This window comes from Lithobates pipiens, unplaced genomic scaffold (genome assembly GCF_037356315.1).
Source record: "Lithobates pipiens isolate NorthernLeopardFrog02 unplaced genomic scaffold, aLitPip1_a1.2 Scaffold_8, whole genome shotgun sequence".
In the NCBI taxonomy this organism is placed as follows: domain Eukaryota; kingdom Metazoa; phylum Chordata; class Amphibia; order Anura; family Ranidae; genus Lithobates; species Lithobates pipiens.
The window spans coordinates 1,774,035-1,846,123 of record NW_027507903.1 but is presented as its reverse complement, the minus strand read 5'-3'; the positions used below and the strand labels follow the sequence as shown (position 1 = coordinate 1,846,123).

The 72,089-nt window shown below is 47.1% G+C and overlaps 1 protein-coding gene across 1 annotated transcript; it reads right to left on the bottom strand.

The window, feature by feature from the left end:
- Positions 1-13,062: 13,062 nt before the first annotated feature.
- MTHFS (methenyltetrahydrofolate synthetase) lies at positions 13,063-56,144 on the bottom strand. Its single transcript, XM_077473003.1, has 3 exons — positions 55,992-56,144; positions 27,077-27,338; positions 13,063-13,713 (listed from the first exon to the last, which is right to left on the bottom strand). Exons 1-3 carry the CDS (start codon positions 56,103-56,105, stop codon positions 13,472-13,474), a joined length of 618 nt encoding a protein of 205 aa, XP_077329129.1. The 5' UTR covers positions 56,106-56,144; the 3' UTR covers positions 13,063-13,471.
- Between the last annotated feature and the right edge of the window lie 15,945 nt (positions 56,145-72,089).

Below are 72,089 nucleotides of genomic sequence, written 5' to 3'. Positions count from 1 at the left end.
ATGTAAATCCTTTATCCCAAAAGGAACAGAACTGTTAATGTAACCGATTATAAAGTGTTAAAGCGGGAGTCCGCCGGGACTCCGCGTTTTTTTGTTTTTTTTTAAAGCCAGCAGCTACAAATACTGCAGCTGCTGACTTTTAAAATAGTGACACTTACCTGTCCAGCGCGCCCGCGATGTCGGCACCCGAAGCCGATCTCTCGATCGTCTCTTGGGTGCTGCCGCCGCCATCTTGGGTATGGGAATCAGGAAGTGGAGCCTTTCGGCTTAATTTCCCGGTTCCCTACTGCGCATGCGCGAGTCTCGCTGCGCAATGAGGACGGTCCCCGCTGCCTCTGGGATCTGTGTGTTTCCCAGCAGGCAGCGGGGGACTTTCGGAAAGGGGCGTAATCTACGCCCCTTTCCGCATTGAGCTATCCAGGAAGTGAGTGCAGATACCTGTACTGTACAGGTACCTGCACCCCCCTCCCCCCTGAAAGGTGCCAATTGTGGCGCCGGAAGGGGGGAGGATTCCAATGAGCGGAAGGATCACTTTAGGGTGGACCTCCGCTTTAACTGGAGTTTGGCTTTAATTTGTTAGTTTGTGTAGTAAATCTACTAGTCCACCTTACACTCCGCCTCCACCCCCCGGCCCAGACTGTTCAAAGGTCCCCCCTTGTGCTCCTTCATCCAGAGTAGGGGGGCGCTCTAATAAAGGAGATGTGTTACTAGCCAGATCACCAGGTAAAAACAGATCGCAAAAAAGACTAAAAAAGAAAACGAATGCAGCCACCACCAGGGCCGTCTTTAATATCAATTGGACCCTGGGCAAACATTTTCTTGGGCCCCTCCTGAATCCACTTATCAACTATTTGTGGGCTTAAGGGGCAGCTGCTTTGGGCCCCCCCCCCCACAGCAATGGCTGGACCCAGTGCAGCTACCCCTTTTGCCCCGCGTTAAAGCCGGCCCTGGGCCCACCGCATCTAATGATTGGCAAGCTGCAATGTATAAAATGTTTCGTTCTGGGTTTAATACGCAGTAACTTATAATAACCAAAGTGGAAAAAAAAACTGCTTTCAGCAGGCTTAAAAAATCTCATTGCTGATCCTTAGCGATGGGTGGCTGCGAACCGCCATTGATCGCCCCCCTTAATCCCCTTTTCATTCGTTGGACAGTGTGACTTGGAATACAGCATAGCGATGAATATACTAATAAACAGGATTTATGTTATCCGCGCACCAAGCTGTTCACAGCGGGACCTCCGGGGAATTACTGAACATAAAATAATAAAGACATAAACAAAACTTCAAAAGAAAAATAGAAGCGTGGATGTCCCAGATGCATAAATCACAGATCCCCCCCCCCCCCTACCCGAACACGAGGAAGAGACGAGTTCTCTTATACCCCATACACACGGTCGGACATTCCGACCACAAAATCCGTCGGAATTTTTCAGACGGATTTTGGCCGAAACTTGTCTTGCATACACACGGTCGCGCAAAGTTATCGGAAAATCCGATCGCTCGGAACGAAGGGGACGTTCGTAAGGTATGACTGGACTACGTAGAGGCCAGTAGCCAATAGCTTTCATCTCCAATTTTTTTTTTTTCTGAGCACGATTGGCACTTTGTGCGTTCCGAATACTCTACACGCGATCGGAAAAAAAAAGTCAGATCGGATTTTGTTATCGGACGATTTTAGATCCAGCGCTCAAACTTTTTTCCCGTCTGACATTCCCACCACAAAATCCGTCTGAATTTTTCCGACGGATTTTGGCCGAAGCTTGTCTTGCGTACACACTCGGTCGCGCAAAGTTATCGGAAAATCCGATCGCTCGGAACGAGGTGACGTTCGCAACGTACGACGGGACTATGTAGAGGCCAGTAGCCAATAGCTTTCATCTCCAAATTTTTTCTTTTCTGAACACACGTGGCACTTTGTGCGTTCGATTTCTCTACACGCGACTGGAAAAAAAGTCCGATCGGATTTTGTTGTCGGAAAACTTTAGATCCAGCGCTCAAACTTTTTTCCCGTCGGAAATTCCAACGGAAAAAGTCCGATAGATCCCGCACGCGATCAGATTCTCCGACAACATAATCCGATCTGACTTTTTCCGTCTGAGTTTCCGACCGCGTGTATGGGGCATTATACAATCTATAATTGAGCTCCAGGAAAGGTGCAAATGGTGCGTGACCGCCGCCCCCCCATCCCGGCAAATCACCGGAGAACAACAATAACACTTGCTGCACATTGCACAGCGATTTCCAATTGTAATGGAATCGCCATAGCTTCCAACTGTCCCTGATTTCGAGGGAATGTCCCTGATTTGGAGCAGTGTCCCTCTTTCCTCCTCATTTGTCCCTCATTTTGGTCTGATCTATAAAATGCACTTTTTATCTTTCAGAAAGTGTTTCCCATCGCTAAACCTTTCATCCAATTTCTAAATTGCTACATTTGTCAATTTTAACCACTTGAGGACTGAGCCTCTTTTTGAGATTTGTTGTTTACAAATTAAAATCATTTATTTTTTTTGCTAGAAATTAACTTAGAACCCCCAAAACGTACACATTTTTTTTTTCTAATGCCGCGTACACACGATCGGACATTGATCGGACATTCCAACAACAAAATCCATGGGATTTTTTCCCGACGGATGTCGGCTCAAACTTGTTTTGCATACACACGGCCACACAAAGTTGGTCGGAAATTGCGAACGCCAACAACGCGGGTGACGTACAACACGTGCGACGAGCCGAGGAAAATTAAGTTCAGTAGCCAGTGCGGCCCTTCCGCTTGATTCCGAGCATGCGTGGAACTTTGTGCGTCGGAATTGTGTACACACGCGATGGGAAATTTCCGACGACGGATTTTGTTGTCGGAAAATTTGAGAACCGGATCTCAAATGGTGTGCGATGGAAATTCCGTTGGAAAATGTCCGATGGAGCCCACACGCGGTCGGAATTTCTGACAAAAAAGCTCCCGTCGCATATTTTCCATCGGAAAATATCTGACCGCGTGTAGGGGGCACCACAACCTAGAGAATAAAAATGGCGGTTGTCGCAACACTTTCTGTCACACCGTATTGGCGCAGCGGTCTTACAAGTGAACTTTTTTGGGGGAAAAAATAAGACAACAGTAAAGTTAACCCAATTTTTTAAAATATTGTTAACCACTTCCCACCCGGCCAATGCATATATACGGCCAGGTGGGAGCCGTCTACTCCTGATAGGACGTTCAGGAACGTCCTTCAGAAGTAGCGGGATCGCGAGCGCGCGTGCCCGCGCAGCGGCGCGATCCCGATGTGCTCGTGTCACCCGGACACGGCGCATCTCAGATCGGCAGGAGGGCTCTGTGATTGGCCCTCCTGATCACATGACGGCCGTGTCCAATCACGGCTGTCATGTGATGTAAACAAACAGCCAGTTGCTAGGCAATTGGCTCTCCTCTACTCACACGGAAGTCATCGCTGAGGAGAGGAGAGCAGATCGCTGCAGCCGGCTGATGATCAGTGAGTATGAGCTGTTTTTTACAGCTTTTTACTCACTGATCATCAGTCTAGTGTAAACACACAACACACCACACAGTGTAAACACAGTCCCCACATATGTCCCCAAAACACACATGTCCCCAAATAATAAAAAAATGTCCCCCACATATGTCCCACTAAAATCACATGTCCCAATGATTATCTGCACACATATGTACATGATCATTTGCGTACATATGTCCGTGATCACACAAACCAATTATTATACACTTAACGGAATTTTTTTTACCAAAAACATGTAGCAGAATACATTTTGGCTTAAATTTATGACAAAATTTGATTTTATTGGATTTCTTTTCAAATAGAAAAAAGAAAATATTGTTTTTTTTCCAAATTTCCGCTTTTTTTGCGCTTATATCGCAAAAAATAAAAAACGGAGTCGTGAATAAATAACACCAAAATAAAGCTCTATTTGTGCGAACAAAATGATAACAATTTCATTTGGGTACAGTGTAGCATGACCGCGCAAATGTCACTGAAAGCGCTAGAGCGATGAAAGCTGAAAATTGGGCTGGGAAAGAAGGGGGTGAAAGTGCCCGGTATTGTAGTGGTTAATGATAATGTCACGCAGAGTAAATTGATACCCAACATGCCCCACTCGTGGAATGGCGACAAACTTTTACCCTTAAAAATCTCCATAGGCGACTTTTAAAAAATTCTACAGGTTGCATGTTTTGAGTTACAGGGGAGGTCTAGGGCTAGAATTATCGCTCTCGTTCTATCAATCGCAGCGACACCTCACATGTGTGCTTTGAACAGCGTTTTCATGAGCGGACGCTGCTCACGTGTGCCTTCGCTTCTGCATGCAAACTGGACGGCTTCTGCTGTGACTAATCACCCCCTACCCAGGAGAGCAGAATCACATACAGTGGTGTGAAAAAGTGTTTGCCCCCTTCCTCATTTCCTGTTCCTTTGCATGTTTGTCACACTTAAGTGTTTCGGAACATCAAACCAATTTAAACAATAGTCAAGGACAACACAAGTAAACACAAAATGCAATTTGTAAATGAAGGTGTTTATTATTAAAGGTGAAAAAAATCCAAACCATCATGGCCCTGTGTGAAAAAGTGATTGCCCCCCTTGTTAAAACATACTATAACTGTGGTTGTCCACACCTGAGTTCAATTTCTCTAGCCACACCCAGGCCTGATTATTGCCACACCTGTTCACAATCAAGGCATCACTTAAATAGGAGCTGCTTGACACAGTAAGGTCCACCAGAAGATCCTTAAAAGCTACACATCATGCCGAGACCCAAAGAAATTCAGGAACAATTGAGAAAGAAAGTAATCGAGATCTATCAGTCTGGAAAGGGTTATAAAGCCATTTCCAAAGCTTTGGGAATCCAGCGAACCACAGTGAGAGCCATTATCCACAAATGGCGAAGACATGGAACAGTGGTGAACCTTCCCAGGAGTGGCCGGCCGCCCAAAATTACCCCAAGAGCGCAGCGACGACTCATCCAAGAGGTCATAAAAGACCCCACAACAACGTCCAAGGAACTGCAGGCCTCACTTGCCTCAGTTAAGGTCAGCGTTCATGCCTCCACCATCAGGAAAAGACTGGGCAAAAATGGCCTGCATGGCAGAGTTCCAAGGAGAAAACCACTGCTGAGCAAAAAGAACATCAAAGCTCCTCTCAATTTCTCCACAACACATCTTGATGATCCCCAAGACTTTTGGGACAACATTCTGTGGACCGATGAGACAAAAGTGGAACTCTTTGGAAGGTGTGTGTCCAAGTATATCTGGCGTAGAAGGAACACTGCATTTCATAAAAAGAACATTATACCAACAGTAAAATATGGTGGTGGTAGTGTGATGGTCTGGGGCTGTTTTGCTGCTTCAGGACCTGGAAGACTTGCCGTGATAAAAGGAACTATGAATTCTGCTGTCTACCAAGAGATCCTGAAGGAGAATGTCCGACCATCTGTTCGTGTACTCAAGCTGAAACCAACTTGGGTTCTGCAGCAGGACAATGATCCTAAACACACCAGCAAGTCCACCACCGAATGGCTGAAGAAAAACAAAATGAAGACTTTGGAGTGGCCTAGCCAAAGTCCTGACCTGAATCCTATTGAGATGTTGTGGTATGACCTTAAAAAGGCCGTTCATGCTCGAAAACCCTCTAATGTAACTGAATTAGGACAATTCTGCAAAGATGAGTGGGCCAAAATTCCTCCAGGACGCTGTAAAAGCCTCATTGCACGTTATCGCAAACGCTTGGTTGCAGTTGTTGCTGCTAAGGGTGGCCCAACCAGTTATTAGGTTTAGGGGGCAATCACTTTTTCACACAGGGCCATGATGGTTTGGATTTTTTTTCACCTTTAATAATAAACACCTTCATTTACAAATTGCATTTTGTGTTTACTTGTGTTGTCCTTGACTATTGTTTAAATTGGTTTGATGTTCCGAAACACTTAAGTGTGACAAACATGCAAAGGAACAGGAAATGAGGAAGGGGGCAAACACTTTTTCACACCACTGTATATATATATATATATATATATATATATATATATATATATATATATATATACTGTATGTGATTCTGCACAGAGCAGTCTCCCTGTAGCAGTAAAGCTACAATAGGGCGGTCATTAACGAGTTTGTCCGCAGGCTGCGATTTTAACCACTTCCCTACCAGACATAGGCAAATGACGTCCTTGACTTTGTGTGGTGATATCTGAATGATGCCTGCAGCTAGAGGTATCATTCTTTCCAGCCGCTGATTCTGTGCACCATAAGCTTGATCGTTCTTATAGGCGACGGGAGGGGACTCATCCCCGCCGCCCCCTATCGCCATCCGGTGCTTCTCCTGGCTCTCCCGTGCCATCGGGGGCCCAGAGAAAGAAGCGCCCGGCGCCGGATGACTACGATAGAGATTTCCGGTGACTTCGGAGGCCTGGACGCGACGTTATGACGTCACGCCTGGTTTCCTGCATGTAAACAAAGCCGCGATCAGCGTGAGATCTGTGAATTTTTTTTTCTCGATCTGATGCTTTCCAGCCCGGAGGAGAGATGTGGAGGTCTTATTGAGCCCGCATCTCTCCATAAAGAGGACCTGTCACAATATATTCCTATTACAAGGGATGTTTTCTTGTAATAGGAATAAAAGTGATCAAAAAAAAGTGTAAAAAAAAAAAAAATTTAAGTAAAATAATAATAATCAAAATGTTAAAAAACACCCCTGTCCCCATGTGCTCGCGCTCAGAAACGAACGCACATGCAAGTCCCGCCCACATATGTAAACGCCATTCACACCACACATGTGAGGTACCGCAGCGTGCGTTAGAGCGTGTGCAACAATTCTAGCCCTACGCCTCCTCTGCAGCTCTAAACTGGTAACCTTTAACATTTTTCAAAGCGTCACCTATGGAGATTTTTTACGTACCGAAGTTTGGCGCCATTCCACGAGAGGGCGCAATTTTAAAGCATGACATGTTAGGTATCTATTTACTCGGCGTAACATCATCTTTCACATTATACAAAACAGTTGGGCTAACTTTACTGTTTTGTTATTTTTTTTTAATTCATGAAACCGTTTAAAAAAAAAAAAAAAAAGGCGTTTGAAAAATTATTGCTCAAATACCGTGCGAGATAAAAAGTTGCAATGACTGCCATTTTATTCCCTAGGGTGTCTGCTAAAAAAAAAAAACATATATAATGTTTGGAGGTTCTGAGTAATTTTCTAGATTTTTCTGATTTTTACATGTTGGAGAGAAGTGCCAGAAGGAACACTCTAGTGAGGAAGAGAGATATTATTAATATATACAAAAAAAAGTGCAGTGCTAATAAAATAACAGCATAACAATATTTTCAAATTTTTAAGTGAAAAAAAAATGTAAAAAAGGAAAACTAAAGCAGAGTCCCAGTGGACAATTTCAGTCCATGAATAAAGTGTAAAGCAAACATCCATCCATTGTGAGATATCGGTGGAAAATTGCAAAGACTGAAATTGTGAAAGATCCTTTAAAGAATGTGCATCCAACTCCACACCCAAGTGAGTGAGTAGCCTGCTTACCAGATATCCGTGACTACTAAAACAGTAGTCTCACCCAGCACAGGGAAACCGGCCTCTCCAAGACCCTTAAAGATGTCTGGAACCACAGCTAGGATGATGCCACTCAAAAAATATTAAAGAAAATGCTTCCATAGTGCGGTACTTTATAAAATTAAATGTTATATAATCAGTGGGTTGCACTTACAGGATATAAAACGTTCAAAGGCGATACAGCAATGTGTCTCGTAATAGAGGCCGCGGCGTCTCCTCAGGCTTACCTTCACTTCCTATTCCGTTTGCCCATCAACCCCCTGAGAGGGAAAAACGCAATGACTTCACCAGTTCCTGGCAAATCCCCAGGCGACGTCCGATGGTGACGAAACGCTCTAGGGTGGAGCCTACAAAGGTGATGTCATCACGTTTTTTCCTCTCCAGAGGTTGATGGGCCTATCAGGAAGCTCTAAAATGGCAGGACATTACAATGACATCTGACACCTGGGCCAATCACAGCAGCCCTGATACTGACAACTGTGATATGCTGTATCTGGTGGGCACAGCGGTCACAGATCGCGCCGATGCGTGCCCAATGAGGGTGCACGGGTAGGTTCTCCTGGAACTAGAGAGCACCCACCTGGCCATCTATATCCACTGGCAGTTAATAAAAGTTGGCCCAACAAGCCCTAAAACAAAGTCTGGCCTGGCAGGATCTCAATAAAATTGCTAATTCCACTGAGCTAATAATCCCCCCCAAAGATGTCAGCTGTAAGACTGGCTCAGCAGCCTCCTGGGATGTGTGACATGTCCCAGGAGGCTGTGGGCAGGGGCAGGGAGGGCCGAACTGATGTCATCTTTGTTTCGGCAAGCACTGAGGAAGTGGGGGATGGGTGTGGGATCCTGTCAAAATTAGGTACTCAGTGTGTTAGGGGCTGGGTGAGGAAGAGGATAAGCGGACCTTTGGGTGAAGCAAACAAAATAATACCTACTAATGATTGAACATCAGCAGAACACTCCCACCTCTATAAATAAGCCCTGTAGGAAGTACCGATCCTGATCTCCCTGGGGCCCTAAGCAAAATTCTGCTAAGGGGCCCTCTACCTGACCCGTGATGCCGTGAGCTGTAAATCATTGCCACACAGTCACGCCTGACACTTCAGTGCTCCCAATACAATCCTCCCTCCTTTAAACAAAACAGAGCCTCCCCTTACATCAGGATCCCCAGAGAGCCTCCCCTTACACCAGGATCCCCAGACAGCCTCCTCTTACACCAGGTTCCCCAGAGAGCCTCCCCTTACATCAGGATCCCCAGAGAGCCTCCCCTTACATCAGGATCCCCAGAGAGCCTCCACTTACACAAGGATCACCAGAGAGCCTCCCCTTACACCAGGGTCCCCAGAGAGCCTCCCCTTACGCTAGGGTCCCCAGAGAGCCTCCCCTTACATCAGGATCCCCAGAGAGCTTCCCCTTACACCAGGGTCCCCAGAGAGCCTCCCCTTACACCAGGGTCCCCAGAGAGCCTCCCCTTACGCTAGGGTCCCCAGAGAGCCTCCCCTTACATCAGGATCCCCAGAGAGCTTCCCCTTACACCAGGATCCCCAGAGAGCCTCCCCTTACACCAGGGTCCCCAGAGAGCCTCCCCTTACACCAGGGTCCCCAGAGAGCCTCCCCTTACACCAGGTTCCCCAGAGAGCCTCCCCTTACACCAGGGTCCCCAGAGAGCCCCTCTATACATCAGAGTCCTCAGAGAGCCCCTCCTTACCCCAGGATCCCCAGAGAGCCCCCCCTTACACCAGGATCCCCAGAGAGCCTCCCCTTACACCAGGATCCCCAGAGAGCCTCCCCTTACACCAGGGTCCCCAGAGAGCCCCTCCTTACACCAGGATCCCCAGAGAGCCTCCCCTTACACCAGGGTCCCCAGAGAGCCTCCCCTTACACCAGGTTCCCCAGAGAGCCTCCCCTTACACCAGGGTCCCCAGAGAGCCCCTTCTTACATCAGGGTCCTCAGAGAGCCCCTCCTTACACCAGGATCCCCAGAGAGCCCCCCCTTACACCAGGATCCCCAGAGAGCCCCCTCCCTTACACCAGGATCCCCAGAGAGCCTCTACTTACACAAGGATCACCAGAGAGCCTCCCCTTACACCAGGGTCCCCAGACAGCCTCCCCTTACACCAGGATCCCCAGAGAGCCTCCCCTTACACCAGGGTCCCCAGAGAGCCTCCACTTACACCAGGGTCCCCAGAGAGCCTCCCCTTACATCAGGATCCCCAGAGAGCCTCCCCTTACATCAGGATCCCCAGAGAGCCTCCACTTACACAAGGATCACCAGAGAGCCTCCCCTTACACCAGGGTCCCCAGACAGCCTCCCCTTACACCAGGATCCCCAGAGAGCCTCCCCTTACACCAGGGTCCCCAGAGAGCCTCCACTTACACCAGGGTCCCCAGAGAGCCTCCCCTTACATCAGGATCCCCAGAGAGCTCCCCTTACACCAGGATCCCCAGAGAGCCTCCACTTACACCAGGATCCCCAGACAGCCTCCCCTTACACCAGGGTCCCCAGAGAGCCTCCCCTTACACCAGGGTCCCCAGAGAGCCTCCACTTACACCAGGGTCCCCAGAGAGCCTCCCCTTACATCAGGATCCCCAGAGAGCATCCCCTTACACCAGGATCCCCAGAGAGCCTTCCCTTACACCAGGTTCCCCAGAGAGCCTCCCCTTACACCAGGATCCCCAGAGAGCCTCCCCTTACACCAGGGTCCCCAGAGAGCCTCCCCTTACATCAGGATCCCTAGAGAGCATCCCCTTACACCAGGTTCCCCAGAGAGCCTCCCCTTACACCAGGGTCCCCAGAGAGCCTCCCCTTACATCAGGATCCCTAGAGAGCATCCCCTTACACCAGGATCCCCAGAGAGCCTCCCCTTACACCAGGTTCCCCAGAGAGCCTCCCCTTACACCAGGGTCCCCAGAGAGCCTCCCCTTATGCCAGGGTCTCCAGAGAGCCTCCACTTACACCAGGGTCCCCAGAAAGCCCCCCTTACATTAGTGTCCCCAGAAAGCCCCCCCTCTTACATTAGTGTCCCCAGAGGGCCCCGTCCTTACATTAGTGTCCCCAGAAAGCCCCCCTCTTACATCAGAGTCCCCAAACAGCTGACTCCCCCCCCCTTGCAGAGGTTCCCCTGTACCTGGCTGGTGGAGGTGGGAGGCGGCGATTGGCAGCTCTATGGTGTCCACAGGCAGTGGGATCTCCCTGGGGCTAGTAGTTCTATCTCCAAATGTATACAGCGGAGAGGGGAGGGGCCTCTGACCCGAGCATCAGCAACAGTGTTCAAGCAGAGTGAAAGTGAAACTGATACCTGCCCAGGTCAGAGGCCCCTCCCTTCTCCTCTCCACTGTATACACTGAGAGTACAAGTCCCAGGGAGATCTCGTCACCCACACAGGCACCATAGAGCTGCCGATCGCCGCCTTTCACTTCTCCCCACTGCACTCTAAACGGCCAGCCAGAGGAGTGGGGGGGATGCTGGGTCTTGGGGTCCCCCCGCAACAGTATAACGGAAGGGCCCATTCGCAAATGCGACTGCAGCGACCCCTAAAGTTCCACCACTGGAAGTTGTAAACATTAATTGACGCTCTATGACACGAGGGGGAGGCGGGGCCTTGAGTAATTTGCGGGGGGGGCCAACGCAGCTTACGTAGTGAGCGTATAGGGCGGTTCGGCTCTGCCTGTAGGGTGGAGTGAACTTGCGTACAGTGCCTTGCGAAAGTATTCGGCCCCCTTGAACTTTTCAACCTTAACTTTTCAGTCTTCAAACATAAAGATATAAAATTTAAATTTTTTGTGAAGAATCACCAACAAGTGGGACACAATTGTGAAGTGGAACGAAATCTATTGGATATTTTAAACTTTTTTAGCAAATAAAAAACTGAAAAGTGGTGCGTGCAAAATTATTCGGCCCCTTTACTTTCAGTGCAGCAAACTCACTCCAGAAGTTCAGCGAGGATCTCTGAATGATCCAATGTTGTCCTAAATGACTGATGGTGATAAATAGAATCCACCTGTGTGTAATCAAGTCTCTGTATAAATGCACCTGCTCTGTGATAGTCTCAGGGTTCTGTTGAAAGCGCAGAGAGCATCATGAAGACCAAGGAACACACCAGGCAGGTCCGTAATACTGTTGTGGAGAAGTTTAAAGCCGGATTTGGATACAAAAAGATCTCCCAAGCTTTAAACATCCCAAGGAGCACTGTGCAAGCGATCATTTTGAAATGGAAGGAGTATCAGACCACTGCAAATCTACCAAGACCTGGCCGTCCCTCTAAACTTTCAGCTCAGACAAGGAGAAGACTGATCAGAGATGCAGCCAAGAGGCCCATGATCACTCTGGATGAACTGCAGAGAACTACAGCTGAGGAGGGAGAGTCTGTCCATAGGACAACAATCAGTCGTACACTGCACAAATCTGCCCTTTATGGAAGAGTGGCAAGAAGAAAGCCATTTCCCAAAGCTATCCATAAAAAGTCTTGTCTAAAGTTTGCCACAAGCCACCTGGGAGACACACCAAACATGTGGAAGAAGGTGCTCTGGTCAGATGAAACCAAAATCCAACTTTTTGCCCACAATGCAAAACGATATGTTTGGCGTAAAAGCAACACAGCTCATCACCCTCAACACACCATCCCCACTGTCACACATGGTGGTGGCAGCATCATGGTTTGGGCCTGCTTTTCTTCAGCAGGGACAGGGAAGATGGTTAAAATTGAGGGGAAGATGGATGCAGCTAAATACAGGACCATTCTGGATGAAAACCTGTTGGAGTCTGCAAAAGACCTGAAACTGGGACGGAGATTTATCTTCCAACAAGACAATGATCCCAAACATACAGCAAAATCTACAAAGGAATGGTTCACAAATAAACGTATCCAGGTGTTAGAATGGCCAAGTCAAAGTCCAGACCTGAATCCAATCGAGAATCTGTGGAAAGAGCTGAAAACTGCTGTTCACAAACGCTCTCCATCCAACCTCACTGAGCTCCAGCTGTTTTGCAAGGAAGAATGGGCAAGAATTTCAGTCTCTCGATGTGCAAAACTGATAGAGACACACCCCAAGCGACTTGCAGCTGTAATCGCAGCAAAAGGTGGCTCTACAAAGTATTAACGCAAGGGGGCCGAATCATTTTGCACGCCCCACTTTTCATTTTTTTATTAGTTAAAAAAGTTTCAAAAATCCAATAGATTTCGTTCCACTTCACAATTGTGTCCCACTTGTTGGTGATTCTTCACAAAAAATAAACATTTTATATCTTTATGTTTGAAGCCTGAAATGTGGCAAAAGGTTGAAAAGTTCAAGGGGGCCGAATACTTTCGCAAGGCACTGTAACTGGGGGGGGGGGGGGCCCGGCCAGGGTGAAGCCAGACTTGAAGACACGTTTCATCTCTCTGCACTTCAGCTGGACCTCTGGGTGGGAGGCATCTCGTTAGTTGTTTCAATGAATGAAGATGAGATGGAGAACAAGCAATAAATATATAACAGAAACACAACAATTAAAGAACTCACCATTTTTATTATTGAGCATTAAAACATGCAAAATTACAACGTGACGCAGCGGCTGCACCTGGTAGGTAATGGCACCCTGGTATGAAAAACAGAAATGGGAGATGATGAAGGTCTTTAGGCCATGGATTTAAGAAAAGTAGATTACGTGTTTGACTGAAGAACATATCGGAACCTTTCTTGAGACTGGAGGTGACGATTTTAATTTTCTCGGTAGACGAGATTGGATCCGGAGCAGAGCAAAATAAAGAGGACCCGGAAGACCTCAGACAAGAAATATTACAAAAGAAATGATAACCCTGAGGTAGCCAACCTTATTGGATTCATAAATTACCTGGAATTTCACGGTATTGCTTGCAACCTAGAATGACCTAGAATGACCTCTGTCCATAGCATTGCTTAATTTTTAACCATTTCCAGATCTCCGGCACATAGGACCTCATCGATGACAAAGTCGCTGTTGGTGACGGGGATGGAGGGACAGATCTGCTCCTGGAAAGCCAACGCGATGGTGTGCGGCCTGGAAGAAAGTTGTTGGTTGTAGCGTTCCAAGAATGTGTCGTAATATCCTTTACCCCGTCCCAAGCGATGGCCGTCCTTATCAAACCCGAGTCCTGGCACAAGAACCAGATCTAGTCCTCCTGTAATAAACGGGTGGCATAAGATAAGTCAGGCTTCAGATCAAGTCACACGTTCTATGGTTAGGACCTGTTTTTTTTTTTTTTTTTACTTAGTTTCATAGTTAGTAAGGTTGAATAAAGACACCAGTCCATCCAGTTCAACCTGAGTGAGTGTCTACAATTGTCCCTATCCCTGTACATTGCACACTCACATCAGTCCCTACCCTCAAGGAGCCCACAATCCAAGGTCACCATTCATATACTAGGGGCTAATTTGGGACAGAAGCCAATTAACCTACCTGCTTGTCTTTGGAGTGTGGGAGGAAACCGGAGTACCCGGGGGAAACCCACGCAGGCACAGGGAGAACATGCAAACTCCAGGCAGGTAGTGTCATGGTTGGGATTCAAACCAGTGACCCTTTTTACTGCTAGGTGAGAGTGCTCACCACTACACCACTGTGCTGCCCCTGAGGGTAGCTCAATGGCCTTCAAAATCCTGGCCATGAAGAGAAGGAGTCCACCCCCGTTGAGGTCTTTTAAGACTTCACACACCTTCATTATCCATGTGCTGACCCCGCCTTTTCTGGCACTCTTTGTTTACAAGTAAAAATCTGTATTTTATTGCTAGAAAATTACTTATAACCCCTAAACATTATACTGTATATATAGATATTTATTGGGGGCTATTGGCGCTACCTTCAAGTGGTGGTTATACTATTAGACCTCCGGTAAGTGACCAGTATCAATATGCCAAACTAATATAATAGTACAGATCTTTCCCTATTTTTTATCTGTATATATCTATATATATAATTATACTGATTTTATATATCCATATATGCATACACTAGTGGCACCAGTAGTGTGCGTCCACCATACACATATAATAGCTTCCACAGATGGGTACAGAGCTGTGCATAAGAAAACTTCAGTTGAGAGCCTTATCCAAGTTCAAAAAGGTGTGCAGATAACCCAATAGGGGAATGAAAAGTATAAAAGTGAGTATATATAAAAATAAATAAATAAAGATAGAACACACGAAGCTGCAAGAACTTTTAGAGTGCTATGTGAGTAATTGTAGTTAATTCCTCTACATGTATGAATAAAAAATCCTTATGTGTAATATTTATACTAGCTCCCCCTATAGATAATATACTCAATCGATAGTAGTGCAATGTGGGCCCTATGTGAACTTATTACTATGAGTACCGGCTTGTGTGAGTTAAACCAAGGAATAAATCAACAACCCCTACATAGGTGATACCTGTAAAGGCAGGCAGTACATATATATGTCTAACAACCAAAATAATGTGTCAAAAAGAAAAAGTTATATACCACAAGGGATATACCACAAAAAATATATATATATATACGTGCCCTAATAAGTGAAACCTTGTATCAATAGTGAAAGCTATACTTAGGTTTACAGTGACCTTCCCATCCACATATAGCAAATAAATCAGATAGTAAATAGAAAATACAAAAAATATATATAAATAAAAAATAGAAAAAGATAATAAACATAAAAATAAAAATAAAAATTACAAATTTTTTCAGTGGAAAAAAGATATATAGGTTAAAGTGAAGAAAGTCCACAAAAGTTCTTCTGATAAACGTCCAACAGTGTGTAAAAATCCCAGCTCAGAAAAAACAAGAAAGGTGACTTTCGTGATCATATAATTTTCTTTAGTGACTTCCGTGCTTGTTTCCCCTTTTGGGTCCCCACTCACCAGATCCACGTACCCCCTAGGGGGTTGCAAGCGTATAGGTTCTACTCCGCTGTATGCTGTTGAGGGTTCCACCTGCCGGCTATGGCCTCCACACTCTGCTCCAAAGTTTGCGCAAGGTCTCCAACATCCACCAGCTCCGTGATGTCATCATGGAGGAGGGGAAGAGGACTCCAGTGGTGACCTGTGAAGCTCTGGTGACCTCCATGCCCAAGAGGGTTAAGGCAGTGCTGGAAAATAATGGTGGCCACACAAAATATTGACACTTTGGGCCCAGTTTGGACATTTTCACTTAGGGGTGTACTGACTTTTGTTGCCAGCGGTTTAGACATTAATGGCTGTGTGTTGTTATTTTGAGGGGACGGCAAATTTACACTGTTATACAAGCTGTACACTCACTACTTTACATTGTAGACAAGTGTCATTTCTTCAGTGTTGTCACATGAAAAGATAGAAAAAAAGATTTGCAAAAATGTGAGGGGTCTACTCACTTTTGTGAGATACTGTGTATGTATATATATATATATATATATATATATATATATATAAACAAAAAATTTAAATAAGGAACGTTGAAGAAAAATAAGGGTCAGTGGCCATCTACAGCCTCACCATTGCCATCAATGCAGCCTGATTGATGCCCATCTGCAGCCTAGAGGTGACAGGGAGGGGGGCGGGATGAGCACCGACAGATTACATACAGTGAGAATCTCCTATGATAAACAGAACACTGGTCCAATGGCGGCCCAGGAGACGGGACTTCCTATTACAGGGGCCACCAAGTAAACAGGAGATACTTATTACAATTTTTTTTCTTTTTTTTATATATTCAACCCTGTCGGGGGGGGGGGGGGGGTGGGTGGTGGTAAGGGGGCTTTGGTGAGATGTCGGGGTCTAAACAGACCCCTGATATCTTCCCTTTGAGACATGGAAATTGACAGAGGACACAGATTCCCCAGTCCCTTTCTCTGCAGCCTCAGCTGCACTAAACATGAATGGACAGGAGACGGAGGCTCCTCTCCATTCATAAACTGAAGCATCGTAAACACAGTTTACGTAAACACATCAGTTATCACTTATGTAGTCCATTCAGAAAAGGAAGGAGCCGGTAAATTACAGATTTACCGGCTCCTTCCACCGCTCTCCATCCTAAAAGATCTGGGACAGTGGGAGTGGAGGAGGACAGGGAGGGGGACTGACGACCGATCGGGAATGGGGGGGGAGAAGGACGAGGGGGGGAGTGAAGGAGCACACGGAGGGGGGGACCCAAGGATCACACGGAGGAGCACACAGAGGAGGGGGGAACCCGAGGAGCACACGGAGGAGGAGGGGGGAACCGGAGGACCACACGGAGGGGGAATGGAGGAGGGGGGGAATGGAGGAGCACACGGAGGGGGAACGGAGGAGGAGGGGGGGAACCGGAGGAGCACATGGAGGGGGAACGGAGGAGGAGGGGTAACAGGAGGAGCACACGGAGGGGGAATGGAGGAGGAGGGGGGAACCGGGGGAGGACATGGAGGGGGGGCAGAGGAGGAGGGGGGAACCGGAGGAGCACACGGAGAGGGAACTGAGGAGGGGGGGAACAGGAGGAGCACACAGAGGGGGAAAGGAGGAGGGGGGAACCGGAGGAGCACATGGAGGGGGAACTGAGGAGGGGGGGAACCGGAGGAGCACACAGAGGGGGAAAGGAGGAGGGGGGAACTGGAGGAGCACACAGAGGGGAACGGAGGAGGGGGTGGGGAACTGGAGGAGCACACAGAGGGGGAAAGGAGGAGGGGGGAACTGGAGGAGCACACAGAGGGGAACGGAGGAGGGGGGGGGGAACTGGAGGAGCACACAGAGGGGAACGGAGGAGGGGGGAACTGGAGGAGCACACAGAGGGGAACGGAGGAGGGGGGGGGAACTGGAGGAGCACACAGAGGGGAACGGAGGAGGGGGGGGGAACTGGAGTAGCACACGAAGGGGGAACGGAGGACAGGGGAGGACTGGAGGCCAACACAGAGGGGGAATGGAGGATGTGTGGGGGGGGGGGGGGGGGGCGGAGAAGCACATTGTGGGGAACGGAGGAGGACATGGGAGGGATTGGAGAAGCATAGAGGAGGACACAGAGGGGAGCCGGAGGAGGATACAGGGGTCACTCAGGGATGATTGGGGGAAGTTATAATCACCGATCTCCTTGTGTGGGATTCATTAAAGCAGCTAAAAGCCGCAGAGGGGAGAGGAGGAGAATCGGCTGTCAGCTGCTTTAAAGTGGTGGGCCAGCGAAAAAAAAAATTTTTTAAATTAAAAGTCAGCAGCTACAAACACTGTAGCTGCTGACTTTTAATAAGAACACTTACCTTACTAGGGTGCCTGTGATGTCGGACGCCTGAGGCCGACCCGTCCCTCAACTCTCGAAGTAAGGGAAACAGACAGTGGAGCCTTGCGGCTTCATTGCCCATTTCCCACTGCGCATGCGCGAGGCGCTTTGTGAATGGGGCGCGCTGTGTTGTGGGACACACACAGTTCCCACAACACACCGCGCCCCATTCACCAGAAGACAACGCGAGGAGGAGAAGACCAAAGATCACTGTGGAATAGGAAGAGGCAGATTAGGACGATCTGCCTAGCAACAGCCATTTCTGGTAAGTGAAAAAATAATTTTTGTTTTTTTTAGGGGCCTTTTTATGCTTTTTATTAGGGTGGACCTCCTCTTTAATGAAAGCCACACAGGGAGAACAGTGATTATAACTTCCCCCGCCACTGCACCCATAATCACTGAGTGTCCAGGTATCGGCATCGGGAGCATTTGCACGAGTACAAGTGCTCCTGCAAATACTCGGTATGGGGACAACCCTAATTATAAGGTATTGTCACGATTAGGGATGAGCCGAACACCCCCCGGTTCGGTTTGCACCAGAACTTTCAAGCGGACGGAAAATTTGTGCGAACTTTAGAACCCCATTGAAGTCTATGGGACTCGAATGTTTGAAATAAAAAGTGCTAATTTTAATGGCTAATATGCAAGATACTGTCCTAAAAAGGGTTTGGGGACCTGGCTCCTGCCCCAGGGGACATGGGTCAATGCCTAAAATGTTTTTAAAAACGGCCGTTTTGGCGGGAGCACTGATTTTAATGACGATTAAAGTGAAAAAAAAAGTGATATATTCCTTTAAATATCGTGCCTGGGGGGTGTCTATAGTATGCCTGTGAAGTGCCATGGGCACTGATAAGGTTGTACTCATGGGCACTAATAAGGCCACACTGATGGGCACTGATAAGATTGTACTCATGGGCACTAATAATGCCACACTGATGGGCACTGATAAGGTTGTACTCGTGGGCACTAATAAGGCCACACCGAAGGGGACTGATAAGATTGTACTCATGGGCACTAATAAGGCCACACTGATGGGCACTGATAAGGTTGTACTCATGGGCACTAATAAGGCCACACTGATGGGCACTGATAAGGTTGTACTCGTGGGCACTAATAAGGCCACACTGATGGGCACTGATAAGGTTGCACTGATGGGCACTGAGGAGGTTGGACTGATGGGCACTTTCCTCTGAGAGACATGGAGTCGAGTGAGGGAAAGATGGCCCCCCACTCGGCTCTATACCATTGGATGATGGAAACTTCCGCCCAATGGTCTTAAAGGGGACATTTTTTATTTTTATTTTTTTTGCAAAAAAATAAATGTATTTTTTTTTTTTTGCAAAAAAAAAAAAAAAAAAAGGACATTTCATTTTTTTTTTTTTTTTTTTATTGCATTTTAGTGTAAATGTGAGATCTTTTTGACCCCCCAGATCATTTGAGAGGTCCTGCCATACTTTTTTTTCTATTACAAGGGATGTTTACATTCCTTGTATTAGCAATGAAAGTGACCCAATATATATATTTTTTAAAACAGTGTAAAAATAAAAAAAGTAAAATAAATAAGAAAAAAAGTTTTTTTCCCCCCTTGTAATAGGAATAAAAGTGACCCAATTTCTTTTTTTTATTAAAGACAGTGTAAAAAAAAAACAAAAAAAAAAAAAAGTGAAATAAGTAAGAAAACAAAACCCCCAAGAAATTTTAAGCGCTCCGTCCCACTGAGCTCGCGCGCAGAAGCGAAAGCATAAGTCACACCCGCATATGAAAACGGTGTTCAAACCACACGCGTGACGTATCGCCGCGATCGTTAGAGCGAGAGCAATAATTCTAGCTCTTGACCCTCCTCTGTAACTTAAAACTGGAACCTGTATCAAAACTTTAAATTGTCACCCATGGAAATTTTTTAAGGGTCAAAGTTTGTCGCCTTTCCATGAGCGGGCGCAATTTTGAAGCGTGACATGTTGGGTATCAATTTATTCGGCGTAAAATGATCTTTCACAATATAGAAAAAAAAAAAAATTGGGTTACCTTTACTGTTATCTTGTTTTTAAATAAAAAAAAAGAGCTCTCAATTTGGAAGCAATTGGTAAATAATAATCTTCCACTGTATGGTGATAACTTGTATGAATTAGGGGCTGCCCTAGTAAATACGATAAAGTGCAGGCAAAGAGGCTGGACAAACCGCGCACAGCATCGAACGCCCAAGGGGGCTATTGTCTATAATAAGTGCATTCTCATATGAGAAATGTTCGGGGTCATTGGCGATAGAAGGAATCGAGGTTTACTTTCTGTATTAATTCATTTTTTATTTATTTTTTATTTTTCTTCTTCCCTTTTTTCATTCCTTGTTGGATCAATAATTCTTATTTTAGATTTTGTAAATCGTACTATTATACCTTTGGTTTAATGTGTATGATGTTGCGTTGTGTTTTTTTGTGTTTTGTTTGCAATTAAAGCGGAGGTCCACCCTAAAGTGGACCTTTCGTTCATTGGAACCCTCCCCCCCTCCGGCGCCACAATTGGCACCTTTCAGGGGGGAAAGGGGGGGGGGTGCAGGTACCTGTACAGTACAGGTATCTGCACCCACTTCCGGCGTAGATTCTGCAGAAGGTACGCCCCTTTCCGCAGAATCTACGCCCCTTTCCGAAAGTCCCCCGCTGCCTGCTGGGAAACACGCGGATCCCAGAGACAGCGGGGACCATCCTTATTGCGCATGCGCAGTAGGGAACCGGGAAATGAAGCCGAAAGGCTCCACTTCCTGATTCCCATACCCAAGATGGCGGCGGCAGCACCCGAGAGACGATCAAGAGATCGGCTTCGGGTGCCGTCATCGCGGGGGCGCGCTGGGCGGGTAAGTGTCATTATTTTAAAAGTCAGCAGCTGCAGTATTTGTAGCTGCTGACTTTAAAAAAAAAAAAAAAAAACGGTGGACTCCCGCTTTAAGGCTGCTTTCACACTGGGGCGGTATTCAGGCGTTACAGTGCTAAAAATAGCGCCTGTGTAGCGCCTGAAAAAGACCGGCCCCTTTCACTCGTTTGAAAGCCGGAGGGCTTTCACACTGGAGCGATGCGCTGGCAGGACAGTGAAAAAAGTCCTGCTAGCCGCATCTTTGGAGCGGTGAAGGAGCGGTGTATTCACCGCTCCTAAACCGCTCCTACCCATTGAAATCAATGGGACAGCGCGCTTTGCGGGCGGTTTTAACCCTTTTTCAGCCACTAGCGGGGGTTAAAACCACCCCGCTAGCGCCCGCAGACCGCCGCTAAAACGACGGTAAATTGACGCTAAAAATAGCGGCGCTTTACCGCCGACGCCCGCACCGTCCCAGTGTGAAAGCAGCCTAAGAAATGTAATAAAAAAAGATTTGTGGAAAAAAAAGAGTGTATTTTTTTTCCCCCCAAAAAAACTGCGCTTGTAAGACGGCTGCACGAATACGGTGTGACGTAAAAGTATTGCAACGACTGCCATTTTATTCTCTAGGGCAGGGGAAAGGCAACCTCACCCCTCCAGCTGCGGTGAGACTACAAGTCCCAGGAGACATTTCAAGGCCCTGACAATCACAGGCGTGGCTCCCAGAGGCAGAGGCATGATGGGATTTGTAGGCGTGGCTCCCAGAGGCAGAGGCATGATGGGATTTGTAGGCGTGGCTCCCAGAGGCATGATGGGATTTGTAGGCGTGGCTCCCAGAGGCAGAGGCATGATGAGATTTGTAGGTGTGGCTCTCAGAGGCATGATGGGATTTGTAGGCGTGGCTCCCAGAGGCATGATGGGATTTGTAGGTGTGGCTCCCAGAGGCATGATGGGATTTGTAGGCGTGGCTCCCAGAGGCAGAGGCATGATGGGATTTGTAGGCGTGGCTCCCAGAGGCAGAGGCATGATGGAATTTGTAGGCGTGGCTGCCAGAGGCAGAGGCATGATGGGATTTGTAGGCGTGGCTGCCAGAGGCAGAGGCATGATGGGATTTGTAGGCGTGGCTGCCAGAGGCAGAGGCATTATGGGATTTGTAGTTTTCAAAACAGGTGGAGTGCCGAGGTTGCCTACCCCCTGCTCTATTTACCTAGAAAAAAAATGGTGACGTGTTCAATACTTATTTTACCCGCTGGCCATGCTTGGTCTCAAGACGTTCAGAGGTGAGCGCCCCCCTCCCCCCCAGTTTAGTTAATTACAAAAAGATCTGATATTTAGCAATGACAGAAGACAATGGAGGGACGGAGGGTGGAATGTGAAGACGGTATTGTTGGTGATGATCGGATCCACTCTGTACACTAAAACATTTTGTTACGTAAAAAGACTTTGCCGGCAACTTTGGCTGATTTCCATTCGCAGACGATAGATCCGGTTTCATTGGTTGATTGAAGATTTTTTGTTAGCACACATTCATTCATTGCTTGGGAAGCGCTCGATAACATTTACAACAGAGTATCGAGTTCTGTGGCTCTGTGACAAAATCTTCTCCTCCTTTTTGCGACATTTGTGAACCTACAAACCCCCCCCCCCCCCCCCGCATTCCAAAGGAACACAAACCCCCCCGCACTGTGACCGGTACTGATCTATTCCTGGATAAAGAGCGGAACTCAACTCTCTCAATCTACATGTATTCACTTCCTTTATGCTGCTAGCATTAGTGATTAGATAGGTGTATTATAATTACTTGTCTTAACCACTTACCTACCGGGCACTTTTAAACCCCCTTCCCGCCCAGGCCAAATTTTCAGCTTTCAGCACTGTCGCACTTTGAATGACAATTGCGCGGTCATGTAACACGGTACACAGATGACATGAGTACAATTTTTTTTTCACACTAGAGCTTTCTTTTGGTGGTATTTAATTGCCACGGGGGGGGGGGGGGGGGGGGTATTTTTTGCTAAACAAACAAAAGAAGACCAAACATTTTGAAAAAAAAGAAAAACAAACAGTTTTTCTAAGTTTTGGTTATAAGCTTTTGCAAATAATAATTTTTCTTCTTCACTAATGGGCACTGATAAGGTTGCACTGATGGGCACTGATGACGCTACACTGATGGGCACTGATGAGGTTGTGCTGACAACGCTGCATTGATGGGCACTGTTAAGGCCACACTGATGGGCACAGATAAAGTTGCACTGATGAGGTTGCAATGACACTGAACTGATGGGCACAGCTGAGGCTGCACTGATGGGCACTGTTGAGGTTGCGCTGATGAGGTAGCACTGATGGGCACTAATAATGCCACACTGATGGGCACTGATAAGGTGGCACTGATGAGCACAGATAAGGCCACACTGATGGGCACAGATAAAGTTGCACTGATGGGCACTGATGAGGTTGCACTGACACTGAACTGATGGGCACAGCTGAGGTTGCACTGATGAGGTTGCACTGATGGGCACTGTTGAGGTTGCACTGATGAAGTAGCACTGATGTTCACTAATAATGCCACACTGATGGGCACTGATAAGGTGGCACTGATGAGGTAGCACTGATGGGCACTAATAAGGCCACACTGATGGGCACTGATAAGGTTGTACTGATGGGCACTAACGAGGCTGCACCGATAAGGCTGCACTGATGGGCACTGATGAGGCAGCACTGATGGGCACTAATAAGTCCACACTGATGGGCACTGATAAGGTTGAACTCATGGGCACTAATGAGGCTGCACTGATGGGCACTGATGAGGTTGCACTGATGGGTACTGATGAGGTTGCACTGATAAGGTTGCACTGATGGGCACTGAGGAGGTTGCACTGATAAGGCTACACTGATGGACACTGATGAGGTTGCACTGATAGGCACTGAATAGACTGCACTGATGGGCACTGATAAGGCTACACTGATGGGCACTGATAAGGCTACACTGATGAGGAGGCACCGACGAGGCTGCACTGATGAGGCGGCACTGATGGGCAGCACCAGGGCCACCGCTAAGGCAGCGCAGCCAGCCTTCCTGTACCAGGCATGGGCCCCATGACTTCAAAAGGGGGACTTATTGCTGACTCTTGTGGATCCCCCTGCAGCGCTGCCAGCTTCTACTCTTCTTTTTCCCTCCGGCTGCACTGCAGGGGGATCAGTTCTTGAATCTGCACCCCGTTCCACTTGCTCCCAGTCCCCACGTGTCCCTCTGCCCTGCAGTGCTGCTGGCCCACCCCACCAGTGGGCGCTGTGGGCACACAGGGGGATTGATTTTAGGATGTAGAGCGGGAAGGATGGAGGAGCACAATATGCCGAAACTTGAACAAAAATGATCTGCATGGTCCAGTTGCCAGAAAGAAGCCTTTACTGTGCCAATGCCACAAAAAAGCCCAGTGAGGCGTGTCAAAGTGTCGTTGGGCATATTGTAACTGGCCTTTTTTTTTGTGGCATTGGCACAGTATAGGCGTCTTTCTGGCAACTCAACCATGCAGCTCATTTTTGTTCGAGTACCTTCGTGTTGTGCTCCTTAAAACAACCACACCATCTTTTTTTAACATCAGCCTGGTTACCTGTGGGGGGGGGGGGGTTTCTTTGTATCCCGAAAAATTCTTCTGGCAGTTGTGGCTGCAATCTTTCTTGCTCTACCTGACCTTGGCTTGGTATCAAGAAACCCCCCGAATTTTCCACTTCCTAATAAGTGATTGAACAGTACTGACTGGCAAATTTAAGGCTTTGGTTATCTTTACATGTCTTTTTCCATCTTTCTAAAGTTTCGGTTACCTTGTTACGCAGGTTTTTTGACAGTTCTTTTTCTGCACCTCATGGCTCAGTATCTAGTCTGCTCAGTGCATCCAGGTGAGAGCTAACAAACCCATTGACTATTTACACACAGACACTAAATGCAATTTAAAATGCCACAGATGTGGGAAATGAACCTTTAATTGGCATTGTAACCTGTGTGTGTGCCACCTTCTGTGTCTGTACCAAGGCCAAACATTCCGGGGGAGGGGCGGACTTTTCATCAGAGACATTTGGGTGATTTTTGTTATCATTGAAATTTAAAAAGGAGCCAAACAACTATGTGATAATAAATTACTTCATATTATCTCTATTCTTAAATAAAAGGCAGTTGTTGTTTTTTTTGTTTTTTTTTTTTTGGCACGATCAGTCATATTTGCAACAAAAGAGATATAAAGATGAAGTGATCAGGATAGAATTCTTACTATAAAGGGGTACCACATCCCAAAAATTTGAATACTAAGAAGGAAACAGGGAAGATTGAGAGGGTTGGAGGGTAACCAACCCCCGGGACTTTTATACAGTACCCTAATCGAGGCAGATCAATGACATGCCCATATTAAAATAAATAATTTTATTTAAAGGACAAACAAATATAAAAACAACAGTATGAACACGGTAGATACAAATATCGATTAGTTGTGTACAGAGCAGGTACAAGATCACAGATGACAAATCTATACACATAAAGATGCTACAACTTTCAACATGTTTCGCTCGCTTGAGCTTCATCAGGACAATGCAGCTAGCGTTGTAAAAACATATAGGTCATAGCTCATGAAATAAATATGGTCAATATCCCAAAGTTAGTCACCCCCACACCAAAGAGAGGGAAGGGGGTGTTGTTTTTGAGAAAACCGCAGAGAAAGATCAAAGGTCCCGACAGCGATCTGAAAGTGGTGATAGTGGGATTTAGTAGAATCAATAGGGATTAATTAGGACGATATGCCTTTAATTAACAGGATAATGTCAGACTGCCTAAGACGGAATCCTTTTTGACCGTCTTCCTTTCAAGCGCTATCATAGCCTATAAGGCTAAGCCGCTAGAAACCCCAGGTCCACCTGCAGCAGGTCCTTCAATGTCAATTGTCAACGGTTTTCTCAAAAACAACAACACCCCCTTCCCTTTCTTTGGTGTGGGGGTGACTAACTTTGGATATTGACCATATTTATTTCATGAGCTATGACCTATATGTTTTTAAACGCTAGCTGCATTGTCCTGATGAAGCTCAAGCGAGCGAAACATGTTGAAGGTTGCAGCATCTTTATGTGTATAGATTGGTAATGTGTGGTCATCTGTGATCTTGTACCTGCTCTGTACACAACTAATCGATATTTGTATCTACCGTGTTCATACTGTTGTTTTTATATTTGTTTGTCCTTTAAATAAAATTATTTATTTTAATATGGGCATGTCATTGATCTGCTTCGATTAGGGTACCGTATAAAAGTCCCGGGGGTTGGTTACCCTCCAGCCCTCTCAATCTTCCCTGTTTCCTTCTTAGCAGTCATATTTGCACTATCAATGCCAAAATGTCACCATATCTGCCAGGGTATGCAAACTTTTTCAGCACCACTGTATCCACACCTGGAATTCTTCTTTAACTGCTTGCCGACCAGCCGCTGTCATTTTACTGTGCCAGGTCAGCACACTCCCGCGAGCCGTCGTAGCTCATGGTATCAGGATAGCTGGCGAGCGCCCACTGCGGGGGTGCCAATGCTTGTGGCCGACGGTCGCGATGACCGCCGGCCACAAGCAAACGCGGGCAGAGGCAGAAAACAGACGCGTGTGTGTGTGTAAACACACAAATCCCTGTTCTGCTCTGTGAGGAATGACAGATCGTGACTTCCTAATAGATAGGAACCACAATCCGTCATTTCCTCTAGGTCAGTCCCCTCCCCCCACAGTTAGAACACACACAGGGAACACACTTAACCCCTTGATCACCTCCCCCTAGTGTTAACCTCCTTCCCTGCATGTGACATTTTTACAGTACTCAGTGCAATTTTATAGCTCTGATCTCTGTATAAATGACAACGGCCCCAAAAATGTGTCAAAAGTGTCCGATGTGTCCGCCGTAATGTTGCAGTCCCCATAAAAATCGCATTACTAGTAAAAAAGAAAAATAATAATAAAAATGCTATAAATTTAGCCCCTATATTATAGATGCTATAACTTTTGCGCTTATTGTGATTTTGTTCTTAACCAAAATGATGTAGAAGAATACGTATCGGCCTAAACTGAGAAAAAATTTGCTTTTTTTAAAAAAAATTGGGGCTATTTATAATAGCAAAAAGTACAAAATATAGTTTTTGTTTTTTTCAAAATTGTTGCTCTTTTTTTGTTTATAGCGCAAAAAATAAAAACCGCAGAGGTGATCAAATACCACCAAAAGAGAGCTCTATTTGTGGGGAAAAAAAGGACGTTTGTTTGGGTGCCACGTCGCATGACCGCGCAATTGCAACGCAGTGCCGAATCTGCAAAAAGTGGCCTGGTCATTCAGCAGCCAAATCTTCCGGGGGGCTGAAGTGGTTAAACGGACATATTACTGCACATTACTGGAAGATGAAAGCTCCATTTAGACTTAGATGTTCACAGAAACATCTCGCTCACCCGTGGACAAAGCTTCCTCCCGGCACTCTCCCTCCCCGGGCTGACGGATGTTCCAGGTCGTTACTGGCAAGTTCTGAATCTCCTCCACCGAGCTCAGCCTCACCATGTCCATGTGATTGCTGCCACGCTGGTACCGCGGAATGAAGCAGGCTTTACCTTGCCTGAAGAGGTCGCGTAGGATGTCCCCGGTCTGGATCTCATCCGGCATGTTCAGGAACACAGCGATGCGCTGAGCGGCCCGGTAACGGTCGTGAGACAGCAACTGCAAAGGACATTTCATCGTCAGAATAGGCGGACACCGACACCGGTGCAGAAATAAATACAAAAGAATCAAAATTTTCTATAGCCGGGATCTTGTGGTGACCGGCGACTTGCTCCTTACTTTGCTCTTTGTAAGCAGTTCGGCTTGGCTGCTCCAGTAATAGATTTTTTTAAGATGAAACTAAAGGACTATATACAAGATTTTAGTAATGAGAACGGTATCATCAGCAGTAATCGGCATGGATTCATGAAGAGTCGTTCTTGCCAAACCACCATCTACAAACCTTCTACGAGGAGGCGAGTTGCCATCTAAATCGGGTGTCTCCAAACTTTTCAAACAATGGGCCAGTCTACTGTCTTTCAGATTTTAGCAGGGCTGGATTGTGGCCAGCGGGGGGGTGGATAAAAATTGCCCCAAGCCCAACATCGGTGAGAATAAATATGGCCTCAGGGTTGGTGGTCAGTAGGAGGAGTAGTGCCCCATTATTGGTATTAGTAGGAGGAATTGTATTGTATTGTATTGTAATTGTATGATACATCATTGGTATCAGTGGAAGACATAGTGCCCCATTGCTGGTGTCAGTGGGAGGAATAGTGTCCCAAGGGCCGGATAAAGGCTAGCAAAGGGCCACATCTGGCCCTTGGGCTGCAGTTTGGAGACCCCTGATCTAGATAAAGGAGGCCCGCAGACGTGGTGTATCTAGATAAAGGAAGGCCCGCAGACGTGGTGTATCTGGATAAAGGAAGGCCCGTAGATGTGGTGTATCTGGATAAAGGAAGGCCCGTAGATGTGGTGTATCTAGATAAAGGAAGGCCTGTAGACGTGGTGTATCTGGATAAAGGAAGGCCCGTAGATGAGGTGTATCTAGATAAAGGAAGGCCCCTAGACGTGGTGTATCTAGATAAAGGAAGGCCCGTAGACGTGGTGTATCTAGATAAAGGAAGGCCCGTAGATGTGGTGTATCTAGATAAAGGAAGGCCCGTAGACGTGGTGTATCTAGATAAAGGAAGGCCCATAGATGTGGTGTATCTAGATAAAGGAAGGCCCGTAGACGTGGTGTATCTAGATAAAGGAAGGCCCGTAGACATGGTGTATATAGATAAAGGAAGGCCAGTAGATGTGGGGTATCTAGATAAAGGAATGCCAGTAGACGTGGTGTATCTAGATAAAGGAAGGCCCGTAGATGTGGTGTATCTGGATAAAGGAAGGCCCGTAGACGTGGTGTATCTAGATAAAGGAAGGTCTGTAGACGTGGTGTATCTGGATAAAGGAAGGTCTGTAGACGTGGTATATCTAGATAAAGGAAGGTCTGTAGACGTGGTGTATCTGGATAAAGGAAGGCCCATAGACGTGGTGTATCTGGATAAAGGAAGGCCCGTAGACGTGGTGTATCTAGATAAAGGAAGGTCTGTAGACGTAGTGTATCTGGATAAAGGAAGGCCCGTAGACGTGGTGTATATGGATAAAGGAAGGCCCGTAGACGTGGTGTATATAGATAAAGGAAGGCCCATAGACGTGGTGTATCTAGATAAAGGAAGGCCCATAGACGTGGTGTATCTAGATAAAGGAAGGCCCGTAGACGTGGTGTATCTGGATAAAGGAAGGCCCGTAGACGTGGTGTATATAGATAAAGGAAGGCCCATAGACGTGGTGTATCTGGATAAAGGAAGGCCCGAAGACGTGGTGTATCTAGATAAAGGAAGGTCTGTAGACGTGGTGTATCTGGATAAAGGTAGGCCCGTAGACGTGGTGTATCTGGATAAAGGAAGGCCCGTAGACGTGGTGTATATAGATAAAGGAAGGCCCATAGACGTGGTGTATCTAGATAAAGGAAGGCCCATAGACGTGGTGTATCTAGATAAAGGAAGGCCCGTAGACGTGGTGTATCTAGATAAAGGAAGGCCCGTAGACGTGGTGTATCTAGATAAAGGAAGGGCCGTAGACGTGGTGTATCTAGATAAAGAAAGGCCCGTAGACGTGGTGTATCTAGATAAAGGAAGGCCCGTAGACGTGGTGTATCTGGATAAAGGAAGGCCCGTAGACGTGGTGTATCTAGATAAAGGAAGGCCTGTAGACGTGGTGTATCTGGATAAAGGAAGGCCCGTAGACGTGGTGTATCTAGATAAAGGAAGGCCCGTAGATGTGGTGTATCTAGATAAAGGAAGGCCTGTAGACGTGGTGTATCTGGATAAAGGAAGGCCCGTAGACGCGGTGTATCTAGATATAGGAAGGCCCGTAGACGTGGTGTATCTAGATAAAGGAAGGCCCGTAGACGTGGTGTATCTAGATAAAGGAAGGCCCGTAGATGTGGTGTATCTAGATAAAGGAAGGCCCGTAGACGTGGTGTATCTAGATAAAGGAAGGCCCGTAGATGTGGTGTATCTAGATAAAGGAAGGCCCGTAGACGTGGTGTATCTAGATAAAGGAAGGCCCGTAGACATGGTGTATATAGATAAAGGAAGGCCAGTAGATGTGGGGTATCTAGATAAAGGAATGCCAGTAGACGTGGTGTATCTAGATAAAGGAAGGCCAGTAGATGTGGGGTATCTAGATAAAGGAATGCCAGTAGACGTGGTGTATCTAGATAAAGGAAGGCCCGTAGATGTGGTGTATCTGGATAAAGGAAGGCCCGTAGACGTGGTGTATCTAGATAAAGGAAGGTCTGTAGACGTGGTGTATCTGGATAAAGGAAGGTCTGTAGACGTGGTATATCTAGATAAAGGAAGGTCTGTAGACGTGGTGTATCTGGATAAAGGAAGGCCCGTAGACGTGGTGTATCTGGATAAAGGAAGGCCCGTAGACGTGGTGTATCTAGATAAAGGAAGGTCTGTAGACGTGGTGTATCTGGATAAAGGAAGGCCCGTAGACGTGGTGTATCTGGATAAAGGAAGGCCCGTAGACGTGGTGTATATAGATAAAGGAAGGCCCATAGACGTGGTGTATCTAGATAAAGGAAGGCCCATAGACGTGGTGTATCTAGATAAAGGAAGGTCCGTAGACGTGGTGTATCTGGATAAAGGAAGGCCCGTAGACGTGGTGTATATAGATAAAGGAAGGCCCATAGACATGGTGTATCTGGATAAAGGAAGGCCCGTAGACGTGGTGTATCTAGATAAAGGAAGGTCTGTAGACGTGGTGTATCTGGATAAAGGAAGGCCCGTAGACGTGGTGTATCTGGATAAAGGAAGGCCCGTAGACGTGGTGTATATAGATAAAGGAAGGCCCATAGACGTGGTGTATCTAGATTAAGGAAGGCCCATAGACGTGGTGTATCTAGATAAAGGAAGGCCCGTAGACGTGGTGTATCTAGATAAAGGAAGGCCCGTAGACGTGGTGTATCTAGATAAAGGAAGGGCCGTAGACGTGGTGTATCTAGATAAAGGAAGGCCCGTAGACGTGGTGTATCTAGATAAAGGAAGGCCCGTAGACGTGGTGTATCTGGATAAAGGAAGGCCCGTAGACGTGGTGTATCTAGATAAAGGAAGGCCCGTAGACGTGGTGTATCTGGATAAAGGAAGGCCCGTAGACGTGGTGTATCTAGATAAAGGAAGGCCCGTAGACGTGGTGTATCTAGATAAAGGAAGGCCCGTAGACATGGTGTATATAGATAAAGGAAGGCCAGTAGATGTGGGGTATCTAGATAAAGGAATGCCAGTAGACGTGGTGTATCTAGATAAAGGAAGGCCCGTAGATGTGGTGTATCTGGATAAAGGAAGGCCCGTAGACGTGGTGTATCTAGATAAAGGAAGGTCTGTAGACGTGGTGTATCTGGATAAAGGAAGGTCTGTAGACGTGGTATATCTAGATAAAGGAAGGTCTGTAGACGTGGTGTATCTGGATAAAGGAAGGCCCGTAGACGTGGTGTATCTGGATAAAGGAAGGCCCGTAGACGTGGTGTATCTAGATAAAGGAAGGTCTGTAGACGTGGTGTATCTGGATAAAGGAAGGCCCGTAGACGTGGTGTATCTGGATAAAGGAAGGCCCGTAGACGTGGTGTATATAGATAAAGGAAGGCCCATAGACGTGGTGTATCTAGATAAAGGAAGGCCCATAGACGTGGTGTATCTAGATAAAGGAAGGCCCGTAGACGTGGTGTATCTGGATAAAGGAAGGCCCGTAGACGTGGTGTATATAGATAAAGGAAGGCCCATAGACGTGGTGTATCTGGATAAAGGAAGGCCCGTAGACGTGGTGTATCTAGATAAAGGAAGGTCTGTAGACGTGGTGTATCTGGATAAAGGAAGGCCCGTAGACGTGGTGTATCTGGATAAAGGAAGGCCCGTAGACGTGGTGTATATAGATAAAGGAAGGCCCATAGACGTGGTGTATCTAGATAAAGGAAGGCCCATAGACGTGGTGTATCTAGATAAAGGAAGGCCCGTAGACGTGGTGTATCTAGACAAAGGAAGGGCCGTAGACGTGGTGTATCTAGATAAAGGAAGGCCCGTAGACGTGGTGTATCTAGATAAAGGAAGGCCCGTAGATGTGGTGTATCTAGATAAAGGAAGGCCCGTAGACGTGGTGTATCTAGATAAAGGAAGGCCCGTAGATGTGGTGTATCTAGATAAAGGAAGGCCCGTAGACGTGGTGTATCTAGATAAAGGAAGGCCCGTAGACATGGTGTATATAGATAAAGGAAGGCCAGTAGATGTGGGGTATCTAGATAAAGGAATGCCAGTAGGCGTGGTGTATCTAGATAAAGGAAGGCCAGTAGATGTGGGGTATCTAGATAAAGGAATGCCAGTAGACGTGGTGTATCTAGATAAAGGAAGGCCCGTAGATGTGGTGTATCTGGATAAAGGAAGGCCCGTAGACGTGGTGTATCTAGATAAAGGAAGGTCTGTAGACGTGGTGTATCTGGATAAAGGAAGGTCTGTAGACGTGGTATATCTAGATAAAGGAAGGTCTGTAGACGTGGTGTATCTGGATAAAGGAAGGCCCGTAGACGTGGTGTATCTGGATAAAGGAAGGCCCGTAGACGTGGTGTATCTAGATAAAGGAAGGTCTGTAGACGTGGTGTATCTGGATAAAGGAAGGCCCGTAGACGTGGTGTATCTGGATAAAGGAAGGCCCGTAGACGTGGTGTATATAGATAAAGGATGGCCCATAGACGTGGTGTATCTAGATAAAGGAAGGCCCATAGACGTGGTGTATCTAGATAAAGGAAGGCCCGTAGACGTGGTGTATCTGGATAAAGGAAGGCCCGTAGACGTGGTGTATATAGATAAAGGAAGGCCCATAGACATGGTGTATCTGGATAAAGGAAGGCCCGTAGACGTGGTGTATCTAGATAAAGGAAGGTCTGTAGACGTGGTGTATCTGGATAAAGGAAGGCCCGTAGACGTGGTGTATCTGGATAAAGGAAGGCCCGTAGACGTGGTGTATATAGATAAAGGAAGGCCCATAGACGTGGTGTATCTAGATAAAGGAAGGCCCATAGACGTGGTGTATCTAGATAAAGGAAGGCCCGTAGACGTGGTGTATCTAGATAAAGGAAGGCCCGTAGACGTGGTGTATCTAGATAAAGGAAGGGCCGTAGACGTGGTGTATCTAGATAAAGGAAGGCCCGTAGACGTGGTGTATCTAGATAAAGGAAGGCCCGTAGACGTGGTGTATCTGGATAAAGGAAGGCCCGTAGACGTGGTGTATCTAGATAAAGGAAGGCCCGTAGACGTGGTGTATCTGGATAAAGGAAGGCCCGTAGACGTGGTGTATCTAGATAAAGGAAGGCCCGTAGACGTGGTGTATCTAGATAAAGGAAGGCCCGTAGACATGGTGTATATAGATAAAGGAAGGCCAGTAGATGTGGGGTATCTAGATAAAGGAATGCCAGTAGACGTGGTGTATCTAGATAAAGGAAGGCCCGTAGATGTGGTGTATCTGGATAAAGGAAGGCCCGTAGACGTGGTGTATCTAGATAAAGGAAGGTCTGTAGACGTGGTGTATCTGGATAAAGGAAGGTCTGTAGACGTGGTATATCTAGATAAAGGAAGGTCTGTAGACGTGGTGTATCTGGATAAAGGAAGGCCCGTAGACGTGGTGTATCTGGATAAAGGAAGGCCCGTAGACGTGGTGTATCTAGATAAAGGAAGGTCTGTAGACGTGGTGTATCTGGATAAAGGAAGGCCCGTAGACGTGGTGTATCTGGATAAAGGAAGGCCCGTAGACGTGGTGTATATAGATAAAGGAAGGCCCATAGACGTGGTGTATCTAGATAAAGGAAGGCCCATAGACGTGGTGTATCTAGATAAAGGAAGGCCCGTAGACGTGGTGTATCTGGATAAAGGAAGGCCCGTAGACGTGGTGTATATAGATAAAGGAAGGCCCATAGACGTGGTGTATCTGGATAAAGGAAGGCCCGTAGACGTGGTGTATCTAGATAAAGGAAGGTCTGTAGACGTGGTGTATCTGGATAAAGGAAGGCCCGTAGACGTGGTGTATCTGGATAAAGGAAGGCCCGTAGACGTGGTGTATATAGATAAAGGAAGGCCCATAGACGTGGTGTATCTAGATAAAGGAAGGCCCATAGACGTGGTGTATCTAGATAAAGGAAGGCCCGTAGACGTGGTGTATCTAGACAAAGGAAGGGCCGTAGACGTGGTGTATCTAGATAAAGGAAGGCCCGTAGACGTGGTGTATCTAGATAAAGGAAGGCCCGTAGATGTGGTGTATCTAGATAAAGGAAGGCCCGTAGACGTGGTGTATCTAGATAAAGGAAGGCCCGTAGATGTGGTGTATCTAGATAAAGGAAGGCCCGTAGACGTGGTGTATCTAGATAAAGGAAGGCCCGTAGACATGGTGTATATAGATAAAGGAAGGCCAGTAGATGTGGGGTATCTAGATAAAGGAATGCCAGTAGGCGTGGTGTATCTAGATAAAGGAAGGCCAGTAGATGTGGGGTATCTAGATAAAGGAATGCCAGTAGACGTGGTGTATCTAGATAAAGGAAGGCCCGTAGATGTGGTGTATCTGGATAAAGGAAGGCCCGTAGACGTGGTGTATCTAGATAAAGGAAGGTCTGTAGACGTGGTGTATCTGGATAAAGGAAGGTCTGTAGACGTGGTATATCTAGATAAAGGAAGGTCTGTAGACGTGGTGTATCTGGATAAAGGAAGGCCCGTAGACGTGGTGTATCTGGATAAAGGAAGGCCCGTAGACGTGGTGTATCTAGATAAAGGAAGGTCTGTAGACGTGGTGTATCTGGATAAAGGAAGGCCCGTAGACGTGGTGTATCTGGATAAAGGAAGGCCCGTAGACGTGGTGTATATAGATAAAGGATGGCCCATAGACGTGGTGTATCTAGATAAAGGAAGGCCCATAGACGTGGTGTATCTAGATAAAGGAAGGCCCGTAGACGTGGTGTATCTGGATAAAGGAAGGCCCGTAGACGTGGTGTATATAGATAAAGGAAGGCCCATAGACATGGTGTATCTGGATAAAGGAAGGCCCGTAGACGTGGTGTATCTAGATAAAGGAAGGTCTGTAGACGTGGTGTATCTGGATAAAGGAAGGCCCGTAGACGTGGTGTATCTGGATAAAGGAAGGCCCGTAGACGTGGTGTATATAGATAAAGGAAGGCCCATAGACGTGGTGTATCTAGATAAAGGAAGGCCCATAGACGTGGTGTATCTAGATAAAGGAAGGCCCGTAGACGTGGTGTATCTAGATAAAGGAAGGCCCGTAGACGTGGTGTATCTAGATAAAGGAAGGGCCGTAGACGTGGTGTATCTAGATAAAGGAAGGCCCGTAGACGTGGTGTATCTAGATAAAGGAAGGCCCGTAGACGTGGTGTATCTGGATAAAGGAAGGCCCGTAGACGTGGTGTATCTAGATAAAGGAAGGCCCGTAGACGCGGTGTATCTCGATTTTGCAAAAGCATTTTGACCCCGTTCTCCATAAACCTTTACTGTACAAAATAAGGTGCGTTGGCATGGACCATAGGGTGAGTACATGGATTGGAAACTGGCTACAAGGGCGAGTTCAGAGGGTGGTGATAAATGGTGAGTGCTCGGAATGGTCGGGGTGGGTAGTGGGGTCCCCCAGGGTTCTGTGCTGGGACCAATCCTATTTAATTTGTTCATAAATGACCTGGAGGATGGGGATGGGGGAAACAGCTCAATCTCTGTATTTGCGGACGATACTAAGCCAAGCAGGGCAATAACTTCTCCACAGGATGTGGAAACCTTGCAAGAAGATCTGAACAGATTAATGGGGGGAGGGGCAAATACATGGCAAATGACGTTCAGTGTAGAAAAATGTAAAATAATGCATTTGGGTGGCAAAAATCTGAATGCAATCTATAGACTGGGGGGAGGGGAACCTCTGGGGGGATCTAGGATGGAGAAGGACCTGGGGGTCCTAGTAGATGATGGGCTCAGCAATGCCAAGCTGCTGCTAGCAAAGCAAACAGAATATTGGCATTAAAAAGGGGATCAACTCCAGAGATAAAACGATAATTCTCCCGCTCTACAAGACTCTGGTCCGGCCGCACCTGGAGTATACTGTCCAGTTCTGGGCACCAGTCCTCAGGAAGGATGTACTGGAAATGGAGCGACTACAAAGAAGGGCAACAAAGCTAATAAAGGGTCTGGAGGATATTAGTTATGAGGAAAGGTTGTGAGCTCTGAACTTATTCTCTCTGGAGAAGAGACGCCTGAGAGGGGATATGATTTCATTATATAAATACCGGACTGGTGACCCCACAATATATAAATACCGGACTGGTGACCCCACAATATATAAATACCGGACTGGTGACCCCATAATATATAAATACTGGACTGGTGATCCCACAATATATAAATACCGGACTGGTGACCCCACAATATATAAATACAGGACTGGTGACCCCACAATATATAAATACAGGACTGGTGACCCCACAATATATAAATACCGGACTGGTGACCCCACAATATATAAATACCGGACTGGTGACCCCACAATATATAAATACCGGACTGGTGACCCCATAATATATAAATACCGGACTGGTGACCCCACAATATATAAATACCGGACTGGTGACCCCACAATATATAAATACAGGACTGGTGACCCCACAATATATAAATACCGGACTGGTGACCCCCCAATATACAAATACCGGACTGGTGACCCCACAATATATAAATACCGGACTGGTGACCCCACAATATATAAATACCGGACTGGTGACCCCACAATATATAAATACCGGACTGGTGACCCCATAATATATAAATACTGGACTGGTGATCCCACAATATATAAATACCGGACTGGTGACCCCACAATATATAAATACAGGACTGGTGACCCCACAATATATAAATACCGGACTGGTGACCCCACAATATATAAATACCGGACTGGTGACCCCACAATATATAAATACCGGACTGGTGACCCCACAATAGGGAGAAAACTTTTTTGCAGAAGGGAGTTTAACAAGACTCGTGGCCACTCATTAAAATTAGAAGAAAAGAGGTTTAACCTTAAACTACGTAGAGGGTTCTTTACTGTAAGAGCGGCAAGGATGTGGAATTCCCTTCCACAGGCGGTGGTCTCAGCGGGGGGCATCGATAGTTTCAAGAAACTATTAGATAAGCACCTGAACGACCGCAACATACAGGGATATACAATGTAATACTGACATATAATCACACACAGAGGTTGGACTTGATGGACTTGTGTCTTTTTTCAGCCTCACCTACTATGTAACTAAACTCTCTCAATCAACATGAACTATTTTTAATCCTTATGCTGCCAGTATTAGGAAATAGATAGAAAGGGAGATTATATTTACTCTTTTTATATATATATATATTTTTTTACATTTCTTCAGTGTCTTCCTAATTTTTAGACATGTGCACTGACAAAAATAAAATCGTTCATTTTCGTTTCATTTGTTTTTCTGTTTTTTTCAGAATTCGGAAATGTGAAAATCCAAAAATTCTACAAATCTTAAAAAAAGAAAAAAAATCCGTAAAAATTAGAAATAATAACTAATTAATAATAACTAACTCTTAAATGATAGGTATTGGAATTTCCTTTCAAATGCAGCTTTTAGTGAATGTAATGAATACAAATTTATCTGAAGTTACGAATTATCCGAAATAACGAATGCCGCATCTAAACAAATGAAAATTTTTGAATTTCCGAAAATTTGAAAAATTGGAATTTCTGAAATTGAAAAATTCGGAAATTCAGAAATTAACGAATTTGTCAACATTTGTTAAAAAACAAACTCAGTACTAAACGAATTGCACATGTCTACTGACATCTCTCTTCTGGCCTAGGCCAAAATGATGTCGTACATCCCGGGAGTCTTCATGAGAGGAGGGGCTTTCTCAGCTAAGCACGCAACCTCCTGCCAGAGTTCCGTCAGATTAGGTGACCCGTCAGATTTCGTAACGGAAGTGACGTGCCGCCACGGCCATCTTGGTACACCCCGCACTCAGCCACACTAAGCCTACAGTCTGAGGCCACCAAGCGGACATCTTTTTACACCCACTGGAGTCTTGCCTTTCACACTTACTTTTACCAGTAAACAGAGCTTATATATATCGTGAAATGCAGGATTTAGAACTCCATCTGACTGTTTTAATGTTGAATCTTAAAAGCAGCGGCAAGCCTGCTGATCTCACAGGTTTGCTGATCTGACAGAAGACCGCTGCTTTTAAAATTCAACATCAAAACAGTCACTAAAAAAACGATAAAAAAATAAAAAAATAAACATTACTGAGCTTTTGTTTACACACGTGATCAGCTGTCATTGGCCGACAGCTGATCACGTGGTAAGGGGCCCGGAATCGGCCCCTTACTCGGATCTGTGATCACCCAAGTCTTGGTGACTCAGTGATCACAGCGCGTGCCGCACGCTCCCTGCAGGGGGCGCGCAAAAAATTCAGGTCCGCGCCGTGGCCGTCGTTCGGCCATAGCGTGGACGCCGAGTTTTTTAAATCAAGCTTTTGCTTTGCGCTGCTCAGATGCAATGTACTTCCGCTTTACGCCTCTATTCACACAAGTGCGTTTTTTGATGCATTCTGCAGAAATGCAGGGAAGAGAAGACAGGATCAAACAGCCTTTTTACACAATGCGGAGGATTAACCCCTTAGGTTCCACAGTGAGTATAACGAGCATGCTTTACTGCACATACACACTGATTTTTTTCTGTTGTGGGTTTAGTAACACTTTAACTTTTTTTCAATGTGCTCCAGTCCAGAGACGTCATCCTGCAGCTCCGCCGGTGAGCAGCAGCTGCAGGGGAGAGGATGGAGTGCCTACAACAGCCGGGCCATGGGAGCTCTATGGGTGGCGTCACACAGAAGCCAGGGCTGCCAGCTGTTGTTGAGTGCTCCCTGAAGACTGAGCTGCAGGATCACGTGACCAGACTGTGTGACGGGGGAGCGGGGCTGAACCGCACTGCCTGTGCCTATAGACACAGGCAACGCAGCTCAGGAACAAACATGTGCCACCAAAGAAAGTGTCTTTCTATGGAGATGCTCACCAAAAGGAATCAGGAGCGCCATTGGAGGGACCCGGGAAGAGGAGAATCTGGGCTGCTCTGTGCAAAACCATTACACAGAGCAGGCAAGTATAAAAAAATTTAATAAAGCTCTACAATCACTTTAAATACAGGTGTAGGCTGCGTGTCGTTCTGGATATTGTTGGTTCAGGCCACAGACTGTTAGGATAATAACGTTGCCTATAGAACTGAGTTAATAGTCACCCAATCCAGTCATGACCTTTCCTGCCTCGGCTTGAATAAACACTCCAGTTTACGTCAATGATGGTCGGGAGGTGGGAGCGGCAGACAATAATGACGTTTTTCAGTTTTTTTAACCTGTCGGGCTTAAGAAGAAGTATCACTTATTTTACAGTATTCAGTTCCTGATAGGACAAAATACTGTCTACAATGTAATACTTTGCCCCCTCTTCCTAAGTGCATTGTAGCCCTAGGGGCAATGTGGGACAGGTCGCCCACCCCTTGGTGCATGGCTGCCCCGAAAAACAACAGCTAGCGAGGTGACGGCCGTTACGCTAGCGAGCGGCTACCTCCAGCTCCATGCACTCGTCCAATGGATGACATGTCCCCTCCCTGTCTCAGTATTCCTCGTGAAGGTACTTACCTCGGGCAAGTGCTGAGAGCCAGAGACAGGTACTCTCTAGCAAAGCAGCCATCTCTTTGACATGCCCCCTCCCTGTTTTGGCACTCCTCATGTAGGTACTTTCCTCGAACAAGTGCTGGGAGACAGGCGCTCGCTAGCAAAGCAGCCATCTCCTTGACATGCACCCTCTGTCTTGGCGTTCCTTGTGAAGGTACTTGCCTTTGGTTCTGGGAGCTAGAGACAAGCAGCCATCTCCTTGACATGCCCTCTCCCTGTCTTGGCGCTCCATATGTAAGTATTTGCCTGGGGCAACTGCTGGGAGTCAGATAGCCACTCGCTAGCAAAGCAGCCATCTCCTTGACATGCCCCCCCCCCCCCCGTCTTGGCATTCCTCATGTAGGTTCTTGCCTCTGGCAAATGTTGGGAGCCAGAGACGGCTACTCATTAGCAAAGCAGCCATCTCCTTGACATGCCCTCTCCCTTTCTTGGCATTCACCATGTAGGTACTTGCCTGGGGCAAGTGCTGGGAGCCAGAGACAGCTACTCGCTAGCAAAGCTGCCATCTCCTTGACATGCCCTCTCCATGTCTTGGCGTTCACCATGTAGGTACTTGCCTGGGGCAAGTGCTGGGAGCCAGAGACAGCTACTCACTAGCAAAGCAGCCATCTCCTTGACATGCCCCCCCCCCCTGTCTTGGCCTTTCTCATGTAGGTACTTGCCTTGGGCAAGTGCTGGGAGCCAGAGACAGCCAGTCGCTAGCAAAGCAGCCATCTCCTTGACATGCCCTCTCCCTGTCTTGGCATTCCCCATGTAGGTACTTGCCTCGAGCAAATGTTGGGAGCCAGAGACAGCCACTCGCTAGCAAAGCAGCTATCTCCTTGACATGCCCCCTCCCTGTCTTGGCGTTCACCATGTAGGTACTTGCCTTGGGCAAGTGCTGGGAGCCAGAGACAGCTACTCGCTAGCAAAGCAGCCATCTCCTTGACATGCCCTCTCCCTGTCTTGGCGTTCACCATGTAGGTACTTGCCTTGGGCAAGTGCTGGGAGCCAGAGACAGCCAGTCGCTAGCAAAGCAGCCATCTCATTGACATGCCCTCTCCCTTTCTTGGCATTCACCATGTAGGTACTTGCCTGGGGCAAGTGCTGGGAGCCAGAGACAGCTACTCGCTAGCAAAGCTGCCATCTCCTTGACATGCCCTCTCCATGTCTTGGCGTTCACCATGTAGGTACTTGCCTGGGGCAAGTGCTGGGAGCCAGAGACAGCTACTCACTAGCAAAGCAGCCATCTCCTTGACATGCCCCCCCCCCGTCTTGGCCTTTCTCATGTAGGTACTTGCCTTGGGCAAGTGCTGGGAGCCAGAGACAGCCAGTCGCTAGCAAAGCAGCCATCTCCTTGACATGCCCTCTCCCTGTCTTGGCATTCCCCATGTAGGTACTTGCCTCGAGCAAATGTTGGGAGCCAGAGACAGCCACTCGCTAGCAAAGCAGCCATCTCCTTGACATGCCCCCTCCCTGTCTTGGCGTTCACCATGTAGGTACTTGCCTTGGGCAAGTGCTGGGAGCCAGAGACAGCTACTCGCTAGCAAAGCAGCCATCTCCTTGACATGCCCTCTCCCTGTCTTGGCATTCACCATGTAGGTACTTGCCTTGGGCAAGTGCTGGGAGCCAGAGACAGCCAGTCGCTAGCAAAGCAGCCATCTCATTGACATGCCCTCTCCCTGTCTTGGCATTCACCATGTAGGTACTTGCCTTGGGCAAGTGCTGGGAGCCAGAGACAGCTACTGGCTAGCAAAGCAGCCATCTCCTTGACATGCCCCCTCCCTGTCTTGGCGTTCACCATGTAGGTACTTGCCTTGGGCAAGTGCTGGGAGCCAGAGACAGCTACTCGCTAGCAAAGCAGCCATCTCCTTGACATGCCCTCTCCCTGTCTTGGCGTTCACCATGTAGGTACTTGCCTTGGGCAAGTGCTGGGAGCCAGAGACAGCCAGTCGCTAGCAAAGCAGCTATCTCATTGACATGCCCTCTCCCTGTCTTGGCATTCACCATGTAGGTACTTGCCTTGGGCAAGTGCTGGGAGCCAGAGACAGCTACTGGCTAGCAAAGCAGCCATCTCCTTGACATGCCCTCTCCCTGTCTTGGCGTTCACCATGTAGGTACTTTCCTCGAGCAAGTGTTGGGAGCCAGAGACAGCCACTCGCTAGCAAAGCAGCCATCTCCTTGACATGCCCTCTCCCTGTCTTGGCATTCCTTGTGTAAGTGTCGGGAGCCAAAGCCAGCCACTCACTCGTAAAGCAGCCATCTCCTTGCTAAGCCGTAGTGTTTGGTGCCAGTATGGAGAGCGGGGGTAAGGGGGTAAGTACCCCGTCCAACTTCCCAGCTACCATTACAGAGCACCTAGGAAGAGCTAACAAAGTACTACATGCACTTTTTTTCACCGGGAACTGAATACTGCCAGAAAAATAAAAAGTGAGGTGCCCTCCTGAAGTCCTCCCTGAAGAGTGGTCAGACAGCGGGCATATACCTCTTCCTATAGATATGAGGCCTCTGTCCGATCCAGCCCATAAAAAATAAAAATAACCGGATTGGGTGACTATTATCTCGGTGCTATAGGCAACTTTGATCTCCTTGCATTCGATGACCTCAATCAATAATATTTAGAACGGCATGCAGCCCATACTTAATTGCTAAACGGTACTTAAACTTATAACACCAGCCAATTACATTATACGGACCCATCAATATCCATTAATCCGTAGCGGGCACAGAGAGAAGAGGATCAATAAACAAAGACAATTACTGCGAGCAAAACCAATTACCTCTCTAAGGAAATCGACATAATCTGAAGAAAGTCGGAGGAGACAGGTAGGTATATTAGCTTAACCACTTTCAGCCCCCCGGACCATTTTGCTGGCTTAAGACCAGACCACTTTCTGCTATTCGGCACAGCGTCGCTTTAACTGACAATTGCGCGACGTGGCTTCCAAACAAATAATTTACGTTATTTTTTTTCCCCACAAATAGAGCTTTCTTTTGGTGGTATTTGATCACCTCTGCGGTTTTTATTTTTTGCGCTATAAACAAAAATAGAGCGACAATTTTGAAAAAAAAAAACGCATAATTTTTTACTTTTTGTTATAATAAATATCCCCCAAAAATATATAAAAAAACATTTTATTCCCTCAGTTTAGGCCGAGACGTATTCTTCTACATATTAAAAAAAAAATCACAAAAAGCGATTATTCATTGGTTTGTGCAAAAGTTATAGCGTTTACAAAATAGGGGATAGTTTTATGTCATTTTTATTAATAATTTATTTTTACTAGTAATGGCAGCGATCAGCGATTTTTATTGTGACTGCGACATTGTGGCGGACAACATCGGACATTTTTAACAAATTTTTGGGACCATTGTCATTTATACAGCAATCAGTGCTATATAAATGCAGTGATTCCTGTGTAAATGACACTGGCAGTGAAGGGGTTAACCAGTGGGTGGCAGTGTAGGGGTTAAGTGTTCCTAGGGGTGTGTTACTAACTGTTAGGGGGGCTGGGCTTTCATTTAGTGAACACTGATCTCTGCTCCAATCACATGGAGCAGAGATCAGCATCACTAGTTGCTAGGCAGAATGGGGAGACGATGTTTACAACGGCATCTCCCCGTTCAGCCGCCCCGCCAGATGATCGCGGGTATGCCCGCAAGCGATCGAGTCCGCGGGACCCGCGACCGGACTCACAGGGGTCCCGACCGGCACGCGAGTGTGCTTCACCGGTGGCGCGCATGCGATGGCAGGGCGGCATTTAAAAATGGACGTACCTGTACGCTAATATGCCTGCCCGTGCCATTCTGTCAATGTACATCGGCGTGCGCCGGTCGGGAAGTGGTACAATAACCCAACAAGTCGTATTTACAGGTCTGCACCATATATACTATATTATTAAAACTCGGGGGAGGGGTAGAGCTGCACGATTCTGGGAAAAATGAGAATCATGATTTATAATAAAGATTCCGATTCTCTCACGACATCTTTCGCATTATACCAAAAAAATTGGGCTAAACTTTACTGTTTATTTTTATTTTTAATTCATTAACCACTTGATGACCGAGCCTCTTTCTGCTGAGATTTGTTGTTTACAAGTTAAAAAACTTTTTTTTTTTGTTTAAAAATTACTTAGAACCCCCAAACATTATACATTATTTTTTCTAACACCCTAGAGAATAAAATGGCGGTCGTTGCAATACTTTCTGTCACACCGTATTTGCCCAGCGGTCTTACAAGCGCACTTTTTTTGGAAAAAAAATAAATAAATTTAAATTAAAAAATAAGACATCAGTAAAGTTAGCCCAATTTTTTTTTTATATTGTGAAAGACGATGTCACGCCCAGTAAATTGATGCTTCAAAATTGTGCCCGCTTGTTGAGTGGTGACAAACTTTTACCCTTAAAAATCTCCCTAAGCAACGTTTAATTTTATTTATTTTTTTTACAGGTTGCATGTTTTGAGTTACAGAGGAGGTCTAGGGCTAGAATTATTGCTCTCGCTCTACCGATCGCGGTGATACCTCACAGGTGTGGTTTGAATACCGTTTTCATATGCGGGCGCTGCTCACGTATGCGTTCGCTTCTGCCTGCGATCTCGGCGGGACGGGGCGTGTTTAAATAAAGAAATAAAAAATGTTCTTATTTTTTATTTTATTTTATTTTTTACATTTTTACACTGTTTAAAAAAAAAAAAAAAAAAGTGTCACTTTTATTCCTATTGCAAGGAATGTAAACATCCCTTGTAATAGAAAAAAGCATGACAGGTCCTCTTAAATATGAGATCTGGGAGGGGGGGGGGGGGTCAAAAAGACCTCACATCTCATATTTACACTAACATGCAATAAAAAAAAAAAAAAAAATTGTCATTTAAAAAAAAAAAAAAAAATGGCCCGTTTTGATGTCGCTTCCACCCCGCAATGGTATGGGGATGGGTGAGGGGCCATCTTCCCCTCATTCGTCTCCATACCCAGGCAGGGGACAGACACGATCGCCTCCAGTAAGCGCCAGAGGGCACCGGATTGTGGCTGGAGGGGGGGTGCCCCCTCGCGCGGTGAATCCGCCGCAGAGACCACTTTTATCTTGAAGCGGACCGCCTGCTGAAGACGAGAATACCGGGGTTATGGTAGCTAGCTGCTGCCATAACAACGATATCCTCCTTCAAAGCACCGATGTATAACGACGGTGGGCGGTCCGGAAGTGGTTAAAGTGTATTTTTTTCCAAAAAAATTGCACTTGGAAGACCGCTGCACAAATACCGCGTGACATAAAATATTGCAACAAACGCCATTTTATTCTCAAGGGTCTCTACTAAAAATATATATATATATATATATATATATATATATATATATATATAAATATACATACATATATATATATATATATATATATATACACATACATTTATATATATATATATATATATATATGTATATATGTGTGTTCAAAGGAAATCCCAATCCCTATAATTTAATAGTTAGTTATTATTAGTTATTTAGAAAATCCAAAAATTCAAAAAGAATAACTAATAATAACTAGCTTAAATTATAGGGATTGGAATCTCCTTTGAAATTTGGCTGTTAGTGAACGTAACGAATACAAATTGATCCAAAGTTACAAATTATCCGAAATAACGAATTCTGCATCTAAACAAACGCCGTTGCCATAGTTATGTAGTGGCATCAGCCAGCATCCTCTACCCCTTTGTTTACATTCAACGGTCACCTGGGAAATCTCACGGTCAGCAGCTCCATGTGACGAGCCATTGGTTACTATGACACTGACAGTCATGGCCAAACTTTGGTAATGGCATCAGACAGCATCCGAGCTCCTTCGTTTACATTCAGCTGTCGTCCCGGGGGGGAAGCAGGCTGGAAGCAGAACTGGGGCTGGGGGGCGAGTCATTGCTTGCTACTATGCTAACGGTCATTGCAATATTTAGGTAGCGGCCACAGTCCCGGGGCATGCTGGGACTGTGACGTCATAAGGGGCGGGGTCACTGGGTGACATCACTCGGCGACCACGCCCCATGCCTATATAAGTCGTTGCGCACCTCGCACGCGGCATTACAGCGGGAGAGAGCGTTGTGTCAACATCAGAAGAAGAGAACAGGGAAGAAGACGACGGAGAAGACCGGGCCACCGCTAGCAAAAGAGGGGCAAAAGAGCAGAAGATAGTGGAGGAGCCGGGAGAAGAACCGGAGACCGGGAGAAGAGGCCGGAGAGCAAGAGAAGAACTGGAGACGGGGAGAAGAGGCCGGAGAGCAAGAGAAGAACCGGAGACCAGGAGAAGAGGCCGGAGAGCAGGAGAAGAACCCGGAGACCGGGAGAAGAGGCCGGAGAGCAGGAGATGAACCGGAGATCGGGAGAAGAGGCCGGAGAAGAACCGGAGACCGGGAGAAGAGGCCAGAGAGCAGGAGAAGAACCGGAGACCGAGAAAAGAACCGGAGACCGGGAGAAGAGGCCGGAGAGCAGAAGACGAACCGGAGACCGGGAGAAGAGGCCAGAGAGCAGGAGATGAACCGGAGACCGGGAGAAGAGGCCGGAGAGTGAGAGAAGAACCGGAGACCGGGAGAGGAGGCCAGAGAGCAGGAGACGAACCGGAGACCGGGAGAAGAGGCCGGAGAGCAGGAGAAGAACCGGAGACCAGGAGAAGAGGCCGGAGAGCAGGAGACGAACCGGAGACCGGGAGAAGAGGCCGGAGAGCAGTAGACGAACCGGAGACTGGGAGAAGAGGCCAGAGAGCAGGAGACGAACCGGAGACCGGGAGAAGAGGCCAGAGAGCAGGAGACGAACCGGAGACCGGGAGAAGAGGGCGGAGAGCAGGAGAAGAACCGGAGACCAGGAGAAGAGGCCGGAGAGCAGGAGACGAACCGGAGACCGGGAGAAGAGGCCGGAGAGCAGTAGACGAACCGGAGACCGGGAGAAGAGGCCGGAGAGCAGGAGAAGAACCGGAGACCAGGAGAAGAGGCCGGAGAGCAGGAGACGAACCGGAGACCGGGAGAAGAGGCCGGAGAGCAGTAGACGAACCGGAGACTGGGAGAAGAGGCCAGAGAGCAGGAGACGAACCGGAGACCGGGAGAAGAGGCCGGAGAGTAAGAGAAGAACCGGAGACCGGGAGAAGAGGCCGGAGAGCAGGAGAAGAACCGGAGACCAGGAGAAGAGGCCGGAGAGCAGGAGACGAACCGGAGACTGGGAGAAGAGGCCGAAGAGCAGGAGAAGAAACGGAGACTGGGAGTAGAGGCCGGATAGCAGGAGAAAAAACGTAGACCGGGAGAAGAGAAGAACCGGGGACCGGGAGACGAACCGGGGAGCAGGAGAAGAACCGGAGAGCAGGAGAAGAGGCCGGAGAGCAGGAGACGAACCGGGGAGCAGGAGAAGAGGCCGGAGAGAGCGGAGAAGTCAGAAGAGACCCCCAAAGTTGGAAGAAGACCCCCGGAGCTGCCTAATAAATTACTTTAAAAACCTGTCTAGTGTGTTTTTTTATTGACATTTTTTTCCCCTCAGGTGAATGGGTAGGCGTACGATGTACCCCATACTCATTCACATAGGGTGGGGGCTGGGATCTGAGGGCCCCCTTATTAAAGGAGGCTCCCGGATTCCGATAAGCACCCCCCCGCCCGCAGACCCCGACAACCAATGGGCCAGGGTTGTCGGGAAGAGGCCCTTGTCCTCATCAACATGGGGACAAGGTGCTTTGGGGTGGGGCCCACTTTCCTGACCGGCCAGGCTGCGTGTTCGGATAGGGGTCTGTTATGGAGAGACCACACCATTTATTCAGCGTAGGGGTTCCCCTTAAAGTCCATACCAGACTTAAGGGCCTGGTTTGCCCCTGGAGGGGAACCAATGCCGGTTTGTATTATTAGAGAGGTGACTTTTCCTGTAAAGTCGCTTGAATATAGATGGAGATCCGACTTGGAGGCGACTTCCATTGAATTCTATTAGTACAAATCGCCTAGAAGAAGTCGGATTGAAGTAGTACAGGAACCTTTTCTGAAGTCGGAGCGGCTGCTGTAGCGTGCATTAAGACGGATCCATTCACTTACATTGATTTCTTCATGTAGCGCGACTTAGGGGGCGACCTTGAAGTTGGATCCACAGTTGCTCCTGTGTGAATGGACTCTTAGATCAAAGGAATAGACTTCGGTGTGTAAATGAGGGAAGTTTAACCACTTAAACCTTTTTCTGACATTTGTTGGTTTCAAGTTTAAATTACTTTTCTTTTCTTTTTTTTGCTAGAAAATTACTTAGAACCCCCCAAACATTTATATATATTTTGTTAGTAGAGACCCTAGAGAATAAAATGGTGGTTGTTGCAATATTTTATGTCACACTGTATTTGCGCAGCGGTCGTTCAAATGCAGTTTTTCGGGGAAAAATTGCACTTTGACCACTTCCCGACCAGCGCACGACGATGTACGTCGACAGAATGGCACGGGCAGGCATATTGGCGTACAGGTACGTCCAATATTCAATGCCGCCCTGCCATCGGGAGCGCGCCACCGGTGGCGCGCTCCCACGCTGGTCGGGACCCCCGTGAGTCCGGTCGCGGGACCCGCGGACTCGATCGCTGCGGGCATCCCCGCGATCGTCTCACGGAGCGGCCGAATGGAGGAAATGCCATGTAAACAGCATTTCTCCATTCTGCCTAGCAACTAGTGATGCTGATCTCTGCTCCATGTGATTGGAGCAGAGATCAGTGTTCACTAAATGAAAGCCCAACCCCCCCCACAGTTAGTAACACACCCCTAGGAACACTTAACCCCTACACTGCCACCCACTGGTTAAAGCGGGAGTCCACTGGGACTCCGCGTTTTTTTTTTTAAAAGCCAGCAGCTACAAATACTGCAGCTGCTGACTTTTAAATAGTGACACTTACCTGTCCAGCGCGCCCGCGATGTCGGCACCCGAAGCCGATCGCTCGCTCGTCTGGCGGGTGCTGCCGCCGCCATCTTGGGTATGGGAATCAGGAAATGGAGCCTTTCGGCTTCATTTCCCGGTTCCCTACTGCGCATGCGCGAGCCGCGCGGCGCAATCCGGACGGTCCCCGCTGCCTCTGGGAGCTGTGTGTTTCCCAGCAGGCAGCGGGGCACTTGCTGAAGGGGGCGGGCGCTTGCGGAAAGGGGCGTAACGTACGCCCCTTTCCGCAGAGAGCTAGCCCGGAAGTGGGTGCAGTTACCTGGATTATCCAGGTAACTGCACCCCCCTCCCCCCTAAAAGGTGCCGATTGTGGCGCCGGAGGGGGGGGGGGGATTCCGATGAGCGGAGGTCCATTTTAGGGTGGACCTCCGCTTTAACCCCTTCACTGCCAGTGTCATTTACACAGGAATCACTGCATTTATATAGCAGTGATTACTGTATAAATGACAATGGTCCCAAAAATGTGTCAAAAATGTCCGATGGGTCCCCCACAATGTCGCAGTCACAATAAAAATCGCTGATCGCCGCCATTACTAGTAAAAAAAAATATAATAAAAAATTATTAATAAAAATGCTATAAAACTATCCACTATTTTGTAAACGCTATAACTTTTGCGCAAACCAATCAGTAATCGCTTATTGCGATTTTTTTTACCAAAAATATGTAGAAGAATACGTATCGGCCTAAACTGAGGGAAAAAAATTTTTTTTATATATTTTTGGGGGATATTTATTATAACAAAAAGTAAAAAATAATGCGTTTTTTTCAAAATTGTCGCTCTATTTTTGTTTATAGCGCAAAAAACAAAAACCGCAGAGGTGATCAAATACCACCAAAAGAAAGCTCTATTTGTGGGAAAAAAAGGACATCAATTTTGTTTGGGAGCCACGTCGCACGACGGCGCAATTGTCGGTTAAAGCGACGCAGCGCCGAATCGCAAAAAGTGGTCTGGTCTTTGACCAGCAAAATGGTCCGGTCTGCAAGTGGTTAAAGAATTAAAAAAAAAAAACAAAAAAAAAAACGAACCAGTAAAGTTAGCCCGATTTTTTTTTTTTTTGTATAATGTGAAAGATTTTACGCCGTGAGAATCGTGATCTTTTTATTCTAAGCAAAAAAAAAACATTTTTTTTTTTGGCCAGAATCGTTCAGCTCTACAATACAGATTTTGTCACTTCCCGTCTCAGAGCTGTAACAGGCGGGGAAGCAGCTAATCAAGCACAATCTGTGTTTGATCAGCTGCCTTGGAGGGCAGATAGACATGGGGGGGGGAGTCTTTAAGACCCCTGATGTCTTCAGGAAGAGGACCTGTCACGGCCCCAAAGCTATCACAAAGGGACAGGTTTACCCCACCTTGTTATAGCAATAAAGTTATATGAAAAAAAAAAAAGAGTAAAAAAAAAATTGAAGTGGGACTGTACTGGGGAAAAAAATATTAAAAGCCAGCAGCTATAAATACTACAGCTACTGACTTTTAATAAATGGACACTCATCTGTCCCGGGTTCCAGCGATGCCGGCAGCCGAGGCCGATCGATCGCTCGGCTCTCGGCTGCTGCCGCCTCCATTCTAGGTGAGGGAATCAGGAAGTGAAGCGAATTGGCTTCACTTCCCGGTTCCCTACTGCGCATGCGCGAGTCGCGCAGCGCAATAGAAATTGTCCGCGCTGTCTCTGGGACCCGTGTGTGTCCCAGCAGACAGCGCGGCAGGACAGGAAGAGGCATTGACTCCCACGGGAGTCAATGCCCGGAAGTGGGTGTAAATACCTGTCTTTGACAGGTATCTCCACCCCCCTCCCCCCTGAAAGGTGCCAATTGTGACACCGGAGGGGGGGGGGGGAGGGTTCCGATCAGCGGAAGTTCCACTTTAGGGTGGAACCCGCTTTAAAATCACCTCTGTCTCCACACAGGTATGTAAACAATAACCACACATGTGAGGGATCGCTGCGAACGTCTGAGTGAGAGCGATAATTCTAGCACCGGACCTCCTGTGTAACGCTAAACTGGTAAATTGTAAACGCTTTAAAAGCGTCGCCTATGGGGATTTTTTAGGTCACTCTTTCAGAGGAGTGCAGAATTTTAACTCCCCACATGTTTGGTATCTACTTACTCGATACAACTTAACTGTTTATACCTTACAAAAAAAAAAAATGTAAAAATTAGATATCATGTTGCGTTTGCTTTCATTAAAAATAATTTTGGTGCACATTTTCTTGAAAATTTGTGTTTGATAAACGTCTGCGCATATATGGCGCAACATAATAAAATAAAAAAATAGCCACTGGCACCATTTTATTCTCCATGGCCTCTGCTTTCAGAAAAGAAATAATGTTTGAGGAGTTCTAAGTCATTTTCTGTTGTCTCATTGTTAACTATGTAGCGGGATTGATGATATGCAGCTGCAGGCTTTTATAGAGCCCGAAGGTCGGCTCTCTTTCGTAAAAAAAAAAAAAAAGCAATCCTAGCAGCTAACTAGCTGCTGGGTTGCTTTTACAAGCAGCAGGGGGAAGGGGACACGCCCCCCCCCCTTCTCCCGCAGCTTTCTTGGGCTCTCCCGTTCCACCGAGGAGAGACCCGATCGACCAGCCGGTACTTCCTGCTGCTGATCATAGAGGCAATCGGAGACCGGGAGCGGCTTTGATCACCTCTATGGTACAGTAACCCGGAAGCGATAAGCATCCATCGCTTCCAGTTTCCTCCCGAAGTCCAACGGAGCCATTTTTAACCACTTGCTTACCGGGCACTTTTATCCCCGTCTTCCTGCCCAGGCCATTTTTCAGCTTTCAGCGCTGTCACACTTTGAATGACAATAGCGCGGTCATGCTACATTGTACTCATATAAAATTTTTACCATTTTTTTTTCACACAAATAGAGCTTTCTTTTGGTGGTATTTAATCACCACTGGGGGGGGGGGGGGTAATTTTTTTGCTAAACAAACAAAAAAAACATTTTTGAAAAAAAAAAAGATATATTTCATATTTTGTTATAAAATTTTGGAAACAGGTAATTTTTCTCCTTCACTGATGGGCACTGATGAGGCTTCACTGATGGATACTGATAGGTGGCACTGATGAGGCTGCACTGATGGGCACTGATAGTCGGCATGGAGAGTTGGTACGGATATGTTGCACTGATGGATACTGATAGGCGGCACTGATCAGGAGGCACTGATGAGGCTGCACTGATAGGTACAGATAGTCGGCATGGAGAGGTGGTACTGATATGTGGCACTGATGAGCACTGATCAAGCTGCACTGATAGGTACAGATAGTCGGCATGGAAAGGTGGTACTGATATGTGGCACTGATGGTCACTGATCAGGAGGCACTGATGAGGCTGCACTGATAGGTACTGATAGTCGGCACGGAGAGGTGGTACTGATATGTGGCACTGATGGATACTGATAGGCGGCACTAATGGGCACTGATCAGGAGGCACTGATGAGGCTGCACTGATAGGTACAGATAGTCGGCATGGAGAGGTGGTACTGATATGTGGCACTGATGGTCACTGATCAGGAGGCACTGATAAGGCTGCACTGATAGGTACTGAGAGTCGGCACGGAGAGGTGGTACTGATAGGCGGCACTGATGGGCACTTATCAGGAGGCACTGATGCGGCTGCACTGATAGGTACAGATAGTCGGCATGGAGAGGTGGTACTGATATGTGGCACTGATGGGTACTGATCAGGAGGCACTGATGAGGCTGCACTGATAGGTACAGATAGTCAGCGTGGAGAGGTGGTACTGATATGTGGCACTGATGGGCACTGATCAGGAGGCACTGATGAGGCTGCACTGATAGGTACCGATAGTCGGCACGGAGAGGTGGTACTGATATGTGGCACTGATGGTCAGCACTGATAAGTGACACTGATCGGGAGGCACTGATGGGCACTGCTAGATGGCATTGGTGGGCACTGATTAACAGCACTGGTGGGCACCAAGGGGACAGATGTCCCTCTAACAGAAGCTGGTTACTTCTTTTCTTCATGCTGTCAGCGCGAGGGGAAAAAAAAAGCGCAGATAACCGGCTTCTGTTTACTTCTGTGATCAGCTGCCATTGGCTAACAGCTGATCACATTGTAAAGGTGCCCGCTGTGATTGGCTCCCACCCGATCTGTGCTCAGCCAGGTCCCAAGGACTATGTGATCACAGAGCGCACCACCCGCAGCGGGAAAACAGGGGGACGTCCATGAACGCCATTTTAACCCCGCGCTGTAACCGTCTTTCGCTAAAGCGCACTCGCCCAGTGGTGAAAAATGAAAAGCATTCCATTACACATAGCAAAAAGAATATTTGAAGTTGGACAGTTCACAATATACACCACACACTCCACATCCTTCAAATACATTCCAGAATTATCAAAACACAACTGGAGTTTAAAAGGTGCAAACAAGCAATAAAAATCGATATTACAAAAATAGATACATTTTATTAAGCAAATATATTTAAGAGAAATAATTTTATATATATAAAAAAAAGAGCATAAAACAGCTCAGTGGTCACAATACAAAGGAATGGTTCCCTCGAGGGAACTGTGACCACTGAGCTGTTTTATGCTCTTTTTTTTATATATACAGTATCTCACAAAAGTAAGTACACCCCTCACATTTCTGTAAATCTTTTCTTCTCTCTTTTCATGTGACAACACTGAAGAAATGACACTTGTCTACAATGTAAAGTAGTGAGTGTACAGCTTGTATAACAGTGTAAATTTCCTGTCCCCTCCAAATAAACTCAACACACAGCCATTAATGTCTAAACCGCTGGCAACAAAAGTCAGTACACCCCTAAGTGAAAATCTCCAAATTGGGCCCAATTAGCCATTTTCCCTCCCCCGGTGTCATGTGACTCGTTAGTGTTACAAGGTCTCAGGTGTTAATGGGGAGCAGGTGTGTTAAATTTGGTGTTATCGCTCTCACTCTCTCATACTGGTCACTGGAAGTTCATCATGGCATCTCATGGTAAAGAACTCTCTGAGGATCTGAAAAAAAAAAGAGTTGTTGCTCTACATAAAGATGGCCTAGGCTATAAGAAGATTACCAAGACCCTGAAACTGAGCTGCAGCACGGTGGCCAACACCATACAGCGGTATAACAGGACGGGTTCCACTCAGAACAAGCCTCACCATGGTCCACCAAAGAAGTTGAGGTCACGTGCTCAGCGTCATATCCAGAGGTTGTCTTTGGGAAATAGACCTATGAGTGCTGCCAGCATTGCTGCAGAGGTTGTAGGGGTGGGGGGGGTCAGCCTGTCAGTGCTCAGACCATACGCCGCACACTGCATCAAATTGGTCTGCATGGCTGTCGTCCCAGAAGGAAGCCTCTTCTAAAGATGATGGACAAGAAAGACCACAAACAGTTTGCTGATGACAAGCAGACTAAGGACATGGGTTACTGGAACCATGTCCTGTGGTCTGATGAGACCAAGATAAACGTATTTGGTGTCAGATGGTGACAAGCGTGTGTGGGGGCAACCAGGTGAGGAGGACAAAGACAAGTGTGTCTTGTCTACAGTCAGGCATGGTGGTGGGGGTGTGATGGTCGGGGGCTGCATGAGTGCTGCCGGCACTGGGGGGCTACAGATCATTGAGGGGACCATGAATGCCAACATGTACTGTGACATACTGAAGCAGAGCATGATCCCCTCCCTTCAGAGACTGGGCCGCAGGGCAGTATTCCAACATGATAACCACCCCAAACACACCTCCAAGATGTCCACTGCCCTGCTAATGAAGCTGAGGGTAAAGGTGATGGACTGGCCAAGCATGTCTCCAGACCTAAACCCTATTGATCATCTGTGGGACATCCTCAAACAGGAGGTGGAGGAGCACAAGGTCTCCAACATCCACCAGCTCTGTGATGTCATCATGGAGGAGGGGAAGAGGACTCCAGTGGTGACCTGTGAAGCTCTGGTGACCTCCATGCCCAAGAGGGTTAAAGCAGTGCTGGAAAAAAATGGCGGCCACACAAAATATTGACACTTTGGGCCCAATTTGGACATTTTCACTTAGGGGTGTACTGACTTTTGTTGCCAGCGGTTTAGACATGAATGGCTGTGTGTTGAGTTATTTTGAGGGGACAGGAAATTTACACTGTTATACAAGCTGTACACTCACTACTTTACATTGTAGACAAGTGTCATTTCTTCAGTGTTGTCACATGAAAAGAGAGAAGAAAAGATTTACAGAAATATGAGGGGTGTACTTACTTTTGTGAGATGCTGTGTGTAAAATTGTTTCTCTGAAATATGTATGCTTAATAAAATGAAACTCCAATTTTGTGTTTTGGTAATTTTTTGAATTCCATCACAATAGTCTTGGTGGTGATCAAATGCTTTGAAGGGCAGGAGGAGGGATCTGGGGCTTCCATAAAAAAGGACCCGTCACTGCCTATAAAAAAAACAACAATAATAATAAAAAAGCAACAGTGTAAAAAATAAAATAAATTATTACATTTTTTTTTTTTTTTAAAGCTCCCCCCCCCCTCCCCCCCGTGCTCCTGTGCATAGTTCTAGGTGGACGTCATATGACGGCTTCCCAGGACGCCCAATCTTGCGTCCCCCGTGCAGGGCGGCGGCGACTGCGGCTGCGCCGTGTTGCTAGGACATGTGGTTAAAGCGTGACATGTTTGGTATCTATTTACTCGGCCTAACATCATCTTTTATATTTTACTAAAACAATTGAGTATTATATTGGGGTTTATGTTCATTATTTTTTTTTTATTTTTTTTTTGTGTGTATTTTTTCACAAAAAAAAAGTGCATTTGAAAAAAATGGCTGAGCAAATGCCGTGTGACATAAAACAATAGCAACACCCACCATTTTATTCTTCAGGGTCTCTGCTTTTTTTTTTTATTATTTAAAATATATAAATAAATATATATATATATATATATATATATATATATATATATATATATATATATATATATTTTTTTTTTTTTTTTTTTTTTTAAAGCAGAGACCCTGAAGAATAAAATGGTTTCTGGCACTTTTTGTTCACTTGTAAAAATCTGTATTTTTTTTTTTTTAATGAAATTACTCAGAACCCCTCCCCCCCAAAAAATGTATGTATATATATAAAATATTTTTATTTGGGGGGGGGGGGGGGGGTTCTGAGTAATTTCATTGCAAAAAAACAAATACTGATTTTTACAAGTGAACAAAAAGTGCCAGAAACCATTTTATTCTTCAGGGTCTCTGCTTTAAAAAAAAAAAAATATATATATATATATTTATTTACAAATACTGATTGTTACAAGTGAACAAAAAGTGCCAGAAAAGTTTTGTTCGCCAAGCGGCTAAATAATTAAAATAGGAAATGTATGAAGACGAAGGTATTCTGTGGCCCTAAATCTCCTCAAAACTGAAGCCAGCTCCTGGTATCGGTAGGTGGCCGTCTCTAGGACCCCCCTCCCCCTCATAGTGACCCCCTAACTGTAATCTGAATAGTTGGGGATAAACCTTCCTTTGCCCACACTTAATATGGACGCTCGGGGACCTCTTCCCTCACCGCGCATGCGCGCTTCCTACTTAAAAACAACAAACCTCCCCGACTTTGTCATTTTATTGAATACGGAGACACTATACCGAGCGGGACACACCTTCCGGGTCACGGCCTGTGATTGGCGAAGCTTTTCTGGGTCGCTCAGGGCTGAAATTCTTTGTTTGAGTTGAGCCCTCAGCGCCCGCTTAGCTGCGTGTACCGACGCCATCATTATCACGGCTCCGCTAGGAGGGGGGAGGGGCCTGATGGGGTCACGTGGTGAGTGACCTCCTGAGGAGTGAAGGATGATTGGACAATATTTTAACCACTTGTCATGTTTATTTTTAACGAATCAGCATTTTAGAGACGGAAAGTGTCTTTTGACCCCTTCAGTGCCGGGCTCTCCCCTCCCCCTTGCTGCCGCACTACACATGGGGCATTCTTATCATTTTCTTCACACAAACAGAACTTTCTTTTGGTTGTATTTCATTTTGAAAAAAAAGGTTTTTATCTGTTATAACAGTTTGTAAAGTAATTTTTCTCCTTCACTGATGGGCACTGATAGGTGGCGCTGATATTTTGCACTGATGGTGGCATTGATATGCAGCACCGATGGGCACTGATAGGTGGCATTGATATGTGGCACTGATGGACACTGATATGTGGGACTGATGGGAACAGATATGTGGCACTGATATGCAGCACTGATGGGCACATATATGTGGCACTGATATGTGGCACTGATGGGTACAGAAATGTGGCACTGATATGCAGCACTGATATGTGGCAGTGATGGACACTGTTAGGTGGCATTGATAGGTGACACTGATGGGCACTGATATGCAGCACTGATGGGAACAGATATCTGGCACTGATATGCAGCACTGATGGGCACTGATGTGTGGCACTGATATGCAGCACTGATGGGCACAGATATGTGGCACTGATATGTGGCACTGATGGGCTTTTATACATGGCACTGATGGGTACAGATATGTGGCACTGATATGTGGCAGTGACGGACACTGTTAGGTGGCATTGATAGGTGACACTGATGGGCACTGATATGCAGCACTGATGGGAACAGATATCTGGCACTGATATGCAGCACTGATGGGCACTGATGTGTGGCACTGATATGCAGCACTGATGGGCACAGATATGTGGCACTGATGGGCTTTTATACATGGCACTGATGGGCACAGATATGTGGCACTGATATGTGGCACTGATGGGCACAGATATGTGGCACTGATGGGCACTGATATGTGGCACTGATGGACATTGATAGGAGGCACTGATGGGCACTAATAGGTGGCACTGATATGCAGCACTGATGGACACTGATAGGAGGCATTGATAGGTGGCACTGATGGGAACAGATATGTAGCACTGATATGCAGCATTGATGGGCACTAATATGTGGCACTGATATGTGGCACTGATGGACACTGATAGGAAGCACTGACACTTTTGTACACTTCAAATAAAGTTTTTAGGAAAAAAAAGGGAGCTGTGCAATAAGCTTAATTGTGCACCGCTCTGCCCCTCCCCCAGCTGGGAACAGACAGCTGCCGGAGAGGTGAAGTGCTCTGCCAGGTGTTCATTCTAGGATGAATTCCCCTCAATGGCCCTGGAATGGTTGCTCTCACTACATAATCCATGGCAGTTTTTATAAATGTTCATGCAACTGACACTTATTTAGGTGCCCCTGACGCATGCGTTTACGTTTGTATGGACATGTAGCTGGGGGAGGGGCATGGGTGCTTTAACCACATGCTACGCCACAAAGCTACGTACCCATTTGTCGCTGCCTGCTTCCGGGTTCGCATGCGCCTGATTGTACACAGTGGGAGCCTGTCAGCTAAATCCCCGCAATTCATTCGCAAGCCAAGTCCAATCACAGTCCAGATCACAGGGCTCGCTACAGAGGGAACAATCTCTTTGTTTCTTCTCCCTGCAAAGCAGAGAGAAGAAACAAATTGATTTGTAGTGAAAATCAGCACACATTGCACATTGTTAGGCACACAGGTAACCCCCTTGATTGCCCTAAGATTTTAACCCCTTTCCAGCCGGTGTCGTTAGTACAGTGACAGTGCATAGTATTAACGCTGATCACTGTATTAGTGTCAGTGGCAGTTAGTCAGTCCCCCCCCCCCCCCGCGTCAGTCAGTGTCCAATATAAATCGCTGATCACCACAATTACTAGTATAAAAAGAAAAACATGCCAGTATATATATCCCATAGTTTGTAGATGCTATACCTCTAATGCAAACCAATCAATACAAAGTGACTTGAAAAAGTATTCATACCCCTTGAAATTTCCCACATTTTGTTATTTTACAACCAAAAACATAAATACATTTTATTGGGATTTTATGTGATAGACCAACATAAAGTGACACATAATTGTGAAGTGGAAGGAAAATGATAAATGATACAAATACAGTGGTGTGAAAAAGTGTTTGCCCCCTTCCTCATTTCCTGTTCCTTTGCATGTTTGTCACACTTAAGTGTTTCGGAACATCAAACCAATTTAAACAATAGTCAAGGACAACACAAGTAAACACAAAATGCAATTTGTAAATGAAGGTGTTTATTATTAAAGGTGAAAAAAAATCCAAACCATCATGGCCCTGTGTGAAAAAGTGATTGCCCCCTAAACCTAATAACTGGTTGGGCCACCCTTAGCAGCAACAACTGCAACCAAGCGTTTGCGATAACGTGCAATGAGGCTTTTACAGCGTCCTGGAGGAATTTTGGCCCACTCATCTTTGCAGAATTGTCCTAATTCAGTTACATTAGAGGGTTTTCGAGCATGAACGGCCTTTTTAAGGTCATACCACAACATCTCAATAGGATTCAGGTCAGGACTTTGGCTAGGCCACTCCAAAGTCTTCATTTTGTTTTTCTTCAGCCATTCGGTGGTGGACTTGCTGGTGTGTTTAGGATCATTGTCCTGCTGCAGAACCCAAGTTGGTTTCAGCTTGAGTACACGAACAGATGGTCGGACATTCTCCTTCAGGATCTCTTGGTAGACAGCAGAATTCATAGTTCCTTTTATCACGGCAAGTCTTCCAGGTCCTGAAGCAGCAAAACAGCCCCAGACCATCACACTACCACCACCATATTTTACTGTTGGTATAATGTTCTTTTTCTGAAATGCAGTGTTCCTTCTACGCCAGATATACTTGGACACACACCTTCCAAAGAGTTCCACTTTTATCTCATCGGTCCACAGAATGTTGTCCCAAAACTCTTGGGGATCATCAAGATGTGTTGTGGAGAAATTGAGACGAGCTTTGATGTTCTTTTTGCTCAGCAGTGGTTTTCTCCTTGGAACTCTGCCATGCAGGCCATTTTTGCCCAGTCTTTTCCTGATGGTGGAGGCATGAACGCTGACCTTAACTGAGGCAAGTGAGGCCTGCAGTTCCTTGGACGTTGTTGTGGGGTCTTTTGTGACCTCTTGGATGAGTCGTCGCTGCGCTCTTGGGGTAATTTTGGGCGGCCGGCCACTCCTGGGAAGGTTCACCACTGTTCCATGTCTTCGCCATTTGTGGATAATGGCTCTCACTGTGGTTCGCTGGATTCCCAAAGCTTTGGAAATGGCTTTATAACCCTTTCCAGACTGATAGATCTCAATTACTTTCTTTCTCAATTGTTCCTGAATTTCTTTGGGTCTCGGCATGATGTGTAGCTTTTAAGGATCTTCTGGTGGACCTTACTGTGTCAAGCAGCTCCTATTTAAGTGATGCCTTGATTGTGAACAGGTGTGGCAATAATCAGGCCTGGGTGTGGCTAGAGAAATTGAACTCAGGTGTGGACAACCACAGTTATAGTATGTTTTAACAAGGGGGGCAATCACTTTTTCACACAGGGCCATGATGGTTTGGATTTTTTTTCACCTTTAATAATAAACAACTTCATTTACAAATTGCATTTTGTGTTTACTTGTGTTGTCCTTGACTATTGTTTAAATTGGTTTGATGTTCCGAAACACTTAAGTGTGACAAACATGCAAAGGAACAGGAAATGAGGAAGGGGGCAAACACTTTTTCACACCACTGTAAATATGTGAAAAGTGTGGGGGGGCATTTGTATTCAGCCCCCTTTCCTCTGATAACCCTAACTAAAATCTAGTGGAACCAATTGCCTTCAGAAGTCACCCAATTAGCAAATAGAGTCCACCTGTGTGTAATTTAATCTCAGTATACATACAACTGTTCTGTGAAGCCCTCAGAGGTTTGTTAGAGAACCTTAGTGAACAAACAGCATCATGAAGGCCAAGGAACACACCAGACAGGTCAGGGATAAAGTTGTGGAGAAGTATAAAGCAGGGTTAGGTTATAAAAAAAAATCTCCCAAGCTTTGAACATCTCACGGAGCTCTGTTCAATCCATCATTGGAAAATGGAAAGAGTATGGCACAACCGCAAACCTACCAAGACATGGCCGCCCACCTAAACTGACCGGGCCGGGCAAGGAGAGCATTCATCAGAGAAGAGCCAAGAGGTCCATGGTAACTCTGGAGGAGCTGCAGAGATCCACAGCTCAGGCGGGGGAATCTGTCCACAGGACAACTATTATGCCGCGTACATATTATCGGACTATCTGGCAGACAATTCGCCGGACTTTCCGAATGAGCGGACTTGCCCACACACATCCACACACGAACTGACTTTTGGCGGAGGCCCGTCGGACTTTCCAAATGAACGGACTTGCCCACACATGGACTAGAGTCCGTTCATTTTGAACGTGACTCCAGGTATGACAGGACTAGAGAATGAAGTCAATCTTGCCACCTCCATTGGCGAGATTGACCCCGTCGCCTGGTATTGGTTTTAAGGGTAAGCCCTACGTCGAAAAATGGCGTGGGGGTCCCCCCAAAGTCCATACCAGACCCTTATCTGTGCACGCAGCCCGGCCAGTCAGGAAAGGGGGTGGGGATGAGCGAGCGCCCCTCCGCCTCCTGAACCGTACCAGGCCGCGTGCCCTCAATATGGGGGGGGGTGCTTTGGGGAAAGGGGGCCCTGCGGCTCTCTCACCCCAAAGCACCTTCTCCCCATGTTGATGAGGACAAGGGCCTCTTCCCGACAACCCTGGCTGTTGGTTGTTGGGGTCTGCAGGCAGGGGGGCTTATAGGAATCGGGGAGCCCCTTTTAATAAGGGGGCCCCCAGATCCCGACCCCCCACCCTATGTGAATGAGTATGGGGTACATCGTACCCCTACCCATTCACCTGATGTAAGAAGTGTCAATAAAAAAAAAAACACAACACAGGTTTTTAAAGTAGTTTATTCGACAGCTCCGGGGGTCTTCTTCCGACTTCGGGGGTCTTCTTGCCGGGCTCCTCCGCTATCTTCCGCTCTTTTACCGCTCTTTTACTAGCGGAGGAGCCTGGCTTTCTCCTTCGTTGCCACCGTCCGGGGGTCTTTTCCGACTTTGGGGGTCTTCTTCCGACTTCTCCCGCTCTTCGGTTCTTCTGCCGGGCTCCTCTGCTATCTTCTTCCAGCTCTTTTACTAGCACTGGCCCGGTATTCTCGTTCGCCTCTGTTGCTGACGCCGCCGCCTTCTTCTTCCTTCTTCTTCTTCTCTTCTTCCGATGTTGACACGACGCTCTCTCTCGCTGTAATGCCAGGGATGCGTTGCGTGGTGACTTATATAGGCATAAGGGGCGAGGTCACCGGGTGATGTCACATTGTGACCCCCCCTTATGATGTCAAAGTCCCGGGGGATGCTGGGACTGTGACATCATAAGGGGCAGGGGCACCATGTGACATCAACCAGTGCCCCCGCCCCTTATGCCTATATAAGTCACAGCGCAACACGTCCCTGGCATTACAGCGAGAGACATCGTGTCAACATCAGAAGAAGAGAAGAAGAAGAAGGAAGAAGAAGAAGGCGGCGACATCAACAGCGATGAACGAGAAGACCGGGCCAGCGCTAGTAAAAGAGCTGGAAGAAGATAGCTGAGGAGCCCGGCAGAAGAACCCAAGAGTGGGAGAAGTTGGAAGAAGACCCCCGAAGTCGGAAGAAGACACCCAGACGGTGGCGACAAAGGAGAATGCCGGGCTCCTCCACTAGTAAAAGAGCGGTAAAAGAGCAGAAGATAGCGGAGAGGCCCCAGTCTCAAGTCTTTTGCAGACTCTAATGCCGCGTACACACGACCAGACTTTGCAGCAGGCTAGGTCTGACGGTCTTCCCGACGGACTTTCGTCAGACTTCCGAATGAACGGACAAGCCCACACACGGACTAAAGTCCGTTCATTTTGAACGTGACTCCAGGTACGATGAGACTAGAAAAGGAAGTCAATCTCGCCACTTTTATCGGCAAGATTGACACCGTGCGAGCCCAGTCGCAGTAGTCAATGTTTCTCCTTCACTGATAGGCGGCACTGACGGGAGGCAATTATAGGCACTGATAGGCAGCACTGATAAGGAGCACTGACAGGTACCACTGATTGGTAGTGGTGGTCACTAATGAGGCGGTACTGGCGAGGTGGCACTGATGGGGTGGCACTGATGAGGTGGCACTAATATGCAGCACTGATGGGCCCTGATTGTTGGCAAGGATAGGTGCCGATTATAGGCACTGATATGTGGTGATTATAGGCACTGATAGGTGACACTGATGGGCACTACTAGGCAGCACTGATTGGTAGTGATAGGCTCCATTGATGAGTACTAATGAGGCGGCACTGATGAGGTGGCCCTGATGAGGTGGCACTAATATGCAGCACTGATGGGCCCTGATTGGCGACAAGGATATGTGTCAATTACAAGCATTGATAGGTGGCACTGATGGGCACTACTAGGCGGCACTGATGAGGTGGCCCTGATGAGATGGCACTAATAAGGTGGCACTAATATGCAGCACTGATGGGCCCTGATAGGTGGTACGGATAGGCAGAAATTATAGGCACTGATAGGCGGCACTGATATGAAGGCATTGATGGGGACTGACAGGCATCACTGATTGGCACTGAGAGGCTCCACTGATGGGCACTAATGAGGTGGCACTGATGGGGCGGAACTGATGAGGTGGCACTAATATGCAGCACTGATGGGCACTTATAGGCAGCAAAGATATGTGGCAATTCTAGGCATTGATAGGCGGCACTGATGGACACTACTAGGCAGCACTGATGGGCACTGATAGGCGGCAATTATCGGCACTGATGGGTGGCAATTATAGGCACTGATAGGCAGCACTGATAAGTGGCACTGATGGGTACTGACAGGCATCACTGATTGGTAGTGATAGAATCCATTGATGGGCACTAATGAGGCGGCACTGATGAGGTGGCCCTGATGAGGTGGCATTGATGAGGTGGCACTAATATGCAGCACTGATAGGCCCTGATAGGTGGCATGGATAGGCAGCACTTATTGACACAGATAGGCGGCAATGATGAAACTGCACTGATCTGTGGCACTGATGAGGAGTTATTGATAAGCACTGATTGGCAGCACTGGTGGTCACTGTTAGGGCTGCACCGATGATCAGTGCCCCTATTGCATTGATATTCATTAACCACGTGCTGCAAATCGCCGTAGCTGTGCATCGGTACTTTGACGCTAAAAATACTGTTGTTATGGCAGCAGCTAGCTACATCAACCCTGGTATTTTCAGAAATGGCGGACGCTCCTCTTTTAGGTAAAGGTAGTCTCTGCAGCAGATTTGCCGCGAGATCACTTTTATGGGGTGCACTCCGGTCGTCTCCGCTTTTCCCAGAGCCAACGGTAGCGGCGGAGATGATTGCGTCCTCTCCCCTGACAGGCCTGGATGTCGAGTGAGGGAATGATGCCCCCCCCCCCCCCCCCGCTCGGCTCCACTGCATTGGATGATGGAAGCGACATCGAACGTCACTTCCGCCCAATGGGCTTAAAGGGGATTTAAAAAAAAAAATATCACATTTCATATTTTTTTTTCTTATTGCATTTTAGTGTAAATATGAGATGTGAAGTCTTTTTGACCCCCCAGATCTCATATTCAAGAGGACCCGCCATGCTTTTTTTTCTATTACAAGGGATGTTTACATTTCTTTTAATATGAATAAAAGTGACACAAATTGTATTTTTTTAAAAGGACAATGTAAAAATAAAAAGTAAAATAAATAAATTTTTTTATTTATTTTTTTAAAGCACCCCGTCCCGCCGAGCTCGCGGGCAGAAGCAAAAGCATACATGAGTAGCGCCCACATATGAAAATGGTGGTCAAACTACACATGTGAGGTATCGCTGCGATCGTTAGAGCGAGAGCAATAATTCATCTGTAAATACAACCTGCAGAATTTTTTTAAACGTCGCCTATGGAGATTTTTAAGGGTAAAAGTTTGTCGTCATTCCATGAGCGGGGCGCAATTTTGAAGTGGGACATGTTGGGTATCAATTTACTCGGCGTAACATCATCGTTCACAATATAAAAATAAAAATTGGGCTACTGCTGTCTTATTTTTTAATTCAAAAAAGTGTATTTTTTTCCTTAAAAAAGTGCGGTTATAAGACCACTGCGCAAATACGGTGTGACAGAAAGTATATTGCAACGACCGCCATTTTATTCTCTAGGGTGTTATAAAATAGATAAATAAATAAATAAATAAATATATATATATATATATATATATATATATATATATATATATATATATATATATATATATATATATTGTAGCAGAGCGTCCCAGAGAGAGCCAGGAAAAGTCCTGTTCGGGGTTTATACGTCTCCCAGGCTCCTCTCATACACATTTAGAAATCTGTGATCCATGATCCAGTTCGGGTCTTGGTCCTCTTCCCCCAGGCTAATTTAAAGGGATTGTAAAGTGATTTTTTTTTAAAATAACAAACATGTTATACTTACCTCCACTGTGCAGCTCGTTTTGCACAGAGTGGCCCCGAACCTGCTCTTCTGGGGTCCCTCGGCGGCTGTCTCGGCTTCCCCCCGCAGGTGCTTCTCACGTTCATGCGAGCTCCCTCGCATGGTGAGAAGCATCTGCGGGCGCGCTCCCGTGATACAGCCGGCGGCTATAGCCACTCGCTGTATCACACGGCCCCACCCCCCGGCGCTCCGCGTCAGTGGATGTGATTGACAGCAGCGCGAGCCAATGGCTGCGCTGCTTTCCATCCATCCACTCCAGCCAATCAGCAGCCAGGCTGAACGGTGGAAAGGACGGCAGGGGCGAGAGAGGGATTTGAGGGGTGAGGTAAGTAAAATAGGGAGGGGGGGGGGGCTGGGGGCGCAGGCACTGTCAGATGCTTTTTCACCTTAATGCATAGAATGCATTAAGGTGAAAAAATATTTACCTTTACAACCCCTTTAAGCTCACCTGGGCAGACAGCCTTTGCTCTCTGCCTGCGACATACACACAAAGTTGGTCTGTGAAGAGAGTAAGGTTGGTAAAAGCTGTTAAGCAGTTTTTGTAGAGACTGACAAGCGTTAGGCTTGGTCAGCCTGGTAGTGAGGGCCTGCGGATTGTATAGTTAGAGCCGGGACACGGGTAGGATTTGTGTTTTGCTATTTTGTCCTTTATTTTGTTTTCTGGAACACTGTACAGCACAGAGAGCACTGACAGCAGCACGGATACCAGCAACTCGCTGCTGGGTCCCAAAAATATGACACCACTCAACCTCTTCAAACAGGAGGGTACGGGCATATAGTACGGTGTGCTTTTTTTTTTACAAGGAAGTGATCCAAATGTAGAAAAAAGGTCTGTGTGCTCGATTAAATTAATCGTTTATAGAGATATACATGGTCTACTGGTCACATGTGTTGAATTCCTCCAAGATCCATGCCTCATTCATTTTTAGAAATGTGAGGTAGTCAACACTGTCGTGAGCTAGGCGAGTACGCTTATCGGTCACGATCCCCCCTGCTGCGCTGAACGTCCTTTCGGACAGGACACTGGATGAGGGGCAAGCCAACAGTTCCATTGCAAATTGGGCAAGCTCTGGCCAGATGTCAAGCCTGCCCACCCAGTAGTCCAGGGGTTCATCACTCCTCAGAGCGTCCACATCGGCCGTTAACCCGATGTAGTCGGACACCTGACGCTCTAGGCGTTCCCTGATGCTGGATCCGGATGAGACCTGTCGATGGGTTGGCTGAAAGAATGACCTCATATCAGAAGTCACCAACACTTCTTCAAACCGCCCTCTTCTTGCAGGCACTGTTGGATTGGTACCCGCAACTCTTTCTCTGGGAGTGGGAATTTCTCCTCTGCCAGCGCACACAAAAGCAGAATGCAGCATTTCTCGAAGCAAGGCCTGGAAGTGCTCCATTCTGACAGCCCTCTGTGACGGCGGTAACATTTCCGCCATTTTGTGTTTGTACCGGGGGTCTAAGTACGTTGCCACCCAGTACTGGTCCTTGACCCTTATGCTTTTTATACGGGGGTCCCTGTTAAAACACTGGAGCATGAAGGCCCCCATTTGCACTAAACTGGAAGTGGTGTGGTGGCCTGGCTCCTGCTCATCATCCAGGATAATGTCGTCCTCTTCATTCTCCTCTCCCCATCCACGCACAACAACAGGGATCCCAGAAAGGTTTAAAGCATGCTCTTCTTGCTCCTCCTCATCCGCCCCGGCACCATCCTCCTCTGACTCCTCTTCAGACTCCTGTTGTTCACTTGTCTCAGATAGAGTAGCCCCCCCTGGGAATTCATCCAGCATTGCGACTTCCTCATCTTCCCGCTCCTGCTCCTCCATGGCTTGATCAATGACACGACGCAATGCACGCTCCATAAAGAAGGCATAAGGTACCATGTCACTGATGGCGCCATGGCTGCGACTGACCAGTTTGGTGATCTCATCAAATGGCCGCAAAAGTCTGCATGCGTCGCGCATGAGCAGCCACTGGCTGAAAAAAAAAACAGCTCCCCAGAACCTGTTCTGCCGCAGAGTTCATACAGGTAGACGTTAACTGCACTTTTCTGCTGGAGCAGCCTATTAAACATATAGAAGGTTGAGTTCCATCGCGTCGGGCAATCGCAAATAAGCAGATTGTGTCGCTGCTGAATGTCAGCAAGGTGAGCCATGGCCGTGTAAGATCTTCTGAAATGGGCCGAGATTTTCCTTGCCTGCCGCAAGATGTCCTGGACCCCAGGGTATTTGACAACGAATCGATGCACGACCTAGTTTAAGATGTGTGCCATGCATGGCACGTGCGTGATTTTGCCCTGTTTCAATGCGCTAAGCAGATTGGCACCGTTGTCACACACCACTTTACCAACTGTTTTTTATGCTCAAACATTTGGCCCACGGAAGCCTGCCTTTTTGCAGAAAAACGTGAGGATGGCGTGATGGAAGATGGAGTGGAGGACAATTGTGAGGAGAGAGGAGAAGGAGAAGTAGAAGACGAGGCTGGACGGTGAGAGCCTGGAGTGTGGCTTTGTGTGTTCCGTTGCTCCCACTGGGCTCGGTGATGGCTGCTCATGTGCCTTCTTAAGGCGGTCGTCCCTAGGTGAGTGTTGGGCTTACCGCGACTAATGCGTTGACTGCAAAGATTGCAGATGGCCACACTATTGTCAGCAGCGGACACGTTAAAAAAAGCCCACACTGCGGAGCCATGTGCCGGCGTCCTGGAAGCGCCAGATGTGACCGTACATGGTCGATGACTCGCTCCTGATACATTTGCAGTCTGCTTTGTCCCTCCTGTGCAATTTAAGTTCTTCCTGCTTCTCCTCCCTATCTGCTGGTCCATATCTCCCTCTGAACTCCCCTCCTCTTCCTCTCTTATGGGCACCCACGTGAAATCACTAGACACGACATCATCAACGTCACCTTCCCCACCGCTATAATTAGAGATCTCGGAGTAGGCAGCAACAGCGGGGACCAACCTCCTCCTTGGGCTGATCTGGGTACTGTCGTCAGACTGCTGAGTAGCGGTTGTCGCTACCTCCTCTTCCTGATCCAATACCAAGAGTGGCTGCGCATCGGAAATGTCTTGATATGGATTGGAAAATAATTCCTGTAAATCAAGCGGAGGGTATGTGGTGGTGGTGGTGGTGTTGTTGGTGGTAGTGTCTTTGGGGGTGCACATAGCAGAGAGTGAAGAAGAGGGTGCAGATCGAGAGGATGAGGAGGGTGCAGAAGAGTAAGGCTGAGTGAGCCACTCAACTAAGTCTGGTGCGTCCTTTGACGTAATCGCACGCACCTTCTGCAAATTGCGACTTTGGCTCAAGCCTGTTGCTCCTGCCCTACCCCTACCACCCCTGCGGAAGGGCCTGCCTCGTCCTCTGCCTGTCATTTTTTAAATGATCCTGTGACAAAAGTCTCTAGAGAAGTGCAGTATGTATGTGGAAGAAGGTATATAACACCCCGCTTCAATCTGTTGTTTTGGGGGGCCACTGGTCTATCACACCAGTTATAATACTTTTTTTAATTGCGTTTATCACTCTTTGTAGTATCGCTGCAGAACCGCTCAGCAGTCACAATGCTGCACAGTGGAAATGCACTATACTATGCTTTCTATATGTGCAAGTATTTTATACGTGTATTACACACCTATATACTGCACACCAAATAGTACACCGATACCAGGGCTTAAAAGGACCTTTGTGGACCTAGTAGCGAGTGATTTGCAGACTGCCCCTCAGTCACTACACTGATAAAAGACTGCTGCAGAATAGGGCAGCAGTCAGCATCAGTGCACCACAACCCTATATATTGTACACCTATACCAGTCCTTACAAGGACCTTTGTGGACCTAGTAGCTAGTGATTTGCAGACTGCCCCTCAGTCCCTACACTGATAAAGGACTGCTTCAGAATAGGGCAGCAGTCAGCAGCAGTGCATCACAACCCTATATATTGTACACCTATTCCAGTCCTTACAAGGACCTTTGTGGACCTAGTAGCTAGTGATTTGCAGACTGTCCCTCAGTCACTACACTGATAACGGACTGCTGCAGAATAGGGCAGTAATCTGCAGCACAGCCCTGCACCAGCACCCTATATATTGTACACCTATACCAGTCCTTACAAGGACCTTTGTGGACCTAGTAGCTAGTGATTTGCAGACTGTCCCTCAGTCCCAACACTGATAAAAGACAGCTGCAGAATTGGGCAGCAGTCAAGTATAATATTCTTTCTATATTTGGAAGAAAGTATATTATATGTGTACAACCCTATATACTGTACACCTATACCAGTCCTTAAAAGGAACTTTGTGGACCTAATAGTAATAGCTAGTGATTAAACTGACTGTCCCTGCTCCACACAGCGTCCTGTCCCTACACTGACAAAAGACAGCTGCAGAATCAGTCAGCAGTGCACTCAGCAATCACCAGCACAGCAGTGCACCAGAACCCTATATACTGTACACCTATACCAGTCCTTAAAAGGACCTTTGTGGACCTAATAGTAATAGCTAGCTAGTGATTAAACTTACTGTCCCTGCTGCACACAGTGTCCTGTCCCTACACTGACAAAAGACAGCTGCAATCACCAGCACAGCAGTGCACTGAACCCTATATACTGTACTATACCTATACCATACCAGTCCTTAAAAGGACTTTTGTGGACCTAATAGCTAGCGATTTGTGTCACTACAGTCTCTCCCTGCTGCACACAGCGTCCTGTCCCTAAACTGACATAAGACAGAATGTAAAATGGCCGCCAGATCAAGTCTATTTATAAGGTAGTGGGAATGTCCATGTGCTGAAATGTCTCAATTGGCTGCCCTGTACCCCATGATGGATGTGTCATCATGGGTCAAAGTTCTTTCACACTGTAAACACATATGTCCGCCAGGCGAACAGCAGCAATAGTCTGCAGATCGGGTGAATCACGAACACGCCAAATTCACCGCGAGCCGACCGCCGGGCAAACAGTTCGGCCATCCCTACTGCTGACACTTGAAATGTCTCTCTCTAGGTGATCCAGGGAATAGCCATTCGCAACTGGTTATTTCAACTATCGGATAAATCCCTTTTTTGGTGAATTTAGCAGCCGACAGGTGATTTAAGTATAGCAAAGTCTCTGCCACAGACTTGGTTGTAGAACTTTAGAATAGAGCAGAAAGTCTCTCACAGAAACGTAGTTGTAACTGAAGGATGAAATTAGGAACTCTCTTATGGTACCAGTATCTTGCAGCCGGTCCGGCGATACCGTAAGAGTGCGGATTCACTTGGTGTCCTTTCAGCTTAGCTTCCAGGCTCTTACCGAGCAGCCAGCCTTGTGCATGGCCCTCTTCTGAAGAGTCCTCCCCTGGTTGTGTTCTCAGTTGCCGGGCCTCTCCAAACCCGAGACAGCACCGGACCACCTTAGAACCCTCCTTCCAGTTACTGTACCTCAGGCTAGCCAGCCCAGAGACTCGGAAGCGGATGGATCCGCACCTCAGGCCATGAGGGCCTCTGGGGGTTGGTCAGGAGGACCAGGACTATGGAGTCAGAACATACTTCTGGCCCGCAACCCAGAACCACGCGACCTCAGCACCTTAAGTACCCTCTCCCAGACTACACAGCCAGGCAACGCACCCACTGATTGGCTCCGAGAGAGAGATTGGTACCCAATGCGTCCAACCAGACTGCGTTCCAATGCCTGTCAAAGGTGACACCTCCACCTATGACCAGGCACAATACAGTCCAGCCAAACTGATACTGAGACCATAATTTACTGCAATTAACCCTAAAACCCGACTATGGTCTTAGGAAAACTAAATTGGTGCTCTTCAGGAGTCCGGCGCTACATTTATATATAGAAAATGTTTGGGGGTTCTAAGTCATTTTCTAACAAAATAAATATTTATTTTTACACGTAAACAGAAGTGTGAGAGCGGGCCGAGGAACGTGCGCGGCGCCTTCGACGTTTCCTGTACTTTTTTTGTACATTTATATTCATGTGTGTTATTTTGTTTTGACCAAACTTTATTTATATCGGAGCAAAGCCCAATGTTTGTTTTGTTTGGTTCCAGGCGGGGAGTCTTTTTTTAGAAGGTGACCTCCTCCATGTTCTCCTCTCCTGTACAATCATAACGTTCGGTGTTATTATTATTATGATTCACTCTCCCCCTCCCGCCGCCGGGGGATTATCCTGACTGGTAGAACTGGCCAGGAGCCATGACTAAGCTCGGTGACGTCACACCTGACGTCCTGGACGCGTCACACCGAGATCTCCCGCTCCGGCCAATGGGAAGCGAGCTCCGGCGGGGAGGAGCCGGAAGTGGACGGAGGGAGAAAAAAAAAAGCGGCCCTCGGCGGAAGTGGGAGAGAGAGAAAAAAAACCAAAAAAAAAAAAAAAACCGGAAGCGTAAAAGAAGGAAGTGTCTGAAGAGCGGCTGTGTCACCGGGAGAGTCCGAGGAGGAGGAGGGGAGCGGGGGCCACCGAGAGAGGAGAGTCACCGCCGTACACACGGGGTCTTGTCCGGTCACACCGAGAGACGTCACCGGAGAACCGGATACCCCTCCCCCCCACCGCCCGGTGTGTGAAGGTGAGTGTGTGACCCGGTATACCGGTCCTTAGACACCGACTGACACCGTACCGATCGGTGTACACCCCCCCAATACCAGAGTATATATATATATATATCAGTGTGTATCCAGAATAAGAGCAATGTAAATATGTCATAATATTGTAAATCCAAAATCAGATCCGTGTAAACACAGGAGAGAGATATAGATGTTTATCTCCAGAATTATATCATAAACACAGAATATCCGGAATATATCTCTCCCCCCCCCCCCCCCCGGTGTGTATCCGGAATATATCTCTCTCTCCCCCCCCCGGTGTGTATCCAGAATATATCTCTCCCCCCCCCGGTGTGTATCCGGAATATATCTCTCCCCCCCCCCGGTGTGTATCCAGAATATATCTCCCCCCCCCCGATGTGTATCCGGAATATCTCTCCCCCCCCCCCCCGATGTGTATCCGGAATATCTCTCCCCCCCCCCCCGATGTGTATCCGGAATATCTCTCCCCCCCCCCCGATGTGTATCCGGAATATCTCTCCTCCCCCCCGATGTGTATCCGGAATATCTCTCCCCCCCCCCGATGTGTATCCGGAATATCTCTCCCCCCCCCCGATGTGTATCCGGAATATCTCTCCCCCCCCCCCCGATGTGTATCCGGAATATCTCTCCCCCCCCCCCCGATGTGTATCCGGAATATCTCTCCCCCCCCCCCCTGATGTGTATCCGGAATATCTCTCCCCCCCCCGATGTGTATCCGGAATATCTCTCCCCCCCCGATGTGTATCCGGAATATCTCTCCCCCCCCCCCGATGTGT

Excerpts from the sequence above, each read along its gene's own strand:
- MTHFS (XM_077473003.1), bottom strand. The coding sequence starts at position 56,105 with ATGATGGCGTCGGTACACGCAGCTAAGCGGGCGCTGAGGGCTCAACTC. Across the intron at positions 27,339-55,991 it reads CACAGGCCGTGACCCGGAAG|TTGCTGTCTCACGACCGTTA; the intron begins GTGTGTCCCGCT and ends TGTCCTTTGCAG. Across the intron at positions 13,714-27,076 it reads GGAGGAAGCTTTGTCCACGG|GAGGACTAGATCTGGTTCTT; the intron begins GTGAGCGAGATG and ends CGTTTATTACAG.